Below are 67,670 nucleotides of genomic sequence, written 5' to 3' on the forward strand. Positions count from 1 at the left end.
TACTGGGGGCCCCTGCATCCACATGGGACCTGTGGAGATGGAGTTTCAGGCTCCTGGCTTTGGCCTAGCCCAGCCCCAACCATCACGGCCATTTGGGAAAAAAACAGTGGAGGGAAGATTGATCTCTGTCTCTCTCTGTCATGCTGCCATTCAAATAAATAAATATATAAATACAAATCTGTTATATATATATATATCTGTTTATATATATATATAAATCTTTAGGAAAAAGGCACAGCAGGAAACGGACTTCAGCCTGGTGGTTGAGATGCCCTTGCCCCCACATCAGAGTATCTGGTTAAATTCCCACCTCTGGGAGTAACTGTGGTGCTTGGAACAAACACATCCCATAGGGCGGTGCCAGTCTGAGTCCCTGCTGCTCCACTTCCCATCCAGCTCCCTGCTAATGCACATGGGAGGCGGCAGAGGACAGCCCAAGGGCTTGCACCTATCACCCACGGGGAGACCCCGGTGGTGTTGTTCCTGCTTCAGCCTGGCTAGCCCAGGGTGTTGGAGGAATTTGGAGAGTTGATGAGCAGATAGAAGATCTCTGTCACTCTTATAAATAAGTCTTTAACAGAAAAAAAAAAAAAAAAGAAAAGCTGTTTCCCAGAGCTGCCCGGGGCCCGGGGGCTGCCACTTCCCCATGGCCTCCGTTGTGCCGCCCTTGCGGATGCGTGGCCACTCCGGGCTATAATGGGGGTACACACAAGGCCTACAATTAAGGGAGGGTGAACAGCCTTTCTTGGGGCGAGGGTCCCTTCTGGGGCTTCCGGCACCACAGCGTTTTCCAAATTGGCGTGTAGTAGGCGCTAAGAAGGCACTGACAGAAGTCTGTTGAAGCCCCCAAACACGAACGAATGGGTGCCAGAGCGCCCCCTCGCGGTGTTCTGCACGCAGCCGCCTGGAAGAGGCGCTGCCACCGAGCGCGGGACGGCACAAAGGAACCCAAACGGCCGAGGGAGCGGGACATGGAGCACGGGGGCCCACGGAGGGAATATGACCTGCAGGGGGTGGGAAAGGGGCTGATGTAGGGCGGCGGTCTGACGGCGGAGGCCGCCGGGGAGCTTGTGTGTTTGTGACAAGCATCCCTCATGCTTACAGCGAGGAGTGTCGGGGTGTGGCGTGGAGGGGGCTCATAAGAAACGGGGGCTCCCACGGCCCGGCCGCCGGCTGGGACGCGAGCCTGGACGGGCAGGCCCCAGCCCCGCGCCCTCTGCGCGGCGCCCCGCGGCGGGACGCAGGGACCAGGCCGCGCCGCACACAACGCGCAAGTCCCGCGCACCGCAGCCCACCGCGCCGGCGGCCGGCCCCGCCTCCCGGTCTGAGCAGAGCAGGTGCGAGGCGGGTCCACACCGCACGCCGCGGCGCGGCGGGGCGGGGCTCTCGGAGGCGGGACCCGGAGCGGGGCGTGCCGTGCGGTGCCGGAGCTAGGTGCTCGGTCCGGCGGGAGTCAGCCGGTGGCCAGCCCGCGGTCCCGAGATGACGGCCAGCAAGCGAGTGGCGAAGGTAACCGCGGGTCGGAGGCCTGGTTCTTGGGGCGCTCGGAGCGCACCTGTTCGCTGGTGTGCGTCCCAGCGCCGGCTGGCCGGCTCGCTTTCTTCCCCGAGGAGGGGTGGGTCTGCGGGAGGGGCAGAGCCGGAGGGGTGTCGCCAGCTCCGGGAGCTGTGCTGGGGCCTCGCAGACTGGTTTCAGTTTCGTTTCTCCTGCCCGCAGCCCGTGAGAACAGCTGAGCGAGTCTCAGGTGTAGGCAAGGCTCCTTGGCTGGTGCTGGGCGTTGTGCTAGCGGCTGGTGGGTGGGTGGGTGGGGGGATGGGGTGGGTTCAGAACAGGCCAGGGTGCATCCTGCAGTCTGATACCGGGTACCCCAGATACTGAATGAGACCTTCGGACTACTTTTAAAACTCGAGTCATGTCATTAAATCTGCATGTGCACAAGAGAGGAATAATATTTTCATCAGCGTTTGAATGCTGGTGTCTGCTGGGAGTAGAGATTAACGCGTGTTCGTTCTATCGACTCAAGTATTCTTGGTGTGGTCGCTTTCCCTGTTTGTTCCATAGGCCAGTGATCCTGGAATCTGAGAGCTTGAGCCTTGACAGGTTATGTGAAGAAGCGTTTCAAACAATTTTGGGACAAATCTTATTTTGTGTTTATGGGAGAATGTAAATCATCTTTGAAGCCACTTAAAACCAGTGGCTCCAAGTTGGAGACTGGTGAAGAAGTTGTTTCCTGGGACACCATTTGGCATTGCAAATCAGTGAGCCTTTTCCTCTAATGCTTCAAGCAACTCCTTTAGGCTTGTGATATAAACTGTGTTTTCCTGCTTCTTGGAATATGGTTCATATGCATATGCTCACTTTAGTAACACTGATGAGGCAGGCCAGTTCTTCTCATTGACGCACATGGCCCAATATAAGCTCATCCAGGAGGCTTGAAACGCTACTGGTTTAGTCTTGTGAATTTTAGCAGTTCTGTGTCATTACTTAACAGAACTGACAACTGTACAACTTCTTTTTTTTTTGACAGGCAGAGTGGACAGTGAGAGAGAGAGACAGAGAGAAAGGTCTTCCTTTGCCGTTGGTTCACCCTCCAATGGCTGCCACGGCCGGCACACCGCGCTGATCCAATGACAGGAGCCAGGTACTTATCCTGGTCTCCCAAGGGGTGCAGGGCCCAAGTACTTGGGCCATCCTTCACTGCACCCCCTGGCCACAGCAGAGAGCTGGCCTGGAAGAGGGGCAACCGGGACAGAATCCAGCCCCCCGACCGGGACTAGAACCCGGTGTGCTGGCGCCGCAAGGCGGAGGATTAGCCTAGTGAGCCGCGGCGCCGGCTTGTACAACTTCTTTTAAGATTTATTTATTTGTTTGAGAGGCAGAGTTACAGAGAGAGGGAGAGAGAGGTCATCCACCTGCTGGCTCATTCCCCAAATGGCTGCCTTATCCCAGCAGCCAAAGCCAAAAGCCAGGAGCCAGGAGCTTCATCTGGGCCTCCCATTGTGGGTGGCAGGTGGCCCAAGCCCAAGCACTTGGGCCATCTGCTGCTGCTTTCCCAAGTGCATTAGCAGGGAGCTGCATCAGAAGTGGAGCAAGGGCTGGCTCTGTGGCATAGCAGGTTATGCCACCTGTGGTGCCCACATCCCATCTGGCTGCTGGTTGGAGTCTTGACTGCCCCACTTCCAATCCAGCTCCCTGCTAATGCACCTGGGAGAGCAGCGGAAGATAGCCCAAGTGCTTGGGCTTGGGCCACCTGCCACCCATGTGGGAGACCCAGATAAAATTCCTGGCTCCTGGCTTCAGTCTGGCCCAGTCCTTGTTGTGCCAGCCATTTGGGGAGTGAACCAGCAGATGGAAGACTCTGTCTCTCTGCCTCTGCCTCTCTCTGTCTGTAACTCTGCCTTTCAAATAAATAAATAAATCTTAAAAAAAAAAATGCTAAGCTGCCAGGACTTGAACCAGCACCCATATGGGATGCAGGTGTCACAGGCAGCGGCTTACACCATCAGACTGCAGCTCCAGGCCATGCACGACTTCTTAGGCTGTAGTTTCAGTCTCTGCTAGTTCATATGGCATTATTTTGGACAGTCTTTGGTTAAGCATGGTGCTTGTACTGGTTAAATAAAATGTTAACATGAAAAAAGAAAGGTGGGAGTGGGGCACAAAGTTCTCTGTATATTCTCTGGAAGAAAAAAAAAAGGCAGAGCCAGACCTGGAGGGCTTGCTGGAGTTGGTGGCTTTTATGAATGCATTCTACAAATGTTCAGTACCTACCGTGGGCTGGACCTGTGCTAGCAGGTGCGGGACAAAAATTCTACCTTTGCTGAGCTTTCGTTTCTACCAGGGACACAATATGAAGTGAGATTTGGGAGGAGGCTGGGCTGGGGGCAGTTTCCCTCAGGAGGTGGGAAATTCCAGGGTGTTTGGAGACTGGGGGTGCAGCCAGGACTGGAGATACATGAGGGAGGAAGAGCGATGCTGGTGAGTGGAGCTGGCACCCTTGCAGGCTCTCAGTCTCCTAGAAATGCTCTTGCAATCTGCAGGGTGGTGGGGGCAGGCGCCGGGCAGGTCGAGGGGGGTACCTGCTACCTTCAGCATCCAAGAAGGAAATGGGTGTCCACTGGGCCACTCAGAGTGGGCTCAGCCCACAAGAACTGGCAGCAAAATAGGCAGAGAGCCTTCCAGCCAGACAGGAAAAACAGTATTGATTGCACTGGCACCATGAAGTGTGAAGTGGTTTATAACACTTATTTCATCCAATTCTCACAGCAGCTCTGTGGGGTAAGTAATACATTCCCATTTTACAGATGGGGAAGTAGAGCCAGAGAGGACACCTTGGCTGTCCAGAGTTGTTCAGCAGGGAATGATGGGTTGGGATTTGAGCCAAGGCCCGTGGTTCTAACCACAGGCTCTTAATGGCCTCTCTACTTTCATTTTCTGTTCCTGTAAGTCAGCTGATTTCCTAGCAGGACTTACGAAAGAGCTGTGTGTCCTAGCTTGTGTTTCTACATCCTCCAGCTTCGGGAAGGGCTTGGCACAACTCACCCAAAGCCCTGGATAAAGCCTGAGTGTTCCCACTTAGAGTCAAGTCAGCAGAGTGTCCCTTCCGTATCTTCTCTGTGCAACTGTGGACTTTCTTCTTCTTCTGTTTGAAAAGGTTTATTTGTTTATTGGAAAGGTGGAGTTACAGAGGCAGAGAGGGGGAGGGGAGGGGAGAGGGGAGAGGGGAGGGGAGGGGAGGGGAGGGGAGGGGAGGGGAGGGGAGGAGAGGAGAGGTCCTCATCTGCTTGTTCATTCCCCAAATGGCTGCAACAGCTGGAGCTGGGCCAATCCAAAGCCAGGATCCTGGAGCTTCTTCCAGATCTCCCACATGGGTGCAGGGGCCCAAGCACTTGGGCCATCTTCTATATTTTTCCCAGGTGCATTATTAGGGAGCTGGATTGAACGCAGAGCAGCCAGGACTTGAACCTGCACCCATATGGGATGCCAGTATTGCAGACGGTGGCTTAATCCACTGCGCCACAGCGTCAGCCCCTATTCTTTTTTTCCAAAGATATATTTTTAATTTATTGGAAAGGCAGAGTTAGAGGGAGAAACAGAGAAAGGGAGAGAGGAGAGAGTGACCTTCCATCTGCTGGTTCACTCCCCAAATGACACAGTGGCTGGGCTGGGGCTGGGTCAGGCCAATGCTAGGAACCTGGGACTTTGTCCAAATCTCCCATGTGGGTAGTAGGGGTCCAAGTGCTTGGACCAGCTTCGACTGCTTTCCCAGACACATTAGCAGGGAGCTGGATGGGAAGTGGAGCAGCCGGGACTCGAACCGGCTCCCATATGGGATGCAGCTTAATCCTCTGTGTCACAACAATGTCCCCCCCCCCCCCCCAAGCAGGGCAGAGAGATCGTTCCATCCACTGGTTCATGCCCCCAAATGCCCACAACAGCCAGGGCTGGCCCAGGCTGAAGCCAGAAGCCATGGACTCCTTTCAACTCTCCTTTGTGGGTGGCAGGGAACTAAGCACTTTGGCCACCCACCACTGCCGTCCCAGGTGCATTAGCAGGAAGCTTGATTGTAGGCAGAGCAGCTGGGACTTGAATTGGCACTCTGTCTGATCCGGGATGCAGGTGCCCCAGCCGCGGCCTAAACCTGCTGTGCTGCAGGGCCCCTGCCCCTCGCAGACCTACCTTTAAGTTCACTTCCCACAAGCCTTTTGGGGCCCCGAGTGCTCAGTCGCGAGGGCTCTGACTTTGCTGGTGTCTGACTTGGGATCACTTGCTGATGGCAGGTGGGCGACACGGTGTGGGGGGTGCAGAGTGGGGAGCACTGGGCCGACTGTCCCCTTGCTGTGCCCCCTGCAGGAGCTGGAGGATCTTCAGAAGAAGCCTCCCTCGTACCTGAGGAACCTGCTCAGCGATGATGCCAATGTCCTGGAGTGGCACGCGCTCCTCCTGCCCGTGAGTGTCTGCGGGGAGCCTGGTCTTGGACTGGGGCCAACTTAGGCCAAGGGCATGGGCGGGGAGAATTAGGGTGAGGCAAAATCTGTCCCTGCCATAGCATCTTTTTTTTTTTTTAAGATTTATTTTTTATTTGAAAGGCAGAGCTACAAAGAGGCAGAGGCAGAGAGAGAGAGAGAGAGAGAGAGAGAGAGAGGTCTTCCATCTGCTGGTTCACTCCCCAAATGGCCGCAGCTGTGCCAATCTGGAGCCAGGAGCCAGGAGCTTCTTCTGGGTCTCCCATGTGGGTGCAGGGGCCCAAGGACTTGAGCCATCTTCTACTGCTTTCCCAGACCATAGCAGAGAGCTGGATGGAGCAGCCGGGTCTTGAACCAGTGCCTATACAGGATGCTGGTGCTTCAGGCCAGGGCGTTAACCCACTGCGCCACAGCACTGGCCCCTCCATTTTTATTTTAATCGTGGTAAAATGCACCTAACAGAAGTTACCGTCTTAACTAGTTATTTCTTTTTTTTTTTTTTTTTTTTTTTTTTTTTTTTTTTTTTTTGACAGGCAGAGTGGACAGTGAGAGAGAGAGACAGAGAGAAAGGTCTTCCTTTGCCGTTGGTTCACCCTCCAATGGCCGCCGCGGCCGGCGCGCTGCGGCCGGCGCACCGCGCTGATCCGATGGCAGGAGCCAGGAGCCAGGTGCTTTTCCTGGTCTCCCATAGGGTGCAGGGCCCAAGCACCTGGGCCATCCTCCACTGCACTCCCTGGCCACAGCAGGGGGCTGGCCTGGAAGAGGGGCAACCGGGACAGAATCCGGCGCCCCGACCGGGACTAGAACCCGGTGTGCCGGCGCCGCTAGGCGGAGGATTAGCCTAGTGAGCCGCGGCGCCGGCCTTAACTAGTTATTTCTGAGCACACGGTTGGGTGGCATTGGGTCCATTTGCCTTGTTGTGCAACTGTAACCATTGTCCGGCTCTAGGACTTGCTGCCCCTGTGCTGACCTTGCACCTGTTCCACAGTGATTCCCCACTGCTCCCTCCCCCGGCACCTGCAGCTGCTCTTCCGCTTCGTATCTCTGCGAAGCTGAATGTTCTGCGTACCTCACATAAGTAGCATTGTACGGTGGCTTTCGCTTTTTGTCCAGCTCATTTCTCTTGGTGTCACGTTTTCATCCACATAGCACTGGTCAGAATTCCATTCCTTTTGAAGGCCAAGTAGTATTCCATTGTGTGTGTATGCCGTTTTCTGTTGATTTGCCCACCAGCGGACATTGGCCGGCTTGCATCTTTTGGCTGCTATGAATGATATTGCTATGAACACCAATACCTGTTCAACTCCCTCCTTGGTAGTTCTTTTGGGTATGTGCCAGAAGTGTTACTGCTGGACCCTATGATAATGCCACACTTATCTAGTTCCATTTTTAGGGACTGCTGTACCGTTTTCCACTGTAGCTGTTCCTAAGCCTCTGAGTTCTTAGGATTTTCAGAATTTTCTCCTATTTCCTCACTCACTCCCATGGATGCAGTTCTTCTGAACTCGCGAACAGCCGTCAGTAAGAGGCCATTCCATCTTCTTCCTTAATTCACAGACAGATTTTAAAGCTGAGATAGTCCTCAAAGGCCATCTAGTCTGACATTGGAGACAGCGAGGAAGCTGAGGCCTGGGGCTGAAGCTTGACCCCTTCTGTCTCTACAGGACCAGCCTCCCTACCATCGCAAGGCCTTCAGTCTGCGCATCAACTTCCCCAAGGAGTATCCACTCAAGCCTCCCGCGGTGACGTTCACCACCAAGATCTACCACCCCAATGTGGATGAAAACGGGCAGGTCTGCCTGCCCATCATCAGCAAAGAGAACTGGAAGCCTTACACCAAGGCCTACCAAGGTGGGGCTGGGCCTTACCCCTGAGGGCGACACTGTTACTGGGTGGAGGAAGTTAGTGGACTTATTTTGAGTTAGACAAGCCTGAAAGAGAGGAGATAAAATGTGAGTCTCCGTGGAACCTACCGTTAGAGAGAAGGGGTGCCTCCTGAGATCCTGGATGCTCCTGGGCAGGTGTGACAGAGGAACTTGACCATGGACATGGGAAAGAGAGGCAGCGTGAATGCAGGGGGCAGGGCTTGGGACTAAGAAGGCCTGCTGCCCCATGTGTGGACTTAGGGCAAGACTCTATTCCTCTGTGGGACTCAGCACCCTAAGTGACAGTTGACAGTGGAGGGGATTGTCCTAACTGTGACAGTATTCATCCCTTAACTAAGCGCTGTCAGTGCACTGTGCAAAGAGCACTGTGAGCCTGCCCGCATCACCCCCAGGAGGTAGTGCTGTCATTAGCCCCATGTAATAGAGCCAGAGGCACATGAGTGGTGAAGCCGCTGCCTAAGGTCCTGTGGCTTGCAGATGGCAGAGCTTGGCTGACTCTAGAGCAGTGTTGTCCAGCTGAACTTGGTGCGGCCATGGAAATTTCCACAGCCCCACTGTCTGGTACCATCATCCCGGGCCTCATGTGGCTGTGCAACCAAGAAACAGAATTCTTCATGATGTTTTTTGTTGTTGTTTTTGTTTTTGTTTGTTTTAGGAAAGCTGTGGCCCATATAGGGGGCAAGATATTTTTTTAAAGGTTTATTTATTTTTATTTGAAAGTCAGAGTTACACAGAGTGAGGAGAGGCAGAGAGAGGGAGAGAGAGAGGTCTTCCATCCGATGGTCTACTCCCCAGTTGGCCGCAATGGCTGGAGCTGTGCTGATCTGAAGCCAGGAGCCAGGAGCTTCTTCCGGGTCTCCTCTGCAGGTGCAGGGGCTCAAAGACTTGGGCCGTCTTCTACTGTTTTCCCAGGCCATAGCAGAGAGCTGGATTGGAAGTGGAGCAGCCAGGTCTTGAACTGGTGCCCATATGGGATGCCAGCGCTTCAGGCCAGGGCGTTAACCTGCTGAGCCACAGCTCCCACCTTGTTCATGTTGTTTAATTTTAGTTAATTTAGAAAACTACATGGAGCTCCACATTGAACAATGGAGCTCCAGAACCCATGGGCTTCCTCTGGGTGCTGTCGTGTGTCTGGTCCAGCTCGGGAATTCTTAACCTGGGAAACAAGACTCTTGGCGTGGTGGTGGTGGGGCTGGGATGTGGGAGAGGTCCTAGGATGAGCCTCAGGGCTCTGTGGTGACGCACTGTTCACTCAGAGCTGTGTTTATGTGCGTACACATGTGTACTTGGGCTTCCACCTGCACGGGGCTCCCAAGGGCATCTGGAAAAGATTAAGTGCCATAGCAATAGGTTTTCCATCTTCAGCCTTAGAACCTTTTTTTCCCAGATAAATTTATTTGGAATCCCAGAATAACAACAGAAAACCAGGATGGGTCTTGTCGAAATGGGGCTGAAACCCCAAAATCTCTCTTATCTCAGTGACCCCAGAATGTGTAACTTTTCTGAAGCCATAGGACATAGCTGTTTGTAAAACACTGATCTCACCCGGCAAAGCTTTGGGCATCGTCCACCAGGAAGGGGAGGCAGTCTAAGAGATGGACTGTCCTTGGGGGTCCCCCTGAGCAGTGAGTGGGGGGATCCGGGGAGTGGACAGCCAGTGCCTCTATCCAGGGTTTTTCCCTCTGCCCTGATGTCCCGCTCTGGCCTCTCTCCACAGTCTTGGAGGCCCTCTACAATTTGGTGAATAGACCGGATCTGGCGGAGCCCGTGCGGGTAGAGCTGGCTGACCTGCTGACCCAGAACCCGGAGCTGTTCCAGAGGAAGGCAGAAGAGTTCACCCTCCAGTTCGGAGTGGACCGGCCCTCCTAAATTGGGTTTTGACCCCATCTGCGTGGGATCCTCTGCATGGTGGACCAATATACCTCACGGACTGGGGCTGGAGCCCCTGGATGAACCACTCCCCACTCAGTTTTTCCTTCTTAGGTTGCTAGCCATGAGTTTGTGTATGTGTGTGTGGCAGGAGGGAGGCTGTGGATGTGTGTGTGGTGTGAGGCCTCGCTGCCCCCAGGTTCACCTGGCCACAGGTGTGCCCTGCCCACTCCCTGAGCCTTCCCCACAGCCAAGGGGGTTTAAGTTTGCAGAGTGAACAGGTTAAATCTCCAGGGAGAGAGAGACAGGTCACATTCTAAGTCAGCCTGCTGGAAACCAGGATCCCTCCAGGGTCCAGGGCCCCAGGGAGCAGGGAGTATGGATGGGAAGCCGGGCTCGTGGAGGGCACTGTATTTCATATTTCAGTGGAGTGGTTGAAACCAGCCAAGCTACTGAGCGCCATGCACCGATTTAGGTGCTAAACCATTCATTTTCCATTTTCCACTGTTGAATCCTAAAACGAGGAGTCTGACCTCCATCCGGGGAGTCTGACTGTGTATTTTGACATTTCCTGCTATCCTGCCAGGTGGCCAGTTCCTGGGGACGGTAAGGCTGTGGCCAGCACCCGGTCCAGCAGAATCTACAGAGCCCAGTGCTTGCCTGGCCAGTGACGTCACAGATGGGGCAGGCAGTTGGCCTAGTGGTCAAGACCCTGGTTGGGATGGCCACGTCCCATACTGGAGTGCCTGGGCTTGAATCCCAGCTCTGCTCTCGACTCCAGCTTCCTGTTCGTGGGCACTGTGGGAGGCAGTGGGGGAAGGCTCAAGTGATTGGATCTCTGCCACCCTCCTGGGGGACCTGGATTGAGTTCCCAGTTCCTGATTCCCCACCCTTAACCCCCGCCCAGTGTCGGAGATTGAACCAGTGGATGGGAGTGCTCTCTCTCTCTCTCTAACAGAAATTAAACTTTAAATAGAAATGTTTTCTATGTCACAGGTGAATTCTGGGGTTGTGTCTCCAGTGAGGGGTGGGGTGGTTTCATCCATACCAGAGAGGGGGCTGCCCCGGCTGCTGCTGCCCCACAAACCCGTCGCCCTGCTTCCCGGACGCTGACCCCCAGCAGAGGTCCTCCGGAGTCCAGGGGCTGGGGGGCGGCCGTGTGGCACCGCGTTTGAGTCACTGCTGGGGACGTCTGTGTTCAAGTCCCAGGTGTTCTGCTTCTGATCCACTCAGCTTCCTGAATTGCCGGCATTTGGGAAGTGAACCCCCGGCCGGAACATCGCTCTCCATCTGTCTCGTGGTGTCTTGCTGTCTCTGCCTTTCACATGACACGAAAGTAAATAGGTTTTGTGAAAAGGTTCCCAGGGGTATCCACCGTTTTAGAGATGAGGCAGCCAAGGCACGGAGCGGCCCTTCGGTGGATCCCTTGGGTCCGTATTGCCAGTTAGGATGGACTCCACGCCTCCTGCAGCCACGCATCCTGGCTGGGGTTTTTGCTGTGTTTTTTTTTTTTGTTTGTTTGTTTTTCGTGATCTGCTTTCATCAGCACTCACACCGCAAATGGCTGATGAAGCCGGACTGGCTTGGCAGGCTTGGGGTTGCCCAGGGATGCATCCTCACGGGGCCACAGACACAGGCTGAACGTGCAGCCGGAGTTGGAGGGGTTAATTCAGCCCGAAGGAGGAACTTGCTGGTTGCCACGGTTGGGAGCTCCTGGGAGGCTGCAGGCTTCTCAGAGCCTCAGAGCCGGATGCCGGGTGTCAAGCCCAGGGAGTCGCCAGTTCAGGTTTGGTGAGGTTTCTGGAGACATCTTCTACTGCAGCTCCTGCCCTGGAGTTCCCTAACTGAAGAAGTGTAGAGAGAGGGGAAGAGAATGGGGAAAAGTGCCACCAATGGCTCCAAAGTGGAGGGTTTAAAAAAATATTTTTATCTGAGAGGCAGAGTTAGAGAGAGAGAGAGAGGGAGAGAGAGACCTTCTATCTACTGGTTCACTCCCCAAATGACTGAAACTGGCCAGGGCTGTTCCAGATTGAAGCCAGGAGCCCGGAGCTGCTTCAGGATCCCCCACACGGGTGCAGGGGCCCGAGCACTTGGGCCATCTTCTGCTTTCCCAGGTGTATTAGCAGGGAGCTGGGCGGAAGTGGAGCAGCTGAGACTTGAACCGGGGCCCACTGGGAGTCCAGCGTCTGTTAAACCAGCCCCCGAGTTTGTCTTTTAATTTTGGCTTCCACTTGCTGAAGGTCTATGTGGCAGGCACCTGGGAAACTGGTCTAGCTGTTTGATGATCTCATTGAACCCTCACAGCACCGCCATGAGGTCACAACTCCCATTATCCCCTTTCAGACCGCACACGGGGACCACAGTCACACAGCTGGTTGGTACTGGTGGGACTCGGGCTACTGTGCTTTCCCAAACACCTGGCGCAGTTGCTGAGATCAGGTGCTGCCAGGGTGTAGTGTCCCAGAGTGCAGAGGCTCATGGATCGGGTAGGGAGCGAGCAATGAGGGGCCAGCCAGGATTTTACAAAAGTACTTTTAATGCAGTTAAGACCCTGCCAGCTGCCCTTGCCTGCGTCTGAGCCCCAGCTCTGCTGCCCGCGTGGAGCAGAAGCGAGCTCCTGGCCTCAGCCGGTCAGCTGGGCACCCTGCCCGCCTCTGCCCACAGGGCCCGTTGGCTTATTTCTTCTTGGTCTTCACCAGCCCTTTCTGCACGAGGCTGCGGTACAGCTCCTGAATGTAGGTGTAGACGCACTTGGAGTCGGGCACTGCCAGCCGTACCATGTCATCCACCTCCAGCAGCTGGGCACAGTCGGCCAGTTTCCTGGGGGTGGTGGAGAAGAACCACAGGTCAAGGATGTGGGGTGGAGGCAGCCACGCCATTGCATCAGGTATGGTGGGGCTGGGAGAACAACTAAGCCAACCATCGCATTGTACGGGTGGGATTACTGCAAAGGCTCAACCCCAGCTGGGTCTGATTCCAAGGCACACATTTTCACCGTGCATGGGCCCTCATACCTCACAAGGAATGGGACGCTCTGGTTTCTGCTCCTACACTAGCCCCTTCTTGTGCAAGCACATAGGAGCGTATCTTTCCTCTGGGGCCAGGGAGCCCCAGTGAGGCCAAGCCCCCAGGAAGCATTGAAAGGGCAGAAACCGAATCCCAGCTGGAATACTGGCTTGCAGCTGTGGCACCTCCAAGGGCCTCATTCCTTCAGTCTCTGTGTATTTATTAAGAGCCTCCTATGGGCCAGGCTCTATTCTAGGCTCGGGGAATTCAGCAGTGAACAAAACCAGAAGCTTCCCTACTCCCATGGCCCTGCCATCAAACACCTGAAGTAGATAGGACGTAGATGGCGAGGGGCAGCCGAGAGAGACGAGGCAGGAAAGGCAGGCAGGTGTATACCTACATTAGGATCCAGTATTTTAAAAAGGCTGCCCAGGAGAAGGTCTCTTCGAGGGAGAATTCATGTGTGCATCCAGGGGAAAGGATTCCAGGCAGAGGACAACAGCATGTGCCAAGGCCCGGAGGCAGGAATGTTGGAGGAGCTGCCCAGAACTCAGCAGCAAGTCCTCTCCTAACTGCCCAGCTTCCCTTTGGGGCTGTGGGATGCTCCTGGCTTTGCTAAGGCTGAACATTGCTGGGGCCTCACTGCCACATGCCAGGCGCTTTATCAGGTTTCCCCTGGCATGAGCTCATGGACTCCTCTTTATCTCCAACCAGCAGGAGACAAACTGCGGTTGTTTGCCCAAGGTCAAAGTGAGTGCCCCAGCAGGGCCGCAGCCCAGGCCTGCCCGATGCCTCTGGCACTCTTGTTCTGCAGCTGGCCTGAGCAGCCCCAGCCTGACAAAGCCAGGGTGCTGGCCACAGAAGCCAGGGCCCCAGCGGGAAATCCTCTGAGACAGCTGGGCTGAAATCCAAGCGGGGCTGGCCTGGGAGCTGGGGGAGGGGTGCAGACTGGATGATTTCGAAGAACTCCCTGGAACAGTGCAGCGATCTGAGCCCTCTGGGTGCAGGTTGGGGAGTTGTCCTCCCTACATGGGAGAGGCAAAGCCTTCATTCCCATGGAGACCAGGGAATGGGGCAAAACTTCAGGGGATAAGGCTTCCAGAGGGGTAAGTCAACTGCCAGTGGTCACCAAGTTAGGAAGGAGTCAAGTGAAGTGCCTTCACGCAGCCTGTCATGCTCCTTGTATCATTCCTTCCTGTGGCCCTGCCTGGCTTGGAACCAGAGGCCAGGTAGCCGCAGCAGGAGAGTGAGCCATGCCCTGCTGGCCAGGGAAGTGCTGTGGGCTGGGGCAGGGTTGCAAGCCTTTCTCGTGTCTGTTTAGAGCTCTTAGTCCAGACGAGCGGTTTCCCTCTGGAGCCCTGTCCACTACAGCTCCTCTGTGCAAACCCAGGGAGTCAGCGTCCACCGTGCAGAACTGTTGTGAGCATGGCATGAGATGATCCGAGCAAAGCCCTGGCTCTGAGCCACTGGATTCCTGTGGCTGGGCATCCTGTGACAGGTGATTCTGAGCCCACAGCAGGACATGGGGCTCCCCACCCCCGGCCAGGACACCCACCCATCCCTTAGCATGATGACACGACACTGGAAGACTTTGTGGACCATTGAGGCAGGTGGCTTTTAAATGGCATCCCTGGTGTCCGAGGGCCCAGTGGACGTGCCCTCGGACCATCTTGGGAAGGAGAGCTTGGGCCTCAAGCTCCTCCAACTAAAAAGCACTCCCTTTCATCTGTTGGGTATGTTGGACATTCATTTAATGTCTTGTCTGGGGATATCTGCTGATCAAAACAAAACGGTGCAAAGCACAGATCAATATTAATCCTCTCATTTTGCCAATGGGGATGTGCACGCCTCCCTAAGGGTTGGTGGCGAGGCCTGGACTAGACGGGAGGACCCAGCGTCCCCGTCGACGCAGTCTTTGCCCAGGGGCTTTAGAAGTGCCCGCGGCTGTCCACTGTGGATCCTCAGAGCAGTTCTGTCTGTATAGACAGGTGGATCAGAAGCCTCCCGTCGGGGTCCTCCCTGATGCTGGAGAGAACAGCTGCTCTGGGCCAAACACCTTGTGGGGAGAGACGGAGGCCGTGGGCCGAGGCTGGCTTCGTTGCTTTGGTGGTGGGAGCACCTCCCCCAGGCCACCATCCTGGCAGCCTCATAGTTGCCGGAGTCTCCTCCCTGGGCCACACACCCCTTGCCAAAATCTGACCCCTCCATTCTTTCTCCAGCACCCACCGTCCCTGACACTGGGCTGTATGAGCTTCTGCAAGAGCTCCCCCTGCAGGCTTCAAAGTGAATAACAACAATAACTGCTATCCACCACCATAACCGCAGCTAAGGTTTTTTGAAATGCTTACGGTGCATTAGATACTGTTAAAGGAACTTTGCTAAATTCCCACAATAACTCTGCAAAAGAGGATGTGTCATACCCATTTTAGGGATCAAAATACAGAGGCTCAGGAGCCTGGCCAAGATCACACAGCTGACACGCCTCTCCCTGATCCCTTGCCCTGCCTGATTTTTCTCCCTTGCTGCCTTCCAGCATTATTCAATTCATGCATTCTCCATAGTTGCAGGTCCCACGCCTGTGGATTTAGCCAATCTTGATAGAATACATGTAGGAAAAAAAGTTGTATCTGTACAGAACACGGGCAGACAGCCTCCCCCCACCCCCACCATTGTTCCCTGAACAATTCAGTATAGAAACTACTTACATAGCATTTACATTGTATTAGGGATTGTGGGTAATCTAGAGATGAACTAAAGCACGCAGGATGCAAATACGGTGCTGTGCTATGTAAGGGCCGTGGGCATCTGCAGATTCTGGTCTCTTGATGGGGGAGGGGGTGGACAAGGCGGGGCGATTACATTTGCACCTGTGTGTGTCTGTGGTCTGTTGCTCTCTGCAGAACCTAAGTCACAGGCCAGCAGGGACTTTTGTTTCTTACACACACACACACACACACACACACACACACGCCCTTCTGCCGTATATCCAGGGCCTGAAATAGAACCTGGCGCTCAGAACAATACCTGTTGGCATTTCTCCCTGTGGGACCCAGTGAAAATGCAGCCCTGGCCTTTGGAAGCCCCCACCTGCCACCCTGCGGCCAAGGCTTACTCTGCTGTGGAGAAGGCCAGGGTGAAGTTGTGCCGCCGCTTGGTGGGGTCCAGCTCCGCGTAGTCGAAGGCGTCTGGGAAGAACTTGTGGATGAGGGCACAGAAGGCCATGCCACTGCTCCAGCTGGACGAGAAGTTCTGGATGTCCACGTGCTGCGGGCAGAGGAGGCCGCACTGAACCAGGGCCAGAGGGCCTGGACCTTGCCCCTTCCTACCCTCCCACCTCTTGGGGTGTGCCCTGGGGAAGAGACTCGTGGCCCGCCCGTGTCCCCACCTCATAGTTTCTTGTCATGGCCCGGCACCACTCCAACAGCATGTTCTTGACCCCACCAATGGCTGCCCCAGCTGCCTTAGTGTTCCGGAAAAGAGCAGTGGGGCCCGAGGCTGCCCTGTAAGGGAGGGGTGGACAGGCCAGCTCAGGGAGGTGGGAGGAGCCCCCAGATGTCAGCCCTCCCGCCCTGGCCTGAGCCGTCTGCACTGACCTCAGGCCTCCCCTGCAACCCTCCCATGTACGGTTCCCAGGGACAGCCCAGCTCCTCGCCTCCATCCTACCCGCCAAACTTGTCCACGATGGCTTTGCGGTTCTGTGCGCGGGGGCCCCGGGGCCGGGCAGGGGCTGACACCCTGCGCTCTGGTGCCTTCTCCTTCTTCTTCTCCTCCTCCGAGGGAGGGGGCTCCGTGGGACTCTGGGGCATGTCGCTGGGGGAAGACTCACTGCATGCAGAGATCCAGAGAGAGGGGCTAGGACCATCGCTATGGGACACAGGGAGGAAGCTGGGGATTGGGGGGGGTCACTGCAATCTAAGGGGCACGTGAGGTTGTGGCACCTGCAGTCAGCACACATTTACTCTGTGCCCAGCACTGGGAGGGGGTCGAGAAGGAGTAAACGGGCTCAGTCTAACTACAGGGAGCGTCTGGCCCTGTGAGGCTATGGGGCAGAACTGGGACTTGCCTGAGGTCTGATCTGAGTTGGATCCTGGCTTTGCCTCTTATTTGCCGTGTGGTCTTGAGACTGTCTCATCACTTCCCTGTGCCTCATCTCCCTCATCTGAACAATGGGGGCAAGAACGCATAGCCAGCTGCTGCTAAGGCCTTTGTAAGAAGGTGAAGGCAAGGCAGCCAGCCTTGTGTGTGTCCCTGTGTGTCCCTCTGTGTCCCTGGGAACCTGCCACATGGCTGCCTGACAGCTCAGTGAGTATTCTAGGCTAATGTTCTCCAAGAAATGGACCAGGAGGTGGGGTCAGCTTGATATAAAGGAAATGTCCACTTCTAAAACTATGCAGTGGCGAGCATGGAGCTGGCATTGTATCCAGCACCTGCCATGTGGTGGCCATCTTGCTATATGGTACTCTACACCTATGAGGTCACTTAGGCCTCCCAATGAGCCCGTGAGGCCGATTTGCTTCTTAGGCCATTGGAGAAGAGGGTAAGCGACATGGCCAAGGTCACACAGCTGGTGAGTGGCAGAGCCATTGTCCAGACTCGGGCTTTCTGATCACGGGCTCGTGGACGAAGCAGACACCATGGGAACATGCTGCGTTGTGAGACAGGGAGGTCCTGTGAAGAAGTGACTTCAGCTGAGGGGGGAGAGGAACCCTTGACTTCCGGGGCTCTGCCCTGGGGCAGGATGCTGAGCGCCAAGAATCCTGGGAAATGGTGAAATTGGGTGCTAGAGGGAGGCCCAGGCCTGGGCATCGGTGGACTCTGCAGGGAGCGGGAGGTAGGAGTCGGAGCCCTGGAGTTTGACGTTACCTGGCTGAAGGGCTGGTCTCCCCGGAGGCTGGACCCACCCCATCTGGAGGAAAGGAACAGGAGGGAGGGAAGCTGGGTTATCCACGGTGTGCTCCTTGCGCCCTTCCTCAGGGTGGCCCCTGCCACGTCCTGCAGGCCCTGGGCTCCTACTCACCTGGACTGAGGCCCTCCGTGGGGCTCTCAGGCCACTCAGGAGAGCCGGGAACCACGCCTGCCCCTTCCTCTGGCTCTGTCTCCGTGTCCTGCTGCTGCTCTGCAGTGGGGCTGCCTGGCTCCTGGAAGGAACATAATCCACGTCGGCTTGCACCTGCCCATAGCTCTGTGAGGATGCCAGAAAGTTCTGGAAGGCAGCCCGGGGCCACAGCACTGCCCCCATGATCCCAGCCAGGAGACCCACCCTGTCCTTGACATCAGTGGGAGGAAGACTCGACTTTCCCAAGGGGATCAAGCAGGGAAGAGTTTGCGTCCCAGGGTCTCCCGCTCCCTGGGACTTGGCGGTGGGGGAGGGGGAGGCTGGCTCTTCTTCGCTCGCTGCCTCCCGCACTCACCTCCTCCTGCTTAGTGTAACGTTCAGCCTCCTCACGCTCAGCCTCAGCCTTGTCTTGGGCAGCAGCTGCCTCCTGGGGTTCCGGCGTGGCCTCTGTGTCAGCAGCTTTCTCCTTGGCTTCAGCCTGGGGCTCCTGCACCTTGGCGTTCTCCGGAGCAGCTGCTGAGGCCTCCTTCTCCCCATCAGCCTCCTGGGGCTCAGGCTGGACCTTGTCCTTCACAGATTCCGCCTTGGCTTCTTTCTCATCAGCCTGCGCCTTCTCGGAGGCCAGGGAGGCCTCTTCCTTTTCCTCGGCCTCCTTGGGTTCAGATCCGGTCTCTTCCTTGCTGTCCGTCATCCCCTGAGAAGATGCCATGTCCTCTTCCTCCGTCGTAGGCTCAGCCTTGGCTGCTTCTTTCTCTCCAGGCTCACTCTGGGATTCCACCTTGACCTCATCTGAACCACTGGCTTCTCCCTGGAGCTCCGCAGACACGCCATCTTCCTGCTTCCCCGCCGTCTTCGGAGGCCTCTCTCCGGCGGTCTCCCCAGCTGTACGCTCAGAGGCCCCCTCTGCAGAGGCACCACCTCCGGGCGTCCCAGCGCCCTCTGCTGTCGGGGCGACAGATGGCCCGTCCTCAGGGGGCTTCTCATCTTTCTGCTCCATCTCTGGAAAGCAAGGACCAGCAGGTCAGGTGGTGTCCCATCCCAGCTCGAGATGAAGACCCCGCCCTCAGAGAGCTCTGGCCCAGGGCCCCGGAGGTCCAGTCCTGGGTCCCCACTACTCAGACGTAGATGGGACCCAACCATCCACTTCCCCGTGGCAAAACGAAGGACAGAGTTCTGCTTCCCAGAAGCTGGGGTGGTTAGGCCGTGTTGATTTAATATTGGCTGGTGTTCACCTGACAACAGGCTATAGATTTGGCTTTTTTAAAAAAAGGTTTATTTCATTTATTTGAAAGGCGGAGTGATGGAGGAAGCAGGGGAGATGGACAGAGACAGATCTCCCATCCACTAGTTCACTTTCCAAATGCCCAGGCACCTGGAACTCCATCCGGGTCCCCCACATGTTTGGTAGGGCCCCAAACACTGGGGCCATCCTGTGCTGCTTATCCAGGCAACTAGACAGGCAGCAGAGTGGCTGGGACTTGAACCAGCGCTCTGTCCAACATGGGATGCCAGTATGGCAGGCGGCAACCTAACCTGCTGTGCCACAGCACCAGCCCCAAACTTTGGCTTTAAAGAACATTGAGTCAGTGATTTTGCCTCTTTTTAGCCCATAATGAGGCAGTTACAATTTGAAAGCAGTGTCCTAGAGCACCTGCCAGCAATCGCGGCTCACCCTGCAGAGCCTAAAGCAGGCAGGACTGTCTGCATAATTTGGATAGCGCTGCTTTGCCTGCATTATATTTATTTTTACAGGTACTTTCTATTTCTGGCAAATGAGATTGAGGTTCCGTCCCCAATAGTGACATCGACTGTCTTTAAAATTACATTTATTGGATTTAGAAATGAGTGAACTTGAAGGCAGGCAATCAGGAAATTAGAGTTCAGGTGGTACAGATGTAGCGAAATCACAGAGGCAGTATAAAGATGCCCGTGACATGGGGACCCTGGGCCAACTGTCTGCCAGTCTGTGTTTCTTGGAAAAGGTGAGACTGGGTGAGGAAGAGGCCTCACTGGTGAAGAATAGGAAGGTACTATCCAGCTGCTCTTGGAGCTGGCTGTGGGCGGCATGACACCACCTTGACCTTTGGCAGTTTCCTGTCTAAGTCCCATATATGCTGCAGGACCTATAAAACCCAGTGGGTGGGGGACAGGGCCAGCTCCCTCATCCTCTGCCCTTCTTGGGGTTGGGGGGCCATTTACAAAGCAAACAACCCCCAAATAAGGCTCAGAGCATGACTCAGGCAGTCAGAGAGGTGGACAGTCCTGTCACTGGCTAAAAATACTTCCTGCCTTTGGCAGTACTGTCCGTCTTGGCGATAGTACCCAGGGCACCTGGGTAATTAGGACGGAGGAGGGGAGGCAGGAAGATAGGCAGATGCACTGAGGACTTACTGCCCCCAGACCAGAGTCCTGGGGTCCCCGGGTTTAGTGCCCGCCCCACCCTGACCGTTTCCTAGCAAGCGGTTTAGGATTTGTAAAGATGCTCAGAGCGTCCTGGGCTCCCAGCCCTCCTGCCACAGCTCCTTCATGGTCCAGCAGCTCCGGCAGAGGGCAGATGACCCGGGAGATGGAATGCACATCAGCAGGGAGCCAGGAGGGCATGGAGCTGACCATGACCCCAGCAGCCTGCCGTCACCCACCGCGAGACGGGAGCAAGTCCTTCCGCCTCGCTGGGCCTCAGTTTGCACTCCCCATGACAGGGATCCTCTACAGCAGGTTGTCCAGACTCTGCTCTGCGGAAAACCAGGGTCTCCTATGGCATCCATCAGAACTCTTCTGGGGGCGGGCGGAAGAGGTGTTTGCAAGAGGCCAAGGATGCTCCCCATGCAGCCTACCCTGTACTCTCTAAGAGATTCCCCTCTCGCTGCCACTGGGATTCCAGACGCAGCCTCTATCCGAGCTTCTATTTGCGTAAACTCTGTTCAACTTGCTTTCCCCCAAACCTACTGGCCGTGGATATCTTCCCCCCTCTTTCACTTCTTTTCCTTTCTGTTCCGTCCCCCCACCCCACCCCCCGGAGGATCTGCTGCTCCCTTGAGCCACAGAGAGAGAACAAGGCGAAAGAGAGCAGGACCATGACAGCTCGGAACGACCCACACAAGTCCCCCTTCCTGCCTTTGGAGCGATGGTGAAATCACAGACTCTGGGACCTTCAGGGGCTGGGATCCCAGTTCCCACCATGGGACTGGATGACCTGGATTTCTGGAGGTAAAAATGGGAAGCGCTGGGTAGGGATGGAGGAGGCCAAGGAAGCCCAGGCACAGAGTGTCTGCAGGGAGTAGGGAGTGCACGTCCGTTCATCTAGTGTAGCTTGGCTGAGCCCTGCGTCCCAGGAAGGTGCTGACCTGGCCTTGAGGGCACGTAGTGGTGAGACAAGGCAGAGAGGACAGAGTGCCAGGAAGATGATAGCAGGCTCTTTTTATACCCCGAGGGTGGCAGACTCCAGCTGAGACATAGCTGAGTTCTCCAATCATCTTCCCCTTTGCACGCCACACACACAGGTGGTGGAAGGACAGGGCAGGTGTATAGACACACACACACACACACGCACACACACACCTCGACCATCCTGCGTGTTCATCACCTTGGTTTGCCATCCTCAAGGTTTGTCATAAATAGAGGAGCAAGGAAGCCGGGATCACGCCCCCGCCCCGGCATTCACAGCTCCACAGCTCTCCCCAGCTCCCACTGCTGTGCGTGCCCTGTCTTACCTCCACAGCTCCTCACAACGGCCTCTCTCTCGGAAGAGGTGTTACTGGCCTCATTTTCCAGATTAGGGGGTTGAGGTCTCTTGACTAAAGTCATGGGACAATTAAATGGCCAAACCACACCTAGAACCTGGGTTTCCAGACTCCCAATCCAGAGCCCATACCAAAAGCACTGCTCCCGGCAGCCCAGTGTCCCTTCAAGGGCCCCAGCCCAGAGGGGGGGACAGCCCACCCGAGGAGAAGGGCAGCCAGGTGGCTGAGGTGTTCCTCTCTCTCTCTCTTCTAATGCACAGTAGGCATTCAACCCCCTGCGTCCCCAGGCAGCTCCCGTATCACCCCTGCTTGTGTCCAGAGCAGCACAGCAGACAGCTCCCCTGTCTCTCTTCCTGTTCCTCTTGGTACACAGGGAGGGGGGAAAATCTGGGTGCCCCAGCTCCAAATTCTAAGCCTTGGTGGTTCTGAGAATGTCTCTACCACTGGCTGCCACCCCGGCTGTTTTCTGGGGGGCGGTCCTGAGGCTTCCACCTCTCCCACCTGGGTCAGGGACCTCCACTCTCAATTTGAGTCCACTTCTTTGAGAGTCTGTCTCCCAACTCCACTGGACTGGCAAGACCCCAAGGTCCCCTCATGCGAAGTCCTCATGGGTGGCCACCTGCAGGCCACTCTGTGGGTGATCTCAAATGCTCACTTCTGAAGGCTGACTCCCCGACTCCTGGTGTCTGAAGAGATTCAGAGGTGGGGAGAGTTAGAGAGGAGCCCAGGGTCCCCCTAACTGTAGGGCCCTCCTTAAAAGCTCAGGCTCCTGGGCTGGCAGAAGCAGGGCGGGGCGGGGAGGGAGGATGCTTAGAAAGGGGCCCAGGGCATCTCCTACCTGCGGGGCCTCTGCCTGGGAGCTTGGGAGCTGTCCCTTCCGCAAGAGGAGCCGCCTCACTCGCGGGCTGCCTTTAAGCCCCAGTGGCCTCTAGCCCCCGGCTCTTGTGTCCCGCCTCCCCCTCCTTTCCTCTCCCCCTTCCACCCGACCCCACCCCCCACTCTAAGAGGCTGGGGCCGCCTGAAGAGCATTGTTTACCGCCCTGTTGGTACAACACTTTCCCCTGGACCGGGAGGCTGGCTCGGGTTTCCCGTGAAGATCTGACAGGTGGCACCTTTCAATCACCGCGAGTCCCTCCCACCCTGACCCTGGCAGCATCTGTCCCTGTGGTCATCTTCCTTCCCGGTGCGCTCTCCTGGCCCTGGGGACCCTGGCAACCAGCTACAGGGCCCACGTGGAGCCTGGTCCCCGGCTACTGGCCTCTGTGCCCGTCCTGAGCCCAAGCCTGGCCTCCCGTGTTGCCCGGCCCCTCCCCCTGCCGCACAAGCCTTCACCGGGCTCCTTTCACTCTTCCTCAGACAAAGCAGCTGCTTACCGGGCAGGGGCAGGCGGGCGAGGAGGGGCTGGCCGGTGCAGCTGCCCGCAGGGGTGTCTCAGGGCTCCCACTAGACTGAGAGACTGGAGAGGGAGGGGGGAGGATGGGGTGAGCTGAGCCATCGCTGGCCTTAAAAGTGCAGGAAACACAATGCTCCCGAGCTCTATTTGGACCTGAAATGACGGGCGCGCGGTATGCTGCGGACACATTTTGGACTAAATTGAAGTTTTGCTCCGGAAAACAAATTGTTACCCCCTCTCTGTGCCCTGCCACCTAAGCAGAGCACCCGCGTTGAAAGTGAGGGAGTGGACGGGGGGATACCCCTGCTGCATAGGAAGCTCGCGATGCCCCAGCCTCCTTCCCCGGTAACCCCCCGGCCGCCCCCACCACCACCACGCAGCCATGCTGGCTTCCGTCCTGGGTCTGACAGAAACCAGACCCTTTCCTGACTCAGCTCCAAATTTGTCCCCTCAGAGAGGTTTCCAGAACTTCCAACACCCCCCAGGAACTCAGCCTGTCCTCTTCCCAGTACTGACTGCCATCTCAAACGACCTTGATCGTGTCCTCCTTTCCCGTCCCTCTCACTGGACTCCAGGCTCCACAGGGACTTCCTCCACCACGCTCACAGCTGGATGCCCAGGACCTACCTAGCAAACCCCCTGGTTCATAGACGCTGCTCAGAGAGTCTGGCTGGGATGAACTAATTACTCGAAGAGGATAAATATGAAATAGGAATTGGGGGTCTGTGCTTGGCAGGAGCTGAGAGAGATCCTTGTGTGCAAGCAGGTTTGGATATCAGGGGTCAAATGCACCAACATTGATGGTTGCCGGCTGCCTCGTCTCGTGTCTCCTTCTCCTGTTGGGAGCATGTTTGCCCAAAAATGGTGAATTCTTTCACATGTATTTCTGGCTTGGTGTCTTTTTAAAGTCTTTTTAAATTATGTATATTTATTTATATATTTATTTATTTGAGAATCAGAGAGAGAGAGAGAGAGAGAGAGAGAATCTTTGATCCACTGGTTCAGTCCCCAAATGCCTGCAAGGGCCAGAGTCAGGCCAGGCTGAATTTGGGAGCTAGGAATTCAATTCAAGTTTCCCGTGTTGCTGGCCGGTACCCAACTACTTGAGCCATCACCAGGTGCCTCCTAGGGTGTGTATTAGCAGGAGGCTGGAATGTGAAGTGGAGGTAGGACTGGAACCCCCACATGGTGAACTGGTATGCAGGCATTCCAAGAGACAACTTAACTGCTGTTGCAGGCATTGGGCAGTGAACCAGTGGATCTCTTTCTCTTTCTCTCCCACTCTCTCTCTCTCTCTTCCCTCCCTCAGAAGTAAATGAGAAAATAAGTAAAAACTAGAAAGTGACTCTGCAGTAGAGACCCGAAGAGAGAGGGGAGTGTGTGGCTGCCACGGAGAGAGCACCCCAGGCAGAGGGAGGGCAGCTGCAGAGGTGGGAATGTGCTTGGCTCGCTGATGAGTGGAGTGTGGCTGGGGCAGAAGAGTTGGAGATAAAAGGCATGGCAGGTGGGCAGAGATCATTTAGGGCCTTGCAGGTCACTGTGACGACTTTGGCTCTTGCTCTCTGATTGGGAGCCGTTGCGATGTTTCAGGTTCTCAAGGGACATCAGTTTTTACAGCATTGCTGGCTGCTGCTTTGAGAACAGACTGAAGGGGAAGCGTGAACAGAAGTGGGGAGACCTGGCAGGGGACTAGCACATATGGGATGCTGCCATTGCAGGCAGTGGCTTTACCCACTGTGCCACTACGCCGCCCCTGAATTTTTTTTATAAAAGTCTATAAAGGAGGGGCTGGCACTGTGGCATAGCATCACCTCCTGCAGTGCCGGCATCCCATATGGGCGCCAGTTCGAGTCCTGGCTGCTCCACTTCCGATCCAGCTTTCTGCTATGGCCTGGGAAAGCAGTAGAAGACGGTCCAAGTCCTTGGGCCCCTGACCTGCGTGGGAAGACCCAGAGGAAGCTCCTGGTTCCTGGCTTTGGGTTGGCGCAGCTCTGGCCGTTGCAGCCATATGGGGAGTGAACCAGTGGATGGCAGACCTCTCTCCCTCTCTTTCCCTCTGCCTCTCTGTAAATCTGCCTTTCAAATAAATAATTTTTTTTATTTTTATTTTTTGACAGGCAGAGTGGATAGTGAGAGAGAGAGACAGAAAGGTCTTCCTTTGCCGTTGGTTCACCCTCCAATGGCCGCCGCGGCCAGCGCGCTGCGGCCGGTGCACCGCGCTGATCTGCTGGCAGGAGCCAGGTGCTTCTCCTGGTCTCCCATGGGGTGCAGGGCCCAAGTACTTGGGTCATCCTCCACTGCACTCCCTGGCCACAGCAGAGAGCTGGCCTGGAAGAGGGGCAACCAGGACAGAATCCGGTGCCCTGACCGGGACTAGAACCCGGTGTGCCGGCGCCGCAAGGCGGAGGATTAGCCTAGTGAGCCGCGGCGCCAGCCAATAAATATTTTTTTTTAAAAGTCTATAAAGAAAAAGAAAAAGAAGGATGATTTGCTTTTATTGAGCATCTATCATGGAATGGGCTCTTTTCTTACATTATGTTTTTTATTTGTTTTATGTAATGATTTGGAAACTTTTTATTTTGAAATAATTATAGGTCTACAGGAAGTCACATATGTAGTACAGAGAAAACTTCTATACCCTCCACCCAGCTTCCCTGAAAGTTAAATCTTACCAAACTACAGACAATGTCCAAGTCAGGAAATGGGGCTGGGTCATTGGCATAGCAGTTAGGGCACTGCTTATGATGCCCACTTTCCACATCAGAGTGCCTGGGTTGGAGTGCTGGTTGGGCTGCGATTCCAGCTTCCTGCTAATACACACCTGGAAGGCAGCAGGTGATGGCTCTAGTGTTTGGGTCCCTGCTTCCCATGTGGGAGACCTGGACTGAGTTCCTGGCTCCCGGCTTCAGCCTGGTGTAGCCCTGCCATTGCAGGCATCTGGGGAGTGAACCAGCAGTGTGGTGAGTGAGCCAGCAGATAGGAGCTCTTTGTCTGAATCAGTATCTCTGCTTTTCAAGTTTAAAAAAAAAGTCAGGAAATTGACATTGGTAAATATGCGTGTACAGTTCCACCATGTCTTAGCCCATGTGTAGATTGTTGGTTACCACCACCACAATCAGGATACAGAACCACTCTGGGGGCCGGCGCTATGGTACAGTGGGTTAACGCCCTGGCCTGAAGTGCTGGCATCCCATATGGACACTGATCCGAGACCTGGCTGCTCCACTTACCATCCAGCTCTCTGCTATGGCCTGGGAAAGCAGTAGAAGACGGCACAAGTCCTTGGGGCCCTGCACCTGTATGGGAGACCCGGAAGAAGCTTCTGGCTCCTGGCTTCGGATCAGCACAGCTCTGGCTGTTGTGGCCAATTGGGGAGTGAACCATCGGATGGAAGACCTCTCTCTCTCTCTCTCTGCCTCTCCTCTCTCTGTGTAACTCTGACTTTCAAATAAATAAATAAATATTAAAAAAAAAAAGAGCCCCTCTGTCACCACGGAGAATTTCCTTGTGCTACCTTTTACAGGTGTATAGCCTTCCCTGCTCCAGCCTAACACCAGACCACCACTAATATCGCCCTCATCTCTATAATTTTGTCATTTTGAGAATCCTATTGATTAAGCCGCTGCCTGCAACGCCTGTATTCCATGTGGGCTCTGGTTTGAGTCCTGGCTGCTGTACTTCTGATGCAGCTCCCTGTTCACGTGCCTGGGAAGGCAGCAGCAGATGATCCAAGCACTTGGGCCTCTGCTACCCATGTGGGAGATGTGGATGGAGTTTCAGGCTCCAGGCTTCTGCCCGGCCCAGTCCCAGCTACAGCCATTAGAGCCATCTGGGTAGTGAACCAGCAGATGGAAGATCTCTTTCTCTTTCTCTCTCTCTCTGTGTAACTGTCTTCCAATTAATTTTTTTTTTTTTGACAGGCAGAGTGGATAGTGAGAGAGAGAGAGTCAGAGAGAAAGGTCTTCCTTTTGCCATTGGTTCACCCTCCAATGGCCACCACGGCTGGTGCACTGAGGCCGGCGCACCACGCTGATCCGAAGGCAGGAGCCAGGTGCTTCTCCTGGTCTCCCATAGGGTGCAGGGCCCAGGCACTTGGGCCATCCTCCACTGCACTCCCTGGCCACAGCAGAGAGCTGGCCTGGAAGAGGGGCAACCGGGACAGAATCTGGTGCCCCGACTGGGACTAGAACCCGGTGTGCCAGTGCCGCTAGGTGGAGGATTAGCCTATTGAGCTAATTAATTTTTTAAGTGATTAGCTTTGAGAGAGAGTACTGAGTGGGGAAAAACATGAGACAATGTTTTCAAGTGGGGGGAGCATTTTATATCCTGATCTGAGTGGTGGTTATGTGAATATATATAATCAAATTCAGTTTTAAGATTTGTGTATTTTACACACTACGTGTGACACCCTCTGGGAGTATTCTTTCTTCATGCATGATCTGCACTCTGGTGGTTGCTCTGGGCAGGGAGTAAGCCCTCACACACCTTCTACACCAAATAAACTCAAACCTCTCAGACTGGAATGGAATTATCTGGCTGCATATGCTCTGCTATGCCTCAGTCTTAAAAAAAAAATCGGGACCCATGGGGCTGGGACTGTGGCATAATGGGTGAAACCACCACCTGCAGTGCTGGCATCCCATATGGGTGCCAGTTCGAGTCCCGGTTGCTACGCTTTAGATCCAGCTCCCTGCTAATGTGTTTGGAAAAGCAGGAGAGGATGGCCCAAATTCTTGGGCTCCTCAACTCACGTAAGAGACCTGAATGAAGTTCCTGGCTTTGGCCTGGCCTGGCCCTTGCTATTGCAGCCATTTGGGGACTGAACCAGAAGGTAAAAGATTTTTCTTTCTCTGCCTCTTTCTCTGTAACTCTGCTTTCAAATAAATAAATAAATCTTTTTTAAATAAATCAAGACCTAATGTTTACTAAAAATGAGTCTTCTATTGTCTTGGACAATACCGAAATACACTAGTACAATGACCACATATAAAATAGCCAGGCCACCTTCTCCAACAGACACTGTGCCCTGTTTGTTATTATTTATTTATTTGAAAGGCAGAGTAACAAAGAGCGAGAAGGACAGAGGGATACTTCTCCATCTGTTGGTTTACTCCCCAAATGGCTGCCAGGAAGATAGGAGCCACCAGCTTCTTCGGGTCTCCCACATGGGTGGCAGGGGCCCAAAGACTCAGGCCATCTTTGGCTGCTTTCCCAGACAGGGAGCTGGATGGGAAGCGGAGCAGGAGGGACACAAGAACTGGAACTGCATGTGGTGGCTTAACCTGCTGCACCACGGTGCTGGCCCATGCATCACTAATTTACATCTTGTAAGTCTAGTTTACCAGGAATTGTGTGGAAAATCAGAGAATTAAGTGTTACAAGGTGGAGGGTTGGTACTGTGGCTACCATAGCAGGTTAAGCCTCTGCCTGCAGTGTTGGCATCCCATACGGGAGCCAGTTGGAGTCCCGGCTCTTCCACTTGCGATTCAGCTCCCTGCTAGTGCACCTGGGAAAGCAGTGGAGGATGGCCCAAGTACTTGGGCCCCTGAACCCACATGGAAGACCTGGAAGAAGTTCCTGTCCCCTGGCTCCCAGCTCCTGCCTGGCCCAGGCCTGGCTGTTGGTACCTTGGGGAAGTGAACCAGTAGATGGAAGATCTCTTTCTCTCCCCCCTTCTACCTCTGCCTTTCAAATAAATAATAAATCTGGAAAAAAAAAGTTACAAGCGTTCTTCAAAGAAATCACGAGAAATTGAATTTAGTTTATTTTGGTGCAAAAATTTTTTTAAACTGATCCATACAAGGGGTGTGCAAAAAGTTCATAAAAAATGTGTATTCTGGCCGCAGTGCGCCGGCCGCGGCGGCCATTGGAGGGTGAACCAACGGCAAAAGGAAGACCTTTCTCTCTGTCTCCCTCTCTCACTGTCCACTCTGCCTGTCAAAAAATAAAAACTTAAAAAAAAAAAAAAGAAATGTGCATTCTAGGAAAATTATGCACAGATTTCTTTTTTTTTTTCAACAGAATAAACATATTTTAATTGCATTTTCCTTTTTAAGTATCTGTGTGGTTGGGGGGGGGGGTGTGCGGTGCACATCAGTAAGCACAGTAAGTTCTGCAAGACAAGAGGTCACCGGTTCGCGCTGTCTCCTAGACCACGCGCACTGTTAGCTCCGTGGTAGCCGAAATTGCTCCAATTCGTCTCTTCACGGCTCGGGGCGTCTCTTAGATGTCGGCTAAAACGTTCTGCACGGGTAAGCTTTCGACGAGCAAGGACTGAAATCTGCAGCCCCACGGGCGGCTTCACGACCTACACACAACGTCCATGAAGCACTGGTTCTCAAAGTTAAAAGTTTTACCCATGCCTGGGTCCTACTACTAGAAACTCTGACTTAATTGGCATTAGGTGAAGCCGCCCGGGCGTCGGCAGCTTTTTTTTTTTTTCCTTCCAGGTGGTTTTAATGTGCGACGAAAGCTGAGAACCGCCATTTGGGGGCGTTCTTCCTTCTGCACGCAAGAGCTGGGCTCCGGCATCTGACGGGTGAAGTTCACCGACCTCGGTCCTCACGCCCTTCCTACCCAAATAAACCTCTCCGAGACAACCGGAAGGACTAGACTGGGGCTCTCAGCGGGGTGCAACCGCTCTGCACCCCACCCAAGCCTCTATGGTACTTTGACGTCCTCTCTAGCATTTGAAAGCCGCTTTCCCGTCCGGCCGGGCCGTTGCTCCCTCTCTATGGTAGCCGATTTCCCGGCACCCCTTGTTGGGGTTTCCTTCCGGTTCGAAGAGGTGGGACTTCACTCCCGGAAGTGGCCCACGTGCTTCCGCTTTAGTTCCCCGGAGCACTGGGTAAGTGTCTAGTATTTGCCCGAAGTTGGGGACGCCGTGTACTTTGTGGCTCGCCCCAGGCCGTGGTGAGTGAGCCGGGATCTCTGACTTCTGGGTGACCCTGATGTCGCCATTTCAGAGAAACAGGCTTTGGGGTGTGTCCTGGGCAGGTCGGTTCCGCGTTTGATCGAGTTCCCAGGGTCTCGGAGGGTCAGGCCCGCGGTTTCGTGTTCTGTCCATTTCTTGATCTTTTCCTGGACCGAGGTGACCTGGAAGCACTGGGACATCAGGTGTCTGGGGTTCAGTTTCCAGGCCCGCCATTGGCGCCCTGTGTAACCTTGGGGTAGACCGTGTTTCCTTTTAGACCCGTGTCCACATCCGTGAGACGGCACGGTCAAACGCACTGCCGTTGTGATGTTCTGTGGTTCCTTCGCGCTCCCCAGGCCCTGGGGTGGGAGGCTGACGGTGCTGTCTGTCCCTGGGCCAGGAGGCCGGAGGAGAGCCTCTTCACCGGCTGCGCTGAGATGGATCCGCTCAGGGCCCAACAGCTGGCTGCGGAACTGGAGGTGGAGATGATGGCTGATATGTACAACAGGTAAGGTCTAACAAAGCTTTTGTTAGCGTAGAGCAGCCCAAAGCCCCTGCTCATCCTCCCGACGTGGACCCCTTGGCTGACACTCATGCTGACCTGTTACCAGAACGGTTGGGCATTTATTTACTTGAAAGGCAGAGAGAGGAATAGGTCTCCTATCTGCTCCCCAGGTGCGTGCAGCAGGCCAAAGCCCAGAGCCAGGAACTCAATCCATGCCGCCTGTGTAGACGGCAGGGACTCAACTCCTTAAGCCAGCACCTGCTGCCTCCCAAGGTGTACGTTAGCAGGGGGCTGGAATCTGGAGAGAGCTGGGACTCCACACAGGCCTGCCGGTATAGGATGTGGGTGTCTTAACCACTGTGCCAGACATCTCCCCACTTCGTTGTTTTTTGTTTTTTGTTTTTTTTTTAAGTGACGTTGACCTTTTTAAAAATTTGAGTTCTTGGGGCCGGTGCTGTGGTGTAGTGGCTAAAGCTGCCACCTGCAGTGCCGGCATCCCATATGAGCGCCGGTTCTAGTCCCAGCTGCTTCACTTCAATCCAGCTCTCTGCTGTGACCTGGGAAAGCAGTGAAAGATGGCCCAAGTCCTTGGGCCCCTGCACCTGCATGGGAGACACAGAAGACGCTCCTGGCTCAGCACAGCTCCATGTGTTGTGGCCATTTGGGGAGTGAACCAGTGGATGGAAGACTTCTCTCTCTCTGCCTCTGCCTCTCTGTAACTCTTCCTTTCAAATAAATAAATAAACCTTTAAAAAGAAAATGTTAGTCCTTTGAGTGGGAGACAGAGAGCTCCTATCACTCCCCCAGATGACCTCCATGGGAGCTGGGCTGGAATGAAGTCAGTACCCAGGAAAAATCCGGGTTTCCCACTTGGGTACCAGGAACCTGCCTCCTTGAGCCGTCACCTGCTGCCTCCCAGGGTGCAGGTTAGCAGGAAGCTGGAATTGGAAGCAGAGCCAGGACTTAACCTAGGGACTCTAGCGTGGGATATGGGGTATTGGGATCCCGAGCAGTGATGTCTTAACTGCTGCACCCGTTGCCAGCAGTCAAGCATTTAGGTCGGGGTGGAAATGGTCATGAAGAAGCCCAGCAGGAGGAGCGGCTGCCATCCAGGTGCTGATTAAGTTTCCACTGAGCTTTTGCCTTGTGACATTTAACCAATTTCTACATTTTCTCAAAAAGATGTATTTATCTATTTGTAAGGCAGAGTTCCAGAGAGAGAGACTAAAAGAGGGGTCTTCCATCTGCTGCCTCATTCCCCAAATGGGCACAATGGCCAATACTAGGCCAGGCCGGAGCCAGGAGGTTCATCGGGTCCCCCATGTGGGTGGCAGGTGCCCAGGCACTTCCGTCTTCCACTGCTTTCGCAGTGCATTAGCAGGGAGCTGGATGGGAAGCGGATGCGGTGTTGCAGTTGGTGGCTTCCCCACTGTACAACGCTGGCCTCCTTTCTACATTTCTTACTCAGGCACTTGAAGCACCTTTTATGTATAAGATCTTTCTTTCTACTCTTCAAAAATAATGCAATACATGATTAATAAAGTGAATTAGTCACACTTAAGATGAGGAAATTGAGGCTAGTAGATGCTAAATAGCTTCTTCCTCTGGTGCCACAGCAGTGTCAGGACCGTCACCCCGTTTGCACAGCTAACAGTCACAGCCGGGTGGCATGTTTGGGAAGCAGTCCTGGCTCCACCAGTCGCCAGCTGGATATCCTTGGACAAGTTACCTGGGCTGTTTGACAGTTGGTTTCCTCATCTGCAAAATGGACGGAGGGGCTGGTGTTGTGATGTGGCAGGTTAAACTGCCACCTGTGACTTAGGCATCCCATATCAGAGTGTCAGTTCTAGTCTCGGCTCCTCCACGTCCGACCCAGCTCCCTGCTAATGGGCCTGGGAAGCAGCAGATGATAGCTGAAGTACTCCCACGTGGTTGACAGACCCAGGCGGAGTTTCTGGCTCCTGGCTTCTGGCTTCAGCCTGGCCCAGCACTGGCTGTTGTGACCATTTACGGAGTGAACCAGCAGATGGAAGCTGTCTTACTCTGTGTGTGTGTCCGTTTCTTTCTCTTTCTCTGTCACGCCATCTTTTCAAATAGAAAAATGGACAGAATAATAGTACCTACCTCACAGATTTTATAAGTGTTAAATATGAAAGCCTTTAGCATCAGGCCCCAAACAGTCCAATGTCTGCTGTTTCTATCAGCTTAAACTCTCCTGATTGGTTGATTTCTGTTGGAGGCTAGATTGCAAATGATTTCTATTTGAGATGGAGAGAGAGGGAATTCTCATCTACTGGCTCCCTCCCCTGCTGCAGCCCCAGGCTGGAGCTGGGAGCTCCATGCACACCTCCCATGTGGGTGGCTGAACTGCTGCTGAGCCATCACTGCTGCCCCCGGCGTCTCTGTTGGCAAGAAGTTGGAGTCAGGGGACACAGGCCCCCCGCCCGCATCTAAACTAAGGGCACAGTATTGGCTCCTAGAATGATTATGAAATCAAACTACCTGGGTTCATATTCTAGCTCACTGTAATCCTTAGCAAGTGACTGGGCCTCTCTGTGCCTCAGTTTCCTCATCTTTAAAATGGGGATAATTGTGCCTTCCTGATAGGAGTATTGTAAAAATTGCCTAACAGGACCCAGGCAAGGCACTAGTGTGGTGCCGGCACATAGGCACTCCTCAACAAATGGTTTCTACTTAATTAGTCCTAAACGTGGGCTCAGACAAGGTTCCTGCTTACAAGGACCTTCCAAGACGGCTGAGGTGCAGGCTGAGGAGTTGTGTTGTTTCCATGGGGAAAGTGCAGTCAGTATAGTGGGGATAGAATGATGGAGCTTCCCTGGGAGTCACAGGATGCTACTGATAAGACCCACTCCTCCCTCCCTCCAGAATGACCAGCGCCTGCCACCGGAAATGCGTGCCTCCCCACTACAAGGAAGCGGAGCTGTCCAAGGGCGAGTCTGTGTGCCTGGACCGATGTGTCTCCAAGTACCTGGACATCCACGAGCGAATGGGCAAGAAGCTGACGGAGCTGTCCATGCAGGATGAGGAGCTGATGAAGAGGGTGCAGCAGAGCTCAGGGCCTGCGTAAGGCCCCAGACGGCACACACCCAGGGGTGCACCCTGCCCCTGCCCATTCTTCGCGAGAAAGTGCTCCCTCCTGGGTGTCTCTGTGAAGACCACCGGGCCTGTGCCCTCTGGAGAGTGTCCAGGGGCCCGGGCTGTGGCAGAGCTGTCCTGACTGAAGAAGGGGTATCTGTCACACTGGAATGTGACTGTGATCGTGTGTGTATATGTATATGTGTGTGTGTATGTGTATATATAAACAAGGTTGTCAACACTACTCTGTGTGGAGCCGAGTGCTTGGCATTCAGGAACAAAGAGACGCAGCCTTCTGCCAGCAGAGGGAGTCTCCTGGAGTTCTTAATAGGAGTCCAGACTGATAAGACAGCCTGGGTCTATGCCCTGGCTTAGCCGCTCGCTGTGTGACCACCCCCCCCCCCCGACAGACATGTCACTACCTGTCCTTGGCGTTCTCATCTGCAGCATGGAGATCACCTTAGGCCTGTTGGGAAGAGTGAGCGAGCCCATGTATATCCATGTATGTGAAACAGGAAGTGCCACAGTGCCTGTGATGCAGGAAGTGCCACAGTGCCTGTGATGCAGGGGTGCCACAGTGCCTGTGATGCAGGGGTGCCACAGTGCCTGTGATGCAGGAAGTGCCCTGTGCATTGTCTTTAGTGTCTGTTTTCATCTACTTGAAAGGCAGAGCAGTAGAGAGAGGCAGATCCTCCCATCTACTGGTTTACTCCTCAAATGCCCACAACAGCTGGGCTGGGCCAGGCTGAAACCAGGAACCTGGAACTCCATCTGGGCCTCCCATGTGGGTGGTATTTGCCTGAGCACTTGAGCCTCGTATGCTGCCTCCCACAGTGCACCAGTTGGAAGCTGGATGGGAAGCAGAGTAGCTGGGACTTGAACCAGCACTCCAATACAGGATGCAGGCGTCCCAAGCAGCCCAACTCGTCACTGCACCATAATCCCCACCCCACCCCTCCTTGAATGTCTGTTTATTGTCATCTACTTGAAAGGTAAAACAGGGAGAGAGAAGGATGAATACTTGAAAAAGAAGTTGAGAGGCTGGTGTACGCAGTGAGTTAAGCTACCACCTGCAACACCAGAATCCCTGTGAGTGCTGGTTGGAGTCCTAGCTGCTCCACTTCCCATCCAGCTCCCTGCTAATGCACCCGGGAAAGCAGTGGGGCTGATTGGGCCCCTGCCACCCACGTGGGAGACCCAGGAGTCCCAGGCTCCTGCTTCTGCTTGGTCCTGTCCCAACAGTTGTGGCCATTTGGGGAGTGAGCCAATGGATGGAAGATCTCTCTCTCCCTCCCTCTTTTTATCGCTTTGCCTTTTAAAGATGTATTTATTTAAGAGGTAGAGTTACAGACAGACAGGGAGAGACAGAAAGGCCTTCCATCCGCTGGTTCACTCCCCAAATGGTTGCAGCAGTCAGAGCTGGGCCAATCCAGAGCCAGGAACTTCTTCCAGGTCTTCCACGGGGGTGCAGGTGCCCAAGCACTTGGGCCATCTTCCACTGCTTTCTCAGGTGCATTAGCAGGGAGCTGTATAGGAAATGGAACAGCTGGGACTCCAACTGACACCCATATGAGTTGCTGGTGCTGCAGGTGGAGGCTTACTATGCCATAGCACTGGCCCCTCACTATGCCTTTTAAATCTTAAAAAAAAAATTTTTTTTTTTGAAAGAGCGGTGGAGGCAAGCAGGCATTTCCACAAATGATTTAGGGGAGAGGATGAAAAGTAGGTGGGATTTAGGGAGCAGATAGCCAACATCGTGGGTCTAACCGGCAGTATCAGGATGTATGAAGGGGCCCAGCTTCGTGGTATGAGAACCAGGAGGGGACTCGTGATGACCACGCCGCTCTCTTCCTGAGTCGGACTTTGCTCACTCCATACACCGTCCAGACTAAGCCACTGATTCCAGCCAAAGGTCTGGCTGGAAGGGGGGCTGGGAGCAGTGGTTGCTTGCTGTGGTCACACAAGTGGAGCGGTGACATAGAGGCCAGGGTGACTGTCCTGTTTGCTGTCGCACTGGGGCCACATCCTGTGGGATCCATGTCCTCAGAGAACTGCACAGCTTTCAGAACGTGTGAGGTGGGATTTTGGTTGACCCCAATGCCAGTGTGTGATGGCAGTATCTCCAAAGCCGGCCTCTGGGGTAGAGGGGCCTGGGGTACAGGGTATAGCAAGGTCATGGGAGGCACAGTAAAGGAGACATAAAGACAGTTTGGGGCTTACAAGTGAAGTTCAAGCAAGGCTCTGTGAGTCTTTCATCTTTTTTTCTTTAAGATTTATTTGAAAGGCAGAGTTACAGAGAGATCATCTGCTGGTTCACTTCCCAAGTGACTGCAACAGGCAGGGCGGGCCAGGTGGAAGCCTGGAACCTGGAACTCCATCTGGGTCTCCCACATGGGTGGCAAGGCCCAAGCACTTGGGCCACCTTCTGCTGCCTTCCCAGGTGCATTAGCAGGGAGCTGGGACAGGAACAGAGTAGCTGGGACTCGAGCGTGTGCTTACCTGGGGTGCAAGCTTGATTTGCTGCACCACAAAACCAGCCCCTGGGCTTGTTTCCACTGAGATTCCCTTAATCTTGAGTGGGGCCTGATCTGTGCTTCAGTTACCCCGCCCATAAAATGGCTGAAGAACACACATATCTCCTTGGGTAGTTGTGAAAATTAAATGTGTTAATAACTAAAGCACATAGGGAAGTGCATAGCATACATAAGGTGTGTTGGTTCTTTTCATTGTTAAGTTTTGTGTGAGGTAGAAACATTGGGAGGACCCTGGAACACTTCAAGACCGTGGTCCGCCACCTTGAACATGGAGACTGCGAAGACTCTCCTCTCTAGGTACTGAAGTATGAATTTGGGTCAACAGGTGGCGCTGTCTGCCCACTAGTCTGTGCTGCCTCGGCCAATTCCACAAAAGTTTATTCCTGGCATTCAGCTTGATACTGCACCTGCCCTCGGGTTTAGCAGGGGATATCAGGAACTCTCCGATAACCAGGTCACCTGGAAGGGGTGGTGGCAGTGGGGAGAGGAGGTTCCAGCAGAACAGCACAGTGCCTGCCACGGCTGTGAAGGTGGAAGTGTGGCGCCCTCAGGCCACTGGAGGAGGTGCAGGTGACGTGAAGCTTGCAGTGGGAAGGTGCGCTCCACGGGTGAGCCGTGCGAAGGGGCTTGGGTCATCTCCTGAGGACATGAGACCTGAAGGATTTACGGTGACAATGACAGATCTGCACGCTACCACCAGCCAGGTACATAGCGGTAGATGGTGGCAAGTAATAGATTAGGTGGGCCGGCGCCGCGGCTCACTAGGCTAATACTCCGCCTTGCGGTGCTGGCACACCGGGTTCTAGTCCCGGTCGGGGCGCCGGATTCTGTCCTGGTTGCCCCTCTTCCAGGCCAGCTCTCTGCTGTGGCCAGGGAGTGCAGTGGAGGATGGCCCAGGTGCTTGGGCCCTGCACCCCATGGGAGACCAGGAAAAGCACCTGGCTCCTGGCTCCTGCCATCGGATCAGCGCGCTGCGCCGGCTGCAGCGCGCTGGCCGCGGCGGCCATTGGAGGGTGAACCAACGGCAAAGGAAGACCTTTCTCTCTGTCTCTCTCTCTCTCACTGTCCACTCTGCCTGTCAAAAAAAAAAAAAAAAAAGTAACAGATGAGGTGGAGACGTGGCAAGCAGGCAGTGAGGAGAGAGGGGGGATGTGAGTAAGAACAGCTCAGGTTCATTGGATTGCTGCAGTGCGCTAAGCTCTGCTAATAGCCCCAAGCGTATTAGTTCAGTTAATCCTTCCAACAACTCCGTGAGACAGGTGTGGCTGTCTTCACTTCTCCGATGCAGAAGCCGAGGCTCTCAAAAGTTAGTGACTTGCCTAAGAGCACAGGGCAAGCAAGGGGCAGAGCCGGGATTCCAGGAGGCAACAGACCCTAGAGGCACCCTAACCACTGTGCTAGGCTCGAGGGCCACCGCCCTGGTGAGACACGTGTCAGCACTTTCATGTTTCACTCACCACTATTATATATTCCATTAAATATCATTTTATTCCACAGTTGGTTTTAAAAGTGTCCTCCATGCTTCCTTGCATGAAATGCGTCATCACTTGTTGGCCAAGAGCTTCGAGATTTTCCAGGATGAATTAGCTGGGTCCCTGCCTCAGTGAGCAGGCTAGGTGGGGGCGGGGAGTGGAAGAGGGCAGAAGTGGACACACAGCAGAGATGAATCAGGCTGTCCTCAGAGGTGTTTGTGCTCGGTTTCAGGTTTTCCATTTTGTAGTCTATTTATTTGAAAGGCAGAGAGGGAGAGATCTTGCATCCACTGGTTCACTCCCCAAATGGCCACTGCAGCTGGGACTAGGCCAAGCCAAAGCCAGGAAAGCCAGGAGCTCTGGATCTCCTACCTGGACAGCAGGTATCATGGACCCAAGTATTTGGGCCATCAGCTGCTGCCTCCTGGATGCGTATCCGCAGGGAACTAGATCAGAAGTGAGTAGCTGGGCCTTGAACCCAGGCATCCCAAGTGGCAACTTAACCCGCTGTGCCACAACACCTGCCGCGAATTATCAATTGTAAAAAGTAGGAAGTGTTTCATAAAAATCTAGGCTGTGGATTCTTTGGGAAATCGAGACGCTCTGTTGGCATTGGGCCTCCTTGGCAGCATCTGCTGATGGTGGGCAGAGGTTTGTCACCCACCAAGCCTCCCACCGCTGACGTCTTCCTTCCTCGTCATCGTCTCCTTGACCTGCAGGCATTTGGTCTGGGCCTTCTGCCCCGGCTGTTCAGATGAACTGGCCACTGTGTAAGGAAACAGGTCAGTGTCCTGGGGTAGGTGGCCTCTAAGCTCACTAGGGATGGGCACCACTTCCAAGGCTAAGTTACAAAAGACGGCACTGTCCGTCCTGCTAGTTCCTCTTCTCACACCCTCTTGACTTAGCCCTCTTTCTTGGCTGTCTCATGCTCCTGCTCTCTCGCTCTTCTCTCTGCCTCACCCTGATGAAGCAGTGTTCCATGGTGTGAGCTGACCTATGAACAAACCGTGCAGTAAGGAACTGAGGGGCAGCCTCCAGCCAGCAGCCAGCAGGGAAGTGCATCCCCCAGCGTGAAAGTGAGCTTGGAAGCAGATCCAGATGCCTGCAGCCCCCGCAGAGGACCCCGCTGAGCTAGGCCCGACCTCCTGACCCAGAGAAACCGAGATAATGAATATTGTGTTAAGATGCTGTGTTTTGGGGGTTGTCGCTGTGGCGCAGTGGGTTAATGCCCTGGCCTGGGGCGCCAGCATCCCATATGGGTGCCGGTTCGAGACCTGGTTGCTCTACTTCCGATCCAGGCTCCTGACTTCAGCCTGGCCCAACAGGCTGATGTGGCCATTTGAGGAGCGAATCGGTGAATGGAAGATCTCTGTCCTCCCCCCCCCCCCCACCATACCCCTGCCTTTCAAATAAATAAAACTAAATCTTTAAAATATACATAATTTAAAAAAAGAAGCTGCAGATACTTATGGATGTGGCTTTCCCTTAGTGTTGCCAACACAGACAGTAGAAAGCAGTAGAAGATGGCCCAAGTCCTTAGGCCCCTGCACCCTCATGGGAGACCTGGAAGAAGCTCCCGGCTCCTGGCTTCAGATGGGTGCAGCTCCAGCCATTGCGGCCAATTGGGGAGTGAACCAGCAGATGGATGATGTCTCTCTCTCTCTCTGTCTCTCTCTGCTTCTCCACCTCTCCCTCTCTCTCTGTGTAACTCTGACTTTCAAATAAATAAATCTTAAAAAAAAAGGACTATGTTTTGGGGGTAATTTGTTACCTAATGCGTACAACTATGGCAGTCATCTGGGACTGCGTGATCATTCTTTTACCTACACCTATCATGTGCCAGGCACAGTTCTAGGCAACCGGGATCCATCAATGAACAAAAGAATCACCCTTGCTTTCTTGGAACTTATTTTCTTGGGGCCATGGTTTTGCACGGTAGAAGTCTGTGTTGGCAACACTAAGGGAAAGCCACATCCATCTGCAGCTTCTTTTTTTTAATTATGTATATTTTAAAGATTTAGTTTTATTTATTTGAAAGGCAGGGGTATGGTGGTGGGGGAGGGAGGACAGAGATCTTCCATTCACCGATTTGCTCCTCAAATGGCCACATCAGCCTGTTGGGCCAGGCTGGACTCAGGAGCCTGGAACTCCATCCGGGTCTCCCACAAAGGTGGCAGGAAAACAAGCACTTCCATCTTCCGCTGCTCTCCGGGATGCATCAGCAGGGAGCTGGATCAGAAGTGGAGCGGCTGTAACTTGAACCAGCGCTCCTATGGGATGCTGGCCTCGCTGGCAACGGCCCAACCAGCTGCACCACAACATCAGCCCTCCTGTGAAAGAAAACATGTATTCATTTAAGAGGTAGAAGCAGAGAGAGAGAAGTCTTATCCACTGGTTCACTCCCCAAATGGCTGCAACAGTTAGAGCTGGGCCGATCCAAAGCTAGGAGCCAGGAGCTTCTGGGTCTTCCACGCGGGTACAAGGGCCCAAGGACTTAGGCCATCCTGCTTTCCCAAGCCATTAACAGGGAGATGGATTGGAATTGGAGCAGCCAGGGCTTGAACCAGTGTCTGTGGGATGCTGGCGCTGCAGGCGAAGGCTTAGCCCACCACACCACAGCCAGCCCTGGGAAACATTCTTAACCTCTTCCAGGTCTTGGACTTTGAAAATCTGACAAGCGCCCTGGACTGTCTGCGACGACATGGAATTCCTGCACGCAGGTCTAGAATTTCCTCAGAGCACTTGTGGGCCGGCCCAAGGGGAGTCCTGTGACGAGCTTTGTTTTAGGTGATGGGGCAAAGGGGAGCAAGATAGAAAACCTAGCGGGAACGTCAGGTAAAACCAGGTGCTTTCACCGTTGCGGTAAACGTTACAAAGGATGTTCGCAGGACCACGGGGCCGAGTAAAGGAATGTTGCCGCCCCAGTCGGGATGCTCGGGGAAGGCTGTGTTCCAGAAAGTGGTGGAGGAGATTCAGCAGAGGAGTAGGAATCTGCCAGGCACTCGGTGGGGTGGGTGATGGGCTCCGGGTTGGGTGTGGGAGGACAGTGGTGGAGGTAGGCGGAGAGTCAGGGGAGGGAAGATGGGTTGATCAGAGGCAGCATCGGATGCAGGGCTATCTGGAGTCCAGTATGTTATTAAAGGCAGTGAGTGGCAAGGCAAGATCGGAAGGATTAATTAGCTAGGCCAGGCCAGGGAGTGTTCCAGGCCCAAGAAGAACTTGCGGTGAGAGAGCCCGGAGTACTGCGGGGTGCAAAGAGGGCACCACAGTGAACGCACGGAAGGCAGCGAAGCCAGAAGGAAGCAGGTGGCGGGGGGCTGTGCTGCAGCCTGTGCATGTCCCCAAGAGTGACAGGACCCCCTTTCAAGGGAAGTGGCCTGATGACGTCTGCATCATGGTGGCATCGTGGACGGGGTACAACTGGGACAGCCCAGGAGCTCAGGCTGGAGCTGGTGCTGAGCTGGGTTTGGGGGCAGCAGTGGCCGGAAAGAGCTAGCTGTGAAGACTTCCGAAAGCTGGCCGGCTGGATGGTGAGCGAGGCTGAGTCCGGCTTTGCAGCTTAGGCGACTGGGCGGGGTCTGACTCAGACAACAGTGGAGTGAGCGAGGGAGGGAGGGAGGGAGAAGGTCAGTTTTGGTCACTTGAGGTGATTGGGCCCTCTGTGTGGTCTTCAAAGAGCAGGAGGAATCACCCGACCCTGCCTGTGCCACGGCTGCAGCCTGGCGCCACAGCGCCCCTCATTCTTTGTGCATCAGCCACATTGGCCCTTGTCAGCTCCCGCAGGGCCCGAGGCATTGTCCTACAGCGGAATCTTTCATGTGCTCCGTCTTCCTCTTGGGTGTTGATAAACCCTGCCGGTTCAGATCTCAGCGCCAGGATCCTCCCTCAGGATTCCTGCCTGATCCTGGGTCTGCACCAGGCCCCTGCGCAGTTACATGCTCTCCTGGCACACACGCTTCTCCTCCGTGGTGCTTCCTGGAGACGAGATCACACTCAACACATCGGTGTTTGACTCATTGATGTCTCTCTCCCACCAACTTGGGTTCTGTGGATATAGGGTCTGCACATTACTCACCAATGAATCCCTACTGCCAGGCACACGCGACGGTTGTTTATCATCACTATTAGATGTTTTATTTATTTATTTGAAAGAGTAATTGAGAGAGAGACAGAGAGAGAGATTTCCCAGCTGTTGGTTCATTCCCTAAATGGCCACAATGGCCAGGGCTGGGTCAGACTGAAGCCAGGAGGCAGAACAGAAACTCCATTGGGGTTTCCTGCGTGGGTGGCAGGGACCCAACCACTTGGGGCATCTTCTACTGCTTTCCCAGGAAGCTGGGGGCCCGGCACTGTGGTGTAGTGAGCTAAGCCTCTGCCTGCGGTGCTGGCATCCCATATGGGTGCTGATTTGTGGCCCAACTGCTCCTCTTCCCATCTTCTTGTCAAATTTTCAGACAAGTCCATCCCCTACTAATGGTCTGAGAAAGCAGTAGAAGATGGCTCAAGTCCTTGGGCCCCTGCACCCACATGGGAGACCCGAAAAAAGCTCCTGGCTTTGGATGGGCCCAGCTCTAGCCGTCGAGGCCACTTGGGGAGTGAGCCAGCGGATGGAAGACCTCTCTCTCTCTCTCTCCCTTTCTCTCTCTCTCTCTCTGTCTCTCCTCTCGGTCTGTAACTCTACCTCGCAAATAGATAAATAAATCTTTAAAAGGTGGTGGTGGGGGGCTGGCTCAGAAGTGGAACAGCCAGGACTGAAACTGCTCCTCCAACACAGGCATGCTGTGACCCAAGCAGCGGCTTAACCAACTACACCATGACAACGGCCCTGAAAGGTTTTTTTTTTTTTTTTAAGATATAATTCACATATTATCAAATCCACTCTCTTAAAGGGTACAGTTGAGTCCATTCACAAAGTTGTGCAGTCATCACCAGCATCTACTTACATAACCCTCGCATTCCCCAAGAGGAAATCCCACACCCCTTAGCTGTCAGCCCTTATTTCCTGCCTCCCTTCCCCCCCACCCCCGTGCTCTGGGAGCCACTGATCCACTTTCTCTCTGAGCACTTCAAACAACACGAGCCTTCTGTGTCTGGTTTCTTTCATTGAGCATGTTTTCAAGAGTCACCGGTGTTGCAGTATGCACCAGTAGTATTTGTGCCCAAATAAGATCACATTGTCTGGGCGTAGCATATTTTGTTTCTCCATTAATCAGTTGATGGGCAATTCTGTTGGTTGCTCTTTTTGGCTCTGAGGAACAGTGCAGCTGTGCACATGCGTGTACAATGGTGTGGACAGGTGTTCTCGGTTCTCTTGGGTATACACTGAGGAGCAGAATTACACAGCTACAATAGTAACTCAGTGCTTTTTTACTGTTAGAGGAACTGCCACATTGTTTTCCCAATGGCTGCAACATTTTATGTACCTTCTTCATGCAAATATTCAGAATCAGTATTCATTAAACTGAAATAATGATTTCTTACCCGATGAATTCAATCAGATACGATTGTTTCAGTCCTCAACAGAGGAAAAGACTGAAGCTTAGGAGATTAAGCGACTTGGGCAAAATCACACAAGTGATTAGCTACAGAGCCAGGATTTCTACCCAGCCTGAACCAATTCTCTTGTCCACTAAGCCGTGAAGTAGACTCTGCTCAGGCGCCCACAGGAGATCAACGTGATAAGGCTGTTAACTGGGGGTAATGGCAGGAGGACAGCCCCTAGGAAGGCAGGGGAAGAAGAAGGTTGACAAATCCTGGTTTTGTTTTTTTTTTTTTTTTTTAATTTAAGATTCACATATTTGAAAGGTAGAGCAGGGAAGAGAGAATGAGAGAGATCTTTCATCTGTTGGTTCGCTTCCCCTAAAGGAAGCAATAGCCAGACCTGGGCCAGACCAAAGCCAAGAGCCAGGAATACCATCTGGATCTCCCACAGTGGTGGCAGGGGCCCGAGCATTTGGGCCGTCTTCCACTGCCTCACCAGGTGCATTAGCAGGACGTCGGATTGGAAGTGGAGCAGCCAGGATTCCAACCAGCACGCCCATTGGATGTGGGCATTGCAATCCACTGCACACATCACACCAGCTCCTGCTGAATCTTACTGATTCTCATATGAAAATGCATTTTAGCCTGGCTCCTGGCTTTGGATCGGCGCAGTTCCGGCTGTAGGGGCCATTTGGGGGGGTGAACCAACGGAAGGAAGACCTTTCTCTCTGTCTCTCCCTCTCACTGTCTATAACTCTACTTGTCAAATAAATAAAAGAAAAAAAAAAAGAAAGAAAGTGCGTTTTAGGTCTTTCATCTTACTTTCTCTACTTTTAAAAAGCTGGTCACCATTTGTTTTATATTTAATTTTTTGAAAGGCACAGAGACTGATGGAGAGGAAGAGGGAGAGGGAGAGGATGAGAGGGATCTCCTGTCTGCTAGCTCACCCACCAGATGCCCACAATAGTCAGGGCTGGGCCAGGCTGAATCCAGGAGAACTCAGTTCTGGTCTCACACACAGATAGCAGAGACCCAACTGCTTCAGCCATCACCTGCTGCCTCTCAGGGAGCTGAAATGAAGAGCAGAGCTGGGACTTGAACTCTAATATTCTGATATAGGATGAGGGCGACCCAAGGGGCTTCTGAGCCACTGCACCAAACATCCCATCCATTATTTTGTATGTGAACTACTACATGGCCTTCTTCTTCTTCTTTTTTTTTTTTTTAAAGATTTATTTATTTATTTGAAGGTCAGAGTTACACAGAGAGAGGAGAGCCGGGGGGGGAGGGTCTTCCATTGCTGGTTCACTCCCCAGTTGGCCACAATGGCCGGAGTTATGCCGATTTGAAGCCAGGAGCCAGGAGCTTCTTCCGGGTCTCCCACACAGGTACAGGGGCCCAAGGACTTGGGCCATCTTCTGCTGCTTTCCCAGGCCACAGCAGAAAGCTGGATCGGAAGTAGAGCAGCTGGGACACGAACCGGCACCCATATGGGATACCACCACTGCAGGCGGAGGCTTAACCTGCTACGCCACAGCACCAGCCCCCTGTGTGCTGCGTGCCTTCTAACTACTTTAACTTTTCTCTTCTTTCCCACATATTCTCCACTCATTAAACACAAACCCAGCCATATCAATCCCAGTAAAAACAAAGCCGGGGTAGGTATCTCACCTAGGAGTTGCGATGCCCAAGTCCCAAATGAGTATTTGGGTTCAGTACCTAGCTCCGGCTCCTGACTCCAGCTTAATGCTAATGTGGACCCCGGGAAGCAGCAGTGATGGCTCAAGCAACTGGGTTCCTGCCCTTCACGTGACAGACCTGGACTGAGTTCTGGGATCGCAGTGTCCAGCAGCTTAGCTGTTCTGGGCATCTGAGGACTGAACCAGCAGACGGGAGACCTTTATCTCTGTTTCTGAGAGAGAGAGAGAGAGAGAGAGAGAGAGAGAGCCCTGCACTGTAGTGCAGCGGGTTAACGCCCTGGCCTGAAGCGCTGGCATCCCAAATGGGCGCTGGTTCGAGACCCGGCTGCTCCACTTCCAATCCAGCTCTCTGCTGTGGCCTGGGAAAGCAGTAGAAGAAGGCCCAAACCCTTGGGCCCCTGCACCCGCGTGGGAGACCCGGAGGAAGCTTCTGACTCCTGATCGATGCAGCTCCGGCCGTTGCGGCCAATTGGGGAGTGAACCATCGAATGGAAGACCTCTCTCTCTCTCTCTCTCTCTCTCTCTGCCTCTCCTCTCTCTGTGTGACTCTTTCAAGTAAATAAATAAATCTTAAAAAAAAAAATCCCCTGAGCTAGGGGATTTGCCAACGATTACAGAGAGAGAGAGAGAGAATCTTCCATCTGCTGGTTCATTTCCAGATGGCCACAACAGCCAGGATTGGGCCAGGCCAAAGCCAGGAACCCAGAGCTTCTTCCAGGTCTCCCATGTGGGTGGCAGAGGCCCAAACACTTGGGCCATCTTCTGCTGCTTTTTCCCAGGCCATTAGCAGGGAGCTGGATCAGAAGTGGAGCAGTAAGAACTCGAACTGGTGCCCATATGGGATGCCAGCCTTGAAGGTGGCAGCTTGATCTGCTATGCCACAATGCTGTCCTCTCTGAAGGGATTTCTACTTCATCGTGCATGTGTGTGTGGTGCAGGGAAAGAGCAAGGAAGGAAACCCACAGTTCTAGATTAGTGTGGAGGCCTCAAAGGTTAGCACAGTGTTTGTTGGGAGAATGTGGGCCAGGTCCGTAATCCAGCCTAGATCAGAGACAGCTCCCAGAGAGAGGTAGAATTTGAGCTACCTTGTGACAGATGAGTATACTAGAAGGGAAGAAGGGAAGCTGTTATTCCCACCGATGGAACCGCAGGTGCAAAGGCGAGGGCGGAGGCAAAGCAGCTGGCTTGCTTTCACTGCACCTGTGCTTGCTAAGTGCCTTTGGGTACCGTGCGCTGGGGATGCAGCCGCCCAGCCGCTTGCCTGGCTTCCTAGAGCTGACAGTTGGAAAGGGACAATGTTGCAAACAGGGAAGGGCAGGTTGGGATGAAGGGAGGGCAAGTGCCCCAGCCAGGGAGGCCCATGCACTGCGGAGTGTCAGGGAGAGAGCCCGCGTTCACCTTAGTGTTGTCATAGAGCGCATTGATAGCGTTTTATCATGTTCCCAAGGGGATCTGGGTTAGAACTTTTATTCTAGGGCCCCTCACCTTGAGCTAAGGAGTTTGACCTTGATCTGAACGTCCTGGGAACCACCACTGAAGTGAAACCACCAAAGCCTGACGTGAGCTTTGGCAGAGGGAACGCCTTGTGCCTTTTTCCACGGCTAAGCTTCTGCTCTTGCCATGCCCCTGGCCTGGAGGAATGGAAGGGGCAGATCTTAAAGCCAGACAGCCCCGACTCTCCATCCTGTCTCCAAGCACCATGCTCCAAGTCTCCAGGTCCCTCCCTCTGTTCCAGCTGGGAGGTTAAAATGAGACCATGATGTCTTTGAAGATTTAACAACAATTTTTCTGGCGGGGAGGGAGTGCCCAGCACATAGTAGCAACTCAGCAAATGTCAGTTTCTCCCTTGGCCTGGTGGCTTAGCTGCTCAGTCCTCCCTCCACCCCCCCACCCCCGCCCTTGCCAAAGGCTTTATCGGAGCTTTCTGCACAGCAGTGCCTGTTCCCAAGGAGCATCGTGGGGATCACCTAACACATGCTATTAAATTCGCATCTGGGGCCGGTGCTGTGGCATAGCAGGTAAAGCCGCTGCCTGCAGTGCTGGCATCCCATATGGCGCTGGTTCTAGTCCCGGCTGCTCCACTTCCGATCCAGCTCTCTGCTATGGCCTGGGGAAGCAGTAGAAGATGGTCCTAGTCCTTGGGCCCCTGCACCCGCGTGGGAGATCAGGAAGAAGCTCCTGGCTTTGGATCGGCGCATCTCCTGTCGTTGATCACCAGGTCTTGGGAAATAGTAACAACAGCAGCTGACATTTACTATGTGCACACAACACAATTCCTGACTTCTCCGGCAAGTGGGTCAATTCTCTCGCTATTCTAATTCACAGGAGCTCAGAGCAGTCAAGTAAGTTGCCCAAGGCAAGCCAGGGTGGTCAGTTTCAAAGTGGAGACTCGGACCTGAATCGGAGTAACCACAAGACGTCCGTGCCATTCTGCCTCTCTGGGAAAACACGACTCCCCACAGCACGGTTCAAAACCCCACCCAAGCCCGACCCGCGTCGCACTCGGTCTGCTCCAGCCGAGTCCTTTGTTTGGACGAGAGACGCAGAGGGCGCTGCCTGACGCTCGTGTGGGGTACCCAGGGTGGAAAAGTAGGCGCTGGGGGCGGCGAGGACCTGGGGGCCGGCGGCAGAGTCACGTGGGCGTGAAAGTCGACCTCGGGGGAGGGGAAGAGAAGGGAGCCCCCGCCCCCACCTCTGGGCGCAGCTCGGGACGCGAGTAAATACCGCGATCCGCTCGGCAGATCACTCCGTCCATGCCCGGCTTCGCGGACCTGTGGCGCCCGGCGGGTTCCCGGCTCCCGACTTCTTCCGAGAGCGCAGGCGAGGCGAGACCAGCAGGCTGTCTGGCTGAAGTTCCGAGGCCGCTGGGACCCGGTACGCAGAGAAAACCCCAACGCGGGTGCACTTCAGGGCTGGGCCGGCGGGACCCCGGATCCTGAGCTCGCGGCCGCGCGGCAAAGGCGCTGCGCTCCGCCAGGCGTCTGCGGGTGTAGGAGGCGCGTTTGCCCCGATCGGAGGTGAGCGGCGGGTGCGGTGGGGGACCGCGCGTCCGCGGAGAGCCACCTGGGCCAGCTGCCACCCACCCTCGCCGCAGGCTTCCCTAGAAATGTCTGTTGCCGGAGCCTCCGGGTGCCGCGGCACGTCGTGCGCTCTCTCCAAGCGCGCCCCTCCGACCCTTCCTCTGGGCCCCTTCGTTTGCTGCACTTCCTCGGTTTCCAGCCACACTTGTCAGAGTTCTAACGAACCTCCGGGAGCGCCCGAGGCGGCCAAAACCCCATATCACAGATGAGGACCAAGGCTCCCGGAAAGAAGTGACTCGGGCCAGCCCGCCCTGGCTCTGGTTCTTTCTGCCCGGGTCTCACCTCCCGCCCCCACGCCGCCCGCGTGCCGTCTCCTCCCGCGGTGGCTGCAGCGGCCGCGGCGGGGGGAGCGCGCCTCCTTTCCTCCCTCTGGTAAACACACCCGCCCGCCAGCCAGCCCATCCGCTATCACGGCCCTTATAAAGTCAGCCGTCGCCGGACTTCCTGCCGGAGCCCGAGCCCCCTCCTCGGGCTACGAGGCGCGCGGCGTGGTGCCTGGCGCCCCGCTGAGCGAGCCCAGGGCGCGAGAGGACGCGCCCGCCTGCCCTGGGTCTGCCTCCACGTGGCAGCTGTTGGCTTGGCTCGAGAGGCTGTAGGGACTCGCCTGGTGTGCAAAGTGGGACGGCTCGCTCTCACCCGGCCCCGGAGGGTGTGGACTTGGAGGGGTAACAGGAAGGAGAGGGTCTTAGGGTAGCCTCAGACTTCCTCTTCCTCCTCTTCCTTGCTTCCAGGGGGTCCTTCCTGGCGCAAGAGGCCGGCCGGACATGGGCCAGCGGTGGCTTCAGAGCGCGCTCTGCCCCCTTGCTGACCTGTGGGGACTTGGAGAAGCGCGGGTTTCGCTCCCCGCACCCCTCCCGCCAGGAGCCGGGCTCAGCGCGCTGTGTGCTGGGTGGGAGAGGCCGGCAGCGGGCCAGGAAGCTGCTGCGTGCAGACAAGACCTTCCTTGTTTTTGATAGTGGCCGGGCGGGAGCCCAGCGCCGCGTGCGCCCTTGGCACTGCCAGTGTGCGCAGAGCCAGCTCGCCGGCGCTGGCTGGCCAGGGCTCTATGGGGCCTCCATGAAGGCCCCCGCGCGGCTTGGCGCGAGGGGCTCTCAGGAGCCATCATGATGCAGGACCCTTCCCAGGGGCCGCTGGGGGACCCTTCGCTCAGCCTTCTGTTTCTCTGCAGACTCTCGGCCAGCATGGCCCCCACGCTGGAGCAGGCGTACCGGAGGCGCTGGTGGATGGCCTGCACCGCGGTACTGGAGAACCTCTTCTTCTCCGCGGTCCTGCTGGGCTGGGGCTCCCTGCTGATCATTCTCAAGAACGAGGGCTTCTATTCTAGCCTGTGCCAAGGTATGCCCGAGAAGGGGCAGGTGGGTTGGAGAACAGGTGGGAGGTGGAAGGGACAGGTGGCCGGGAAGTAGGGTTGCTCGAAGCACTGGGCAGGCTCTCTTCCTGACTTCTTCAAAATTCATGGGGAGAAGAGGGGGCATCCTCCCCACTCCACCTCCTTTGTCTAATTCAGTGGTCACCGAATGCCAGGTATCCTACTGGGCATTCCGGTGCAGGGACCAGTCAGGCTGGCGGGTGGGGGGGGGGGGCAGAGCAGGATGTAGCTGAGTTGGCTATTGTTAGGTTAAATAAGACAAAGCAGAGCTGCCTCCGGTGGGAAGTGAGTGTGACAGGCCTGCCCGCTCTCGTTTGTGAGTCCTGAGGTTTTCAAGTCACCTATTTGCTCAAAGTTAAGAAGCCGACTTCCTCTAGGTCTGGCAGTGGGCAGGCCTTTGTTTCTCACTTCAGCCACCTTGACCTTGTGGCGGGAGTGGCCCAGAAAGAAGGAGTGCAATTACTGACAATCCTGGGGAGCCACAGCTCAGCCACGGGCTATCTGCAGCTGCCCCTGGGCAGGGAGGAGCCCAGCTGCGGGCGTCTGGGAGCTGGATGGGCATCTGTCTCCCTTTTCCTGGAAGCTGAGTGCTGTGCTGACAAGCTGGGCCAAGTGCTGGAGGGTGTGGAGTCTGGCCCTCTTCCTCCCGCTTTCTCCCCCTCCTCCCTTTCCCTGACCCCCAATCTCCCTGTTGTGGAGCAAGCTTGGAAGGAACTCCTATTTGGATCTGAGTCCCAGTTACCCCCGCTTCTCTCAGCTCAGTGACATCAATGCGTCCCTTAAACGTGGCACTGCGGTGTGCTGCTCTGCAGAATGGGGCTAATAACAGTGTGTGTCCCATGGGCATCCCAAGGGTCTTTCTGGCGTCTTCACAACTCCCCTGCCCCGCAGCACCTGCTGTGGCTGTGGGAAAGAACCGGATTCCTTGGGGGTGGAGGTGGGGAGGTCTTGATCTCTCTGGGTGCACTGAGCAGTGGCCACTCCCACCTGGGGTGCTGCCCCACCCCTGCCAGGCTTATCTGTAAGGAAGCAGCAGGTGGTGTGGAGGGATGGCAACTTGCCCATGCCTCCTGGGGTCCAATTAGAGGGTAATGCCCCCCCCCCCCCCCAAGGAGGTAGAGTTGGCTGCTGGCCTAGGACCACAGGGTGGGTGTGGAGAAGGAGGCTGGAGATGAGATGAAATGAGAGAAGAAGGGGAGGACTGTTTAGGGTCAGGTCTCCTCCTGAGCTACTGGGGATGGCCTGCCCTTTGCTGCCCAGTGGCCCTGATGCCTGGTCCTACCCACCCAGTAGCTGCTTCTTGCCTTCTCTACCTGTTGGTGAAAAATTGTCTCTCATTTATTTGAAAGGCAGAGAGAAAGAGAGATCTTTCATCTGCCAGTTCACTCCCCAAATGCCCTTAACAGCCAGGGCTGAGCCAGGCTGAAGCCAGGAGCCCAGAACTCCATTCAGGTGTCCCACACGGGTGGCAGGGGCCCAAGTATTTGAGCCATCATCTGCTGCCTCCCAGGGTGCACAGTGGCAGAAGCAGAGGTGGGACTCAATCCCACGCACTCTGATACAGAATGCAGGTGCACCAAGCCGCTACTTAGCCTGTTGCACCACAACACCTGCTCCCAGGAGCACTCGGTCTTGTCTCTCTTCTTCTCAGAAATATAAATAAAAATACATATTTAGAACATTTCCATCAGCCTCAAAACTCCTGCTCCCCTTCTGAGAGTCTATACCTCCACTTGTGCTTTTATAAAATATGAGAAATGGCTATATCAAGGTACAACCCTGACACCTTACAAGTCACTCATTTGAAGCATATAGTGGCTTTTAGCATGTTCAGAGTTGTGCAACCATCATTGCAATCAATTTTGGAACATTTTCTTTATCCCTCAGAGCAACCACTCATTGCGTTAGCAGCTTCCACGGCCCTGATGTCTTCCTCCACCGTCAAGCACAACCACTCAGCTACTTTCTGTCATAGGGCTTTGCCTAAGATGAAGATTAAAAATTAGATTTACCTGTTCTTAACACTTCATATAGAGTTTTATGTGCCTTCTTTTATGACTGTCTTCTGTTACTTAGGGTAGTGCTTTCATGGTTCACCTGTGTAGCATGTGTCAACACTTTAAAAATTATTTTATAAATATTTATTTTATTTTATTTTATATTTATTTGAAAGGCAGAGTTACAGAGAGCAGAGGAGAGACAGAGAGACAGAGAGAGAGAGAGAGATCTTCCATCTGCTGGTTTACTCCCCAAATGGCCACAATGGCCAGGGCTGAGCAGGCCAAAGCCAGGAGCCAGGAGCTTCTTCTGGGTCTACCAAGCTGGTGCAGGAGCCCAAGCACTTGGGCCATCTTCCACTGCTTTCCCAGGTGCATCAGCAGGGAACTGGATGAGAAGAAGCCAGGTGTTGAACAGGCATCCATATGGGATGCCGGCCATCACAGGTGGAGGGTTAACCTGCTATACCACAACATTGCCCCCCACCCCTTAAATTTTTTAACGATTTGTTTATTTGAGGGGCTGGCTTTGTGGTAGAGCTGTTAAAGCCACTGCTAAAGCCGCCACTGCTTTCAATGCTAACATCCCATATGGATATAGTTGGTGTCCCAGCTGCTCCACTTCCAATCTAGCTCCCTGTTAATGAACCTGGAAAAGTGGCTTCTAGTGCTTGGACCTCTGCCACCCACGTGGGAGGGCTGGCGCTGGCTTCTTTTGTCCATTTTTAAATTATGTTGTCTTTTATTATTGAGTTGTAAGGGTTCTTTCTGTTCTAGATACAAATCCCTTATCAGATGCCTGCTGTGCAAGGTTTTTCTCCCACTGTGAGTTGTCTTTTTACTTCTTCATTCTGTTCTTTGCTGCACAACAAAGCCCAATTTATCTTTTTGTTTTGTTTTGTTTTGTCATGGCATTTGGTATCATATTTACATCATTGCTTAACCTAAGGTCACAAAGATTTGTACTTTATTATCCTTGATCCATTTTGAGCTACTTTTTGTATATGGTGTGAGGTGTCCACTTGGAGTTTTGAGTTACCCAGAAGTGGGTGTGTCTGGATCTGGCCATTTGGGATCACTAAAGTAGCAAAGTCGACACCTTCCCAGAGTGTAACCATGTACTTTTTTCTTTTCTTTAAAAAATATTTTATTTATTTTAAAGGCAGAATGGCAGAGAAAGAAGTCTTCCCTCTGCTGGTCTTTCCATCTGCAAAGGCTGGGGTTGGGTCAGGCTAGAACCAGGAGCTAGGTCTTCCATGTGGGTGGCAGGGTCCAAGTCCTTGGGCCATCTGCTGCTTTCGCAGGCTCATCAGCAGGGAGCTGGATTGGAAGCAGAGCAGCTGGGACTTGAACCAGCACTGATTTGGGATGCTGGCATCACAGGCGGCTTAACTCACTGTGCTACAATGCCGGCCCCAGTTGTGCACTCCTAGGAGACAGGGTTCCGCACACCTCTTTCCTCTCACCTTCCTTCCACTCTAGGGTCTCCAGCCTAACTTCTGAGACTGTCCAGTTGACTGTGGATATGGCTCCTAGTCCGTCTCAGTCAGGCCACCTGATCAAGAGTGCCTGTGTTTTGCTTCTTGGGGCTTCATTCATGGTGGTGTTGTACCTGAGCGAGTGTAAACAAAGGAGCTCCACACATTGATAAAAAGCAACAGGGTTTATAAAGACAAAAACCACAAAACCAGGAGGGGAATACATGGTTGCTAGGATCGGGGGGGGGAATACATGGTTACCGGGGTCAAGCTGACCTAAAACCTATGCGAAACTAGTATCAATTATAATCTTGACAATACCAGTTACAGTCTTAACAATTTTAATTACAATCTTGACATTAATCCAGGTATTGGTTTTAATCATATGTAGGACATAGACAAATTACGTTTTTATCATTAACCCAGGTGCAGCCTATCCACTTCCAAGCTTGAGCGATCATGCTAGGGGGTTTCTATGCTCTGCCAAGTGTGGTGTAGTGGACTGCTATTGTCCAACTGTTTTAGAGCATAGTTTCAGACCAGAGTCTCACAGTGTCGGGGGGCACCTTCCCAGAATGGAGTCTCAGGTTCTCCAAAATGGAGTCCCTACTGTCAAGGTGTTACTTCAGTGGGTCTCAGCTTCCTTCTACAGTGTTCTAAGAACAGGGGCTCTGAGCAAGGATCTGAGTCCCTGTCCCGGTGGACAGGGGCAGCCAGCATGGCTTCCAGCTCTGCTAAGGGCTGCTTGGCTGCAGTCAGGTACTTTGCTTTCTTTTTTCTTTCTTTCCTCTTTTTTTTTTTTTTTTTTTTGACAGGCGGTGTTAGACAGTGAGAGAGAGAGACAGAGAGAAAGGTCTTCCTTCTGTTGGTTCACCCCCCAAATGGCTGCTATGGCCAGTGCACTATGCTGATCCGAAGCCAGGAGCCAGGTGCTTCTCCTGGTCTCCCATGTGGGTTCAGGGCCCAAGCACTTGGGCCATCCTCCACTGCACTCCCGGGCCACAGCAGAGAGCTGGACTGGAAGAGGGACAACTGGGACAGAATCCGGCGCCCCGACTGGGACTAGAACCTGGGGTGCCGGCACCTCAGGAGGAGGATTAGCCAAGTGAGCTGTGGCGCTGGCCGGTACTTTGCTTTCTTAATATTTCAGTGGTCCCTTATGTAAATGGATCGTCATCCCGGCCTCATAGGGCTGTTGTGAAAATGGGATGAGAGCAAGCCCAGTTTCAGACTGCCCACGGAGTGGGTTTCTTCGTATTTTCAGGACCCTGCTTTGCTGATGTTTGCTGTGTGACCTTAGGTAAATAACTTACCCCTTCTGGGCTCCCTGTTCCTAAGTCTGTGAAACACAGTGGCCCATTAGCCTTCCTGCTGCAGAACAATGATGTCTGGATCAAATGATGTCATTTTACAGATATTTAAAGAGCTCAACCAATGTGGAGCTCATTGTTGAGTTAATCGTGTCAGTTTTTATTTTATTTTTTTAAGATTTATTTATTTATTTGAGAGATAGAGTTACAGACAGAGAGAGGAAGAGACAGAGAGAAAAGTGGTCCATCCACTGGTCCATCCACTGGTCCATTCCCCAAATGGCTGCAACGGCTGGAGCTGAGCTGATCCAAAGCCAGGAGCCAGGATCTTCTTCCAGGTCTTCCACGTGGGTGCAGGGGCCCAAGCACTTGGGTTATATTCCACTGTTTCCCAGGCCGTAGCAGAGAGCTGGATGGGAAGAGGAGCAGCCAGGACATGAACCAGTGCCCGTATGGGAAGCCGGCACTGCAGGCGTAAGCTTAGTCTACTATGCCAGAGTGCTGGTCCCAAGTGTCAGCTCTTCAGGATTTCTTTGCCTCACCTCTGTCTCTCAGTGCTTTCTGCTGTCTTTCTTGCCATGTATTGGTACTTTGGGGTGGATGTCTGACCCCTCTATTGGGGTGGTACAGCTAAAGGGGGCTCTGTTACTCAGAGTTTATACAGGGGCTGTTCAGTTCGTCACACGCTACTGTTTACCCAGGATATGCGCAAACAAATAAAACAACCCTGAATTTCCTAAGTGTATACTGTTTGCTAGCTGGGTCTTTTGTCCCCACTGCAAATCTGTCATGTAATTATTGTTAACTCCCTCTTATAGAAGAGGCACTTGAAGCTCAGAGATGCTAAATACTTGCCCAGTATCAGTTTAAAAAATTAGGAGCTCAGGGCTGGTGCTCAGGGTGCGTAGCAAGTAAAGCCGCTGTCTGCAGTGCCGGCATCCCATATGGGCGCTGGTTTGGGTCCCGGCTGCTCCACCTCCCTGCTAATGTGCCTGGAAAAGCAGTAGGAGATGGCCCAAGTGCTTGGGCCCCTGCACCCACGTCGAGACATGGAAGACACTCCTGGCTTCTGATCGGCCCAGCTCTGGCCATTGCACCTGTTTGGGCAGTGAACCTGCGGGTGGAAGACCTCTCCCTCTCTGTCTCTCTGCCTCTCTGTAACTCTGCCTTTCAAATAAGCAAATAAATCATTTTTAAAAAATGAGGAGCTGAGGAGCAGACACCTGATGCAGCAGTTGAGATGCTGTTTGGGATGCCCACAATCCCATAACACAGTGCTTGGTGCGCATCCTGGCTCCTTAGCTTCACACTGGCTTCTTGGTAATGTGCATCCGGAAGGCTCTGGGTGATGGCTCAAGAACTTGGGTCTCTACCATCCATGGGGGAGACCTGGATTGAGTTCCTGGCTCTCAGCTTCAGCCTGACCCAGCTCTAGCTAGTGCAGGTGTTTGAGAACCAGAGGAAGCAAGATCTCTCTCTGTCTTGCTGCCTTTCAAGTAAAATGAAAATGTTGAAAAGCCAGCTTCTGACTTGGGGAAAAAAAGAGCTGAGTGAGCGTTGAACTGGATGTGAACAACCCTCCTGGGAGAAGCTTTCTCCTGGGCCTCCTGGGGTCGGTGTGTCCTCTCCTCGCCTCCCCAGCTTGGGGTTCTTGGAGGGGAGTCTGGTCAGTCGTGGCAAGATACAGCCAGAGCTTGATCCTCAGGTGTTCTTGGGAGTGTTGACTGCAAGAAAGGGAAGCCTGGGGGTTAGGGAGGAAGCACTGACCAGGGGTGCGAGGCAGATGGGACCCTTTTCTGAGTGCTGTGTGTGTGTGCGGCGGTCCTCAGAGCAGCTTCTCTGGTGATTTGAGACTGCTGTGCCCATTGCACAGGTAGGCTAACAGAGCCCATTTTCAGCAATCCTAGTAGACCAGGGATTTGAGAGAGTGAATGCTTAGCCATGATCCCATTTTCCATTATTTCCCAGATCTAGTCATTTGCTATTGACTGTCATGGTTTTACCATTTCTGTGTGCCATAGATGCTATTACTTAATACTATTATTATTATAATTATTACTCCTTCCTTGCATCATTAAAAAAATTTTTTTAATTGAAAGGCTGAGAGACAGAGCAAGACATACAGAGACATCTCCCATCACCAATTCACTTTCCAAATGCCCACAACAGCTTGGCCTGGGTTAGGCTAGGCTGAAGCCAGGAATCTAGAAGTCAACCTAGGTGGGGGGCAGGGACCCAACTGCCTGGGCCATCACTGCTGCCTCCCAGGGTCTGCATTGGCAGAAAGCTGGAATCAGAAGCAGAGCTGGACCCCAGATACTCCTATAGGATGTGGGTGTCTTTTTTTTTTTTTTTTTTTTTTTTAAGGATTTACTCATTTATTTGAAAGTCGGAGTTACACAGAGAGACGAAGGGACAGACAGAAAGATCTTCCATCTGTTGGTTCCCTCGCTAAATGACCACAATGGCTGGGGCTGGGCCAGGCCAAAGCCAGGGACCAGGAACTTCCTCCAGATCTCCCGTGCAGGTGCTGGGGTCCAAGGACTTGGGCCGTCCTCCAGTGCTGTCCCAGGCGCATTAGCAGGGAGCTGGATTGGAAGTGGAGCAGCCAGGTCTTGAACCAGTGCCCATATGCTGGTGTTGCAGGCGGTGGCTTCACCTGCTGTGCCATGACGCCAACCCCAGGATGTGGGTACCGTAAGCAGCATCTTAACTGCTGCACCAAATGCTCACCCTCTCAACTAACTTTTTTAGAAAAGGAAGTTTGCTGCTTTCTAAAATGCAATCTCCTTGGAATTTTGGGTTTGGTGTTAAATACACACATCATACATTGCATATATTTCTAATACATACATAGGTAGATATATATATATATGTATACACACATGTATGTATGTTTCTATTACGCATTTAAATAATAACAATGAAACCTCCAAAACCATTTGTGTCCGCACCTGGTGTGTCCCCTACTTCCTGTGCAAACCACACATTGGGAAATGCAAGTCTCCCATGTTTCTAAACTCTGTCACTCACTCACTCACTGAATACTTTGTCCCATCTCTCTCTCTCTTTTTTTTTTTTTAAGATTTATTTATTTGAAAAGCAGTGTTACAGAGGCAGAGAGATCTTCTATCTGCTGGTTCACTCCCCAAATGGCTGCAATGGCGAGAGCTGCGCAGGCCTGAAGCCAGGAGCTTCTTCGAGATCTCCCTTGAGGGTGCAGGTGCCCAAGCACTTGGGCCATCTTCTGCTGTTTTCCCAGGCCATAGCAGAGAGCTGGATCTAAAGTGGAGCAGCCGGGACTCAAACTGGTGCCCATGTGGGATGCTGGCAGGTGGCAGCTTTACCCCCATGCCACAGCGCTGCCCCTCTCCCCGTGCTATCTTCTGCCTCACTTTACTTGTCTATCACAGTGGGGAGGTGGATGCTAAAGACCTATTGTAATTAGCAGGTGCAAGAGGTCTCGACCTCTGGGCAGGCTCCTCTCCGGGTTTGTAAGTTTCACTTTCTCTAAGCACTGAGTGAGCAGGAGCTAGCCCAATTGAATCAGACCTGTGAGAATGATCGATGAACCAAGGTATTCACTGACCCTGAGTCACGAACAGTGTCCTGGGCTGAATTCTTCATTAGTGCAGGGGCTCCTGGCCTGTGCAGAACAGAGAGGCCACGTGGTGCGAATTAAAAGGACTGGCTTCGGAGATTCTGTTGGGCTTCAGTCTGAGCCCTCCGGTGAGATGCTGGGGGCTGAGTTGCTCGGCTTCTTGGAGCCTGAGCATCTGTGACATGGAGGCCAGTATCCTTACTTTTGAGGACTATTGTAGGATAAGATCAGTTTCTATATGGAAAGTCCTGAAACAAAGTAGGTGTGCATTAACTGCAAGCAGGTGCGATTGTTTATGAGGGAAACTGTCAGTTGGAAGACTTAGGGGCAGGGGTGGTTTCTAATTCAGGGGCTGCCAGTTCCAGTGCTAATTGGGGCCAGGCAGGTGATGATAATTGGGTACCGCAGGGCAGGTGTTAAGAGAGCAGAAGTCTGGGAGGTGAGCACTTGTGTGAAGCAAGCCCTGGTGAATCAGAGAAGCCGCCACTCGGCTGTGATGATGACCAGGTTTTCTTTTCTGTTTTTTTTTTTTTTTTTTTTTTTTTTTAAATAAAGAATTTAAGAGAGAGACAGAGAAATCTTCCATCCGATGGTTCACTCCCTAAATGGCCAAAACAGCCAGGGCTGTGTCAGGCCGAAGCCAGGAACCTCTTTCAGGTCTCCCATGTGGGTTCAGGGGCCCAAGCACTTGGGCCATCTTCTACTGCTTTCCCAGGAGTATTAGCAAGGAGCTGAATCAGAAGTGGAACAGCCAGGTCTTGAATCGGTGACCGTATGGGATTCTGGCACTGCAGACAGAGGCTTAACTTTCTGTGCCACAGCCCTGGCCCTGATGGCCATGTTTTCTGATCTTTTCAATATAAGCCAGAAATCTAGATGTTTAGAGATGATTCCCGGTTTTAAACTGGCACTCAATTTTTCTTTATTTTAAAATATTTTTATTTACTTGAAAGGCAGAAAGAGAGAGAGAGCGAGCGAGTGAGCTGGTTCACAATGGCTGGGGCTGATCCATGCTAGAGTTAGGAGCCAGGAACTTCATTTGGGTCTCCCATGAGAGTGGCAGGGACCCAGGCACTCGGACCACCCTCTGCTGCTTTCCCAGGCACTTTAGCAGGGAGCTGGATTGGAGCAGCTGGAACTGGAACCGGCTCTCCAGCAAGGGATGCCAGTGTTCCAAGTGGCAACTTAACCTATAGCACCGCAAAGCCAGCCCCTAAACTGCCACTCAGTTTCAATGCACTAAAAGGTTCAGCCAGCCTCGCAGAACATGGGTGGGGGCAGTGCTGGCCTGAGTTATCTTTGCTTTTCTTCTTGCTTTACTCACTGTCCCAAGACAGAGCTCATTGGCAGACAGTCACTACATGTCCAGCAAATAGGTGTAAGAGAGGATTAGCTGGAGCAGACAGTGAGCGTCAAGACCCCTGAATTACTGGGCTGGCCTCAACCCCATGTGTGGTCTAACCCCTCTCACTGCTTCCTGCAGGTGCCCAAGCACTTGCCCCAGCCTTCTTGGCAACTGCCACAGGTGGGGAACTCCCCATCGCCCAAGGAGGTTCCTTCTCTGGGTGGCCGGCACGCCTATCTGCCAGCCCTTTATGTTCTTTCTGAAGTTCACACACAGATCACTTCGCCTTCTGCCAGTTGCACACACTTCAGATATCTGAAGTCAAGGTCACGTCACTGTTGGGCCCGTGCGTCTGCCTCGCCCCCCCAGCATCCGGGCACTATGACATGGGCATCTCTCTTCTCAGCACCTGCCACTCCACGCTGTATTTCGCCTTCATTGGGTTCTCTGTTATCTAACCACAGCCGCGCGTGAGAGTTGAGGGCTTCCCCTCTGTTTCACTGCGGGAACCTCAGCACCCGAGGGCCATCATCTCTCGTCGGCTGTCCCAAGGGCATGTTCCCTGGGTTGGGCACCATGCAGAGCTTTGGTCCTTGTCTCCAAAGGAACCTGTGTGTTAGGCATTCTATTCTTATATTGTAGGATAAGATCAGATTCTGTATGGAAAGTCCTGGCACAAAGCAGGTGTGCATTAACTGCAAGCAAGTGGGATTGTTTATGAGGGAAGCTGTCAGTTGAGAGACTTAGGGGCAGGGACAGTGTCTTAATTCAGGAGGCTGCCAGTTCCAGTGCTAACTGGGAGCAGGCAAGTGAGGGTAATTGGGCAACACCTCACTTTCTTCATCTGGGTTATGGGGATACTTTATTGACTGACTCATGGGCCTCATGGGACTCATGAGTTGATGCAGTGACTGTTTATAAAAGGCCCCGGGGCTGGGGTGGTGGTGCAGTGGGTTGGGCTGCTGCTTGTGACACCAGCATCTTTTCCTTTTTTTTATTTTTTAAATTTATTTATTTGAATATTTGAAAGAGTTACAGAGATAGACAGAGATAGAGAGCTTCCATCTGCTAGTTCACGCCCCAAATGGCTGCAACGGCCGGAGTCAAAGTCAGGAGCCAGGAGCTTCTTTTGGGTCTCCTACGTGGGTGCACGGGTCCAAGCACTTGGGCCATCTTCCACTGTTTTCCCAGGCTATTAGAGAGCTCGATCAGGAGAGGAGCATCTGGAACTTGAACCAGCGCCCATATGGGTTGCCAGCATCACAGGCAGTTTTACCCGCTGTGCTGCAGCACCGGCTCTAATACCAGCAACTCTCATAGGAGTGCTGGTTCAAGTCCTGGCTGTTTAGCTTCTGATTCAACTCTCTGCTAACGTCCTGGGAAAGCAGCAGAGGATGGTGTGAGTTATTGAACTCCTGCCATCCAAGTGGGAGATCTGGATGGAGTTCCGGGATCCTGGCTTCAGTCTGAGCCAGCTCCAGCCATTGCAGCCACTTGGGGAGTCCCCCAGGGGATGGAAGATCTCTCTGTGTGTCTCTGTCTCTCTCTGTCTCTCTCTTTGTCTTTCCTTCTCTGTTAGTCTGCCTCTCAAATAAATGAACTATTTTTTAAAAATTTATTTGAAAGGCAGAGTCACACATGGGTGTAACTTGCTGCTGCTTTCCTAGGCACATTAGCAGGATTGGAATTGGAGCAGCTGGGACTCATGAGATGCAAGCACTGGTGGTGGCTTAATTCTCTACGCCACAGCACTGGCCCCAATAAAATAAATCTTATAAAAAAAGGGCACCGGGCATTGTAGCATAGCTGGTAAAGCTGCCACCTGCAGTGCCAGCATCCCATGTGGGTGCCGGTTAGAGTCCCAGCTGCTCCACTTCCGATCCAGCTCTCGCTATGGCCTGGGAAAGCAGTGGAAGATGGCCCCAGTCCTTGGGCCCCTGCACCTACGTGGGAGATCTGGATGAAGTTCCTGGCTCCTGGCTTCGGATTGGAGCAGCTCCAGCCGATGCATCTATCTGGGGAGTGAACCACTGGTTGGAATAGTTCTCTCTCTCTTCTTCTTCCTCTGCCTCTCTGTATCTCTGACTTTCAAATAAATTAATCTTAAAAAAAAAAGGAAGAAAAAATGCCTGGAACAAAGCTGAGTGCTCAATAAATATTACTTTATCAGGGTGTCATTTATTGGGAAAGCTTCCTTTAAGTGAATTTCTGTTAAATCTGTTAGGGCACCACTGATCGACGTTGCTGTTAGATCTGGGGGTGCCTCCTGTTGGGGGGTCCACAGCCCCCAAGCTTGGACATTGGGTGATTATTGCAATGCGGTAAATGCTTTGATGGCTGTCCTCTTAGCTGAGCTGGTTGATGTCTCGGGCTGTGTTTGTGTCGTATATGTATGTTTGGGATATGTACATATTTGGTGTGTACATGTGGGATGTGTGTGTGTGTGGCCTTTATGTATGTGGGGTGTGTGTGTGGTATATATGTATGTAGGGGGTGTGTGATGTATGTCTTTCCCAAGGTCAGGTACTGAATTGCTGCCATTTATGGAGCCCTGTCCCCCAGAATATCACCCTAGACCACCCCCCAGAATCACCTGATGGGCAGTAATGAGGAAATGGGGCTTGAACACAGCACCACTGTCGGGGGCTGCCGTCTCCCCTGCCAGCTGTCCCGGCTGTTGTGTGCTGAGCCCTGCCCCCTCCTCCGCAGCTGCAAACACCACCACCAGCACCGCCAACAGCAGCCAGGGGCAGCCGCCCAGCCGGTGGCCCAGCTGCGACCGGCAGGATGAAATGCTCAACCTGGGCTTTACCATCGGCTCCTTTGCACTCAGCGCCACCACCTTGCCCCTGGGGATCCTCATGGACCGCTTTGGCCCCCGGCCCCTGCGGCTGCTTGGCAGGTGAGGCGGCTGCGCCGTGGGAGCTGGGGGGCAGGGGTAGGGAGGTCTGGAGAGGGGACCCCTCACTGTTTCCTGTGTCCACACAGTGCGTGCTTTGCTGCATCTTGCACCCTCATGGCCCTGGCCTCGCGGGACCCTGAAGGTGAGCTGTCTGGCCTTTGTGCCCTCACAAGGAAAGAACGGGTGGGATGGAGGGGGCTGCTTTGCCCGAGACGCTGCCCTTGGCCCCCCGCCCTGCCACAGCTCCCCAGTCGCCCTCATTCAGCCCTCTCCTTCTTCCCAGTTCTGTCTCCGCTCATATTCCTGGCGCTGTCCCTGAATGGTTTTGGTGGCATCTGCTTGACGTTCACTTCGCTCACTGTGAGTATGACAGGCCCGGCCCAACAGTGGGGACACCTGGGAGAGGGGGATGGTTGGAAATGAGGGTGAGCCTGGGGGTGGTGCTTGTGTATGGAGGTCAAGGGCAGGTATGGGAAACCGCTCAGGTGTGTGTGTGTGTGCACGTGCACGCATGTGTGTGCGTGTGCGCGTGGGGCTACCGCACCAATCCCATGAGTGTCGGCTGAGCCCTGTTCTAGGCACTGCGGCTACAGCCCAAACAGGTCTGACCATGTCCTCCTGTCCTCACCTTGCTGGGTCTTACCTTTTGGGGGTCAGGGGGAGGAGACAACCTGATAAGTCAGCAAGCTGATACGCTGTCAGCGGTGGTAAGTGCTGGGAGAAGATAAAACTGGGTAATGTGACAGTGGCAGGGAGGCAGCGGCTGGAGGAGGCAGTGTGTGCTGTGTCTGCTGTGTTGTGGGAGAGTGTTCCCGAGGGACACTGTCTGGGTTGAAAGGGTGACTGGGTAAACATGTGAGTGTGAGGTTGAACCCTGCGACGCGGCCCACGCTGGCCCGTCCTGACCTACAAGGTCAGGCTTGACCCCTTGTGTGTGTGTGTGTGTGTGTGTGTGTTTCTCTGAGTGCACACTAGGAAGGTGAGACAGAATGGAAGGGTTAAAGGCTGGGGAGCGGGTGGGGGCGGGGCAGGTTCCTGCCTGGGCCAGCTTTGGGTTGTTTATCTCCAGTGAGGTCTGCCTGAAGGCCAAACTGGGTGTTTTTGGCTGAATTTCATCTCACCCCAGGAGCCGCCTTTGCCTTTTAATTCCAGCCGGGAACATTTCACAACTCTCTCTCGAAGGAAGCGATCCCTTCCTCCCTGCCTCTTCTCCACGCTTTGCAACTTGGCACAGAGCCTTGAATCCCTTCTCTGGGGCCTGACCTCGGACCCTACCCTGGTCACCCTGCCCTGGCCAGCCCAGAGGGGCTCTACGCCTCCGCCCCTTAATCACCCAGACTGTAATCTCCAGCCAATGGCAGGGCCTGACATCGTCCCCGCCCCCCAGGGCACTTGCTCTGCTGCTCCCTGGGCCGGGACGTCCAGTGCTGAAGCTGTGTTCCTAGCCAGTCTGGGTCTGGCCTGGGGTTAGCTGGGCCAGCCTCACCCTGCCGATGGTGCTGGGCACAGGCGGCGCCCACAGACCCCTGGTGGAGTTGTCCTGGCCTGGCACCTTCTTTGGTGTCTTTGGCAGGGGGCCATGCAGATACAAGGTGCCAGGGTAAACTGCCCCAGTGGGGAACAACAGGGCCCCCCTCTTATTTTTTTTTCCAGAGCCTTGTAGGGAGACAGGAAGGGAGGACGACTCAGTTCCCAAGTTTTCCTTCCCAGAGCTGTTTGAGGTCCTCCTTGTGAGCCTTGGTTTGCTGGTGCTCTGGGGAGTAGGTTTAGGCTTTGCTTAGCGTTTAAGTTTCTTCCTAGTTATGGGATCATCTGGTGATGTGTGGAGGATGGTGAGGATAGGGGGTACACACAAAAGCTTCGGGACTTAGCTTCACTGCCCAGGCCAGTGAACAGAACATCAATCAATAAATTCTCTTTTTTTGAAAGATTTTTAATTTATTTTGAAAGGCGGAGTTAGAGAGAGAGATCAAGAGAGAGAGAGAGAGAGAGAGAGAGAGAGATCTTCCATTCATTGGTTCATTCCCTAGATGGCAGCAATGGCCAGTGCTGGGTCAGGCCAAAGCCAGGAGCCAGGAGCTTCTTCCAGGTCTCCCATGTGGGTGGCAGGGGCCCAAACACTTGGGCCATCTTCTGCTTTTCCCAGGCCATTAGCAGGAATCTGGATGGGAAGTGGAGCAGCCAGAACATAAACCAGTGTCCATATGGGATGCCATCATCATAGGTGGCAGCTTAACCTGCTATGCCACAGCACCGGCTCCAATCAATTCTTTACCAGCGAGAGCTCTAAGTCTGCTCTGCCCCCTCCCTTCAACCCACCTTCCCCTCCCCGATCCTTCCCCTGACTTGGCGCTGGCTCAGTAGAAACTGGGCTGGGACATTTGGGGCCCCTGACAGGGCTAAGGTGCACCTGTTGGGAGTCATAGCCTTGGAGTAGGGCTGGGGTGGCCAGAACAGGGGAGGGAGTCATTTAGCTGCTCTGACCTTGAGTGCCTGCCCTTCATTTTCTCTCTGGGCTTCGACGTTCTCAGCTGTAAAGGGGAGCAGCACTGGGTCAGTGTTATTCAGAGGTGGCACACGACTAAAGAGACCACCACAACGCACTTGGGAAGCCCTGCGTGTAAACAAAATGAACAGAATTTCTCCAGGGCACTGCTGGGAAGCCTTTTCTGTGTCAAGTGCATTGGGAGTGTGTAAGAGAGGGTGAGAGGATGGCTTCCCTGTGGATTTCACTTTGAGACTTTGCAGTTGTGGCTCCTGGAGCTGTGGTCTCCTGGAAGTGACTTTGGGAAGTACCAGGCTGGGTACAGCGTGCTCAGGCGGGGTTGGGAAAGGGGAGCCCTCGGTGGATACTGGGGTTGGGGGTTCCCCTGCTCATGGCCTCTGTTTTCCTTCCACAGCTGCCCAACATGTTTGGGAACCTGCGCTCCACTTTTATGTCCCTCATGATCGGCTCCTACGCCTCTTCCGCCATCACATTCCCCGGAGTCAAGGTAGGGGCCGCTTAGGGGGCCTGGGAGGTCCCCCGGGTGGTCTTTTTGCCCCGAGTACAAGAACTGGGTGGGGCTGGGGGAGCGGTGGCCCAGTTCCTGCCTCCGGGGTGAAAAGCACTGAAGCGTCATTGGAGGAGTCCCAGCCCTGGGCTGCACCACGGGTCCGACTTCTCCGCTCTCTTCCTTTCCTTCGCTGGTGTCTGGGTACCAGCCGTCCTCTCTCCGGGCCGAGGCAGGCCTTCTCAGCTGGTCTCCTGCCTGTCTTCTTTTCTCGCCCTGGAAGCTGCATCCCAGGACTTCTACAATGCTCTTAGGAGGGACCTGGCTCATCCCCCCCGCCACGTCTCCCCTTTCATACTCCAGCATCACAGGGCAAAACCTGGCCAGGTCAGCCTGCTGGACCTGAGAGCCAGGAGCCCTGAGATGTCTTCGTCCTTGGTCGAAGGATCTGAACGCCTCCTTTCTATTGGGCTGTGATGCATTCTTCAAGCCCCACCCTGGGCAATTCATCGGCTCCTTTAGGGGGCACCGTTTCTCAGCCCAGCGAAGGAGATGGGAGACGTGCATGGGTGGGTGGCTGCCAGTTCTGGTGGGCAGTTCCCCCCACGTCTTCAACCCAGGGAGTCCAGTCTGAGGAGCCCCGTCTGGCGTGTGGCCCTTTGAAGCTCTGTCTTGCTCCTAGAGAGGAAAAGGCCCCCGAGGCCCAGGGCCGAGGAGGTGGAGCCCAGGATTTCCTAGACAGTGACTGGAGCTCTGAGCAGGGACCGGAGGGCAGGGCCCACGTCAGGCGTCCCAGACAGAGGGTGTGTGAGAAGACGGGAGCCACATCGTCTGTGCTTCTCCCATTAGTGGGGGTGGACAAATGCTGGGAATCACAGTCAGTTCAGAGCCTGTTGGTCTCGGGTTGGGAGGCCCTAGGCGGAGCACTGGAAGGCCCCCTGCACCAGGTGTTGCACCTGGGGACACCTGGGACAGGTGAGATAAGGCCCTTCAAACTGGGTTTACCTTTCCCCCAGGGAGCGTGCCAGGAAGGGGCAGGATAAACACATTCGGTGTGGCACACCTGGGTCATTCATTTTCCTAACATAATTGACCCTTTTTTTGGCGAAGATCAGCATGAACATTTATGGAGTCATGGGCAGGGTGTGTGTGCCTTTTAAAGCCTTTTAAAGATGGAGATTCAAAGGCATTTTAAATGAGAGACTGGCTACTTCAGCTCCAGCAAGGACTATGTCACACTTCTTTAGAGGGGCAAGGGGGGAAGAGGAAGACAATGGTGGATCTTCTGGTCATTTCTTCCTCCTCTGCGAACTGGATCCAAGGAGTGGGTAGAAGGGACCTTCTTGAAGGTCCAGGTTCTGCCTCTGTGGGGTCTGGGGCCTGGTGGCTTCCCCCATGGGCCTGCCGCCTCCTCCCACAGTTGATCTATGATGCTGGCGTGTCCTTTGTGGTCATCATGTTCACCTGGTCTGGCCTGGCTTGCCTCATCTTTCTGAACTGTGCCCTCAATTGGCCCATCGAAGCCTTTCCCAACCCTGAGGAAGCCAATTACACGTGAGTGGCAGGGGCTGGGGTCGGGATGAGATGGGAGGGGTTCACCTGCTCTAAAGGGGGGAGGGGCCAGGAGGCCAGGGCCGTGGTGATGAGACAGACAGACCTGGGTTTGAACCTCAGTTTGGCAGACGGCCTCAGCTCTGCAAGCTCGTTCTCATAGCCTGACCCTGCTTACACTCAAGTGCTCTTCAGGACCAGCTGGCACACACACAGAACAGGTGGTCAGACATGAAGATTCTTCTTGGCAGTATCCTCTCTGGGTTTGCAGCAGGAGGACACGAGAGCAAGAGGGACCTCAGTGCCAGAGGCCATGTGGCCCCAAAGGAATCCAGCATTTTACCTTGTCTGGGCAAGCTGAACGCCAGCTTTCCCCAAGGCTGTCAGTCCAGCGGGGGCAGGTGGAGATGCTCCCCAGGCACATCAGGCTGGCAGCTGCTTAACTGACTCAATTATTGAGTACCTACTGTATGCCAGGCACTATGGATTTAGCTCCTATACCATTCTCAAACAGCTGTAAGACCTAGCTTCTTTCATTAACTTTGGTTATAACAAAGGTGCAGGAAAACAAAGCAACTTTTCGAAGGTCGTAACATTGAAAAGGGGATGCCAGACTATGGCTGGAGTCAGGTTGATTCCGAGCAGCCCCAGAGAAATAGGACTCATTTTTAAAAATTTTTTTTAAACTTTTATTTAATGAATATAAATTTCCAAAGTACAGCTTATGGATTACAATGGCTTTCCCCCCCATAACTTCCCTCCCACCCACAACCCTCCCCTTTCCCGCTCCCTCTCCCCTTCCATTCACATCAAGATTCATTTTCAATTCTCTTTATATACAGAAGATCAGTTTAGTATATATTAAGTAAAGATTTCAACAGTTTGCACCCACATAGAAACACAAAGTGAAAAATACTGTTTGAGTACTAGTTATAGCATTAAATCTCAATGTACAGCACATTAAGGACAGAGATCCTACATGAGGAGTAAGTGCACAGTGACTCCTGTTGTTGACTTAACAAATTGACACTCTTGTTTATGGCATTAGTAATCACCCTAGGCTCTTGTCATGAGTTGCCTCTCGCTGACTGGGCACCTGCGCCAGCCTGGCCCCTGGGCCGGGCTCTGAGTCCTGCCTTAGCGAGCATGTTCCTGGGCACAGCCAAGGCCAGGCCCGTCACTGAGAGGCAGGGTGTTGGGCTTGGGCTCCCCCTGGCTGCTTCCCACACACTCTGGCCTGGCTGCCATTAGGAAGAAGATCATATGTAGTGGGCTGGCCCTGGACCACAAGGTGACTGGCGACCGCTTCTACACCCACGTGACCATCGTGGGCCAGCGGCTGAGCCAGAAGGCCCCCAGCCTGGAGGAGGGGGCTGACGTTTTCGTCTCATCCCAGGATGTTCGCAGCACCTCGGACAGCCTCCCTG

General features: G+C 53.9%; 4 protein-coding genes across 18 annotated transcripts in view; 3 read left to right on the plus strand and 1 right to left on the minus strand.

Annotated features, from left to right (window-relative positions):
* Positions 1-1,321: 1,321 nt before the first annotated feature.
* UBE2L6 (ubiquitin conjugating enzyme E2 L6) lies at positions 1,322-10,704 on the plus strand. Its single transcript, XM_002709162.5, has 4 exons — positions 1,322-1,509; positions 5,854-5,949; positions 7,631-7,817; positions 9,570-10,704. Exons 1-4 carry the CDS (start codon positions 1,483-1,485, stop codon positions 9,719-9,721), a joined length of 462 nt encoding a protein of 153 aa, XP_002709208.1. The 5' UTR covers positions 1,322-1,482; the 3' UTR covers positions 9,722-10,704.
* Positions 10,705-12,239: 1,535 nt separating this feature from the next.
* On the minus strand, positions 12,240-23,016 carry SMTNL1 (smoothelin like 1). 3 transcript variants are annotated; one of them, XM_017346622.3, is made up of 8 exons: positions 22,897-23,016; positions 18,139-18,782; positions 17,745-17,865; positions 17,591-17,633; positions 16,391-16,552; positions 16,113-16,227; positions 15,840-15,991; positions 12,240-12,541 (listed from the first exon to the last, which is right to left on the minus strand). In XM_017346622.3, the coding sequence occupies exons 2-8, from the start codon at positions 18,778-18,780 to the stop codon at positions 12,397-12,399; spliced, it is 1,380 nt and encodes a 459-aa protein (XP_017202111.3). In that variant the 5' UTR covers positions 18,781-18,782; positions 22,897-23,016; the 3' UTR covers positions 12,240-12,396. The 3 variants fall into 3 exon arrangements, with proteins under 3 accessions (XP_017202111.3, XP_051710104.2, XP_008269642.3); XM_051854144.2 differs by lacking the exon at positions 22,897-23,016 and adding an exon at positions 21,494-22,517; XM_008271420.4 differs by lacking the exon at positions 22,897-23,016 and adding an exon at positions 22,362-22,499.
* Positions 23,017-28,990: 5,974 nt separating this feature from the next.
* TIMM10 (translocase of inner mitochondrial membrane 10) lies at positions 28,991-33,674 on the plus strand. Of its 4 annotated transcripts, XM_008271405.4 has the most exons (4): positions 28,991-29,167; positions 29,366-29,763; positions 30,230-30,337; positions 33,221-33,674. In XM_008271405.4, the coding sequence occupies exons 3-4, from the start codon at positions 30,267-30,269 to the stop codon at positions 33,420-33,422; spliced, it is 273 nt and encodes a 90-aa protein (XP_008269627.1). In that variant the 5' UTR covers positions 28,991-29,167; positions 29,366-29,763; positions 30,230-30,266; the 3' UTR covers positions 33,423-33,674. The 4 variants fall into 4 exon arrangements, with proteins under 4 accessions (XP_008269627.1, XP_008269612.2, XP_008269619.1 ...); XM_008271390.4 differs by lacking the exon at positions 28,991-29,167 and having other exon boundaries at positions 29,400-29,763; positions 30,186-30,337; XM_008271397.4 differs by lacking the exon at positions 28,991-29,167 and having other exon boundaries at positions 29,701-29,828; positions 30,186-30,337.
* A 13,446-nt stretch (positions 33,675-47,120) lies between these two features.
* The window catches only part of SLC43A1 (solute carrier family 43 member 1), a 30,581-nt gene continuing 10,031 nt past the window's right edge, over positions 47,121-67,670 (plus strand). For 2 of the 10 annotated variants that reach the window (XM_051854089.2, XM_070070261.1), the window contains exons 1-8: positions 47,314-47,491; positions 48,866-49,032; positions 61,507-61,699; positions 61,786-61,841; positions 61,983-62,059; positions 64,600-64,692; positions 66,113-66,246; positions 67,495-67,670. The exon at positions 67,495-67,670 is cut by the window's right edge and continues 3 nt beyond it. In XM_051854089.2, coding sequence (XP_051710049.1) covers positions 48,879-49,032; positions 61,507-61,699; positions 61,786-61,841; positions 61,983-62,059; positions 64,600-64,692; positions 66,113-66,246; positions 67,495-67,670 — 883 coding nt within the window. In that variant the 5' untranslated portion in view covers positions 47,314-47,491; positions 48,866-48,878. Of the gene's footprint in view, positions 47,207-47,280; positions 47,635-48,151; positions 48,363-48,662; positions 49,033-61,506; positions 61,700-61,785; positions 61,842-61,982; positions 62,060-64,599; positions 64,693-66,112; positions 66,247-67,494 lie in introns of those variants that run through there. The other 8 variants (XM_051854122.2, XM_070070265.1, XM_070070243.1 and 5 more) reach the window with 7 other exon arrangements.

The sequence above is a fragment of the Oryctolagus cuniculus genome, chromosome 1, assembly GCF_964237555.1.
Source record: "Oryctolagus cuniculus chromosome 1, mOryCun1.1, whole genome shotgun sequence".
NCBI lineage: Eukaryota > Metazoa > Chordata > Mammalia > Lagomorpha > Leporidae > Oryctolagus > Oryctolagus cuniculus.

Excerpts from the sequence above, each read along its gene's own strand:
- UBE2L6 (XM_002709162.5), top strand. The coding sequence starts at position 1,483 with ATGACGGCCAGCAAGCGAGTGGCGAAG. Across the intron at positions 1,510-5,853 it reads CCAGCAAGCGAGTGGCGAAG|GAGCTGGAGGATCTTCAGAA; the intron begins GTAACCGCGGGT and ends TGCCCCCTGCAG. Across the intron at positions 5,950-7,630 it reads GGCACGCGCTCCTCCTGCCC|GACCAGCCTCCCTACCATCG; the intron begins GTGAGTGTCTGC and ends CTGTCTCTACAG.
- SMTNL1 (XM_051854144.2), bottom strand. The coding sequence starts at position 21,587 with ATGACTTTAGTCAAGAGACCTCAACCCCCTAATCTGGAAAATGAGGCC. Across the intron at positions 15,992-16,112 it reads CCATGACAAGAAACTATGAG|CACGTGGACATCCAGAACTT; the intron begins GTGGGGACACGG and ends CTCTGCCCGCAG. Across the intron at positions 12,542-15,839 it reads CTGGCCTTCTCCACAGCAGA|GAAACTGGCCGACTGTGCCC; the intron begins GTAAGCCTTGGC and ends CACCACCCCCAG.
- TIMM10 (XM_008271390.4), top strand. The coding sequence starts at position 29,650 with ATGGTAGCCGATTTCCCGGCACCCCTTGTTGGGGTTTCCTTCCGGTTC. Across the intron at positions 29,764-30,185 it reads TTAGTTCCCCGGAGCACTGG|GCCCTGGGGTGGGAGGCTGA; the intron begins GTAAGTGTCTAG and ends CGCGCTCCCCAG. Across the intron at positions 30,338-33,220 it reads ATGGCTGATATGTACAACAG|AATGACCAGCGCCTGCCACC; the intron begins GTAAGGTCTAAC and ends CCCTCCCTCCAG.